This window comes from Triticum aestivum, chromosome 3A (genome assembly GCF_018294505.1).
Source record: "Triticum aestivum cultivar Chinese Spring chromosome 3A, IWGSC CS RefSeq v2.1, whole genome shotgun sequence".
NCBI lineage: Eukaryota > Viridiplantae > Streptophyta > Magnoliopsida > Poales > Poaceae > Triticum > Triticum aestivum.
This window is the reverse complement of record NC_057800.1, coordinates 281,259,976-281,332,064: the sequence shown is the minus strand read 5'-3', so window position 1 is coordinate 281,332,064 and position 72,089 is coordinate 281,259,976.

Below are 72,089 nucleotides of genomic sequence, written 5' to 3'. Positions count from 1 at the left end.
GTGTGGCTGCCCCTCCCTCCCCCCTTTATATAGGCTCCCATAGGGTGGGCGCCGGCCCTAGGAGATGGGATCTCCTAGGGGGGGCGGCGGCCAAGGGGTGGAGTGCCCCCCAAGCCAGGTGGGGCGCCCCCCCACCCCTAGGGTTTCAACCCTACACACATGGGGTGGGCCTAGGGGGTCGCACTATCCCACTATGGGCTGGTTCCCCTCCCCACTTTGGCCCATGGGGCCCTCCGGGATGGGTGGCCCCATCCGGTGGACCCCCGGGACCCTTCCAGTGGTCCCGGTACAATACCGGTGACCCCGAAACTCTCCCGATGGCCGAAACTGCATTTCCTATATATAATTCTTCACCTCTGGACCATTCCGGAACTCCTCATGACGTCCAGGATCTCATCCGGGACTCCAAACAACTTTCGGGTTACTGCATATTCATATCTCTACAACCCTAGCGTCACCGAACCTTAAGTGTGTAGACCCTACGGGTTCGGGAGACATGTAGACATGACTGAGACGGCTCTCCGGTCAATAACCAACAGCGGGATCTGGATACCCATGTTGGCTCCCACATGCTCCTCGATGATCTCATCAGATGAACCACGATGTCGAGGATTCAAGCAACCCCGTATACAATTCCCTTTGTCAATCGGTACGTTACTTGCCCGAGATTCGATCGTCGGTATCCCAATACCTTGTTCAATCTCGTTACCGGCAAGTCACTTTACTCGTACCGTAATGCATGATACCGTGACCAGACACTTGGTCACTTTGAGCTCATTATGATGATGCATAACCGAGTGGGCCCAGAGGTACCTCTCCGTCATACGGAGTGACAAATCGCAGTCTTGATTCGTGTCAACCCAACAGATACTTTCGGAGATACCCGTAGTATACCTTTATAGTCACCCAGTTACGTTGTGACGTTTGGTATACCCAGAGCACTCCTACGGTATCCGGGAGTTACACGATCTCATGGTCTAAGGAAAAGATACTTGACATTGTAAAAACTCTAGCAAACAAACTATACGATCTTGTGCTATGTTTAGGATTGGGTCATGTCCATCACATCATTCTCCTAATGATGTGATCCCGTTATCAATGACATCCCCATGTCCATAGCCAGGAAACCATGACTATCTGTTGATCAACGAGCTAGTCAACTAGAGGCTTACTAGGGACATGTTGGTGTCTATGTATTCACACATGTATTACGATTTCCGGATAACACAATTATAGCATGAATAAAAGACAATTATCATGAACAAGGAAATATAATAATAATCCTTTTATTATTGCCTCTAGGGCATATTTCCAACAGTCTCCCACTTGCACTAGAGTCAATAATCTAGTTACATTGTGATGAATCGAACACCCATGGAATTCTGGTGTTGATCATGTTTTGCTCTAGGGAGAGGTTTAGTCAACAGATCTGCTACATTCAGGTCCGTATGTACTTTACAAATATCTATGTCTCCATCTTGAACATTTTCACGAATGGAGTTGAAGCGACGCTTGATGTGCCTGGTATTCTTGTGAAACCTGGGCTCCTTGGCAAGTGCAATAGCTCCAGTGTTGTCACAGAAGAGTTTGATCGGCCCCGAAGCATTGGGTATGACTCCTAGGTCGGTGATGAACTCCTTCACCCAAATTGCTTCATGCGCTGCCTCCGAGGCTGCCATGTACTCCGCTTCACATGTAGATCCCGCCACGACGCTCTGCTTGCAACTGCACCAGCTTACTGCCCCACCATTTAAAATATACACGTATCCGGTTTGTGACTTAGAGTCATCCAGATCTGTGTCGAAGCTAGCATCGACGTAACCCTTTACGACGAGCTCTTCGTCACCTCCATAAACGAGAAACATTTCCTTAGTCCTTTTGAGGTACTTCAGGATATTCTTGACCACTGTCCAGTGTTCCTTGCCGGGATTACTTTGGTACCTTCCTACCAAACTTACGGCAAGGTTTACATCAGGTATGGTACACAACATGGCATACATAATAGAACCTATGGTTGAGGCATAGGGGATGACACTCATCTCTTCTATATCTTCTACCCTGGTCGGACATTGAGCTGAGCTCAATTTCACACCTTGCAACACAGGCAAGAACCCCTTCTTAGACTGATCCATATTGAACTTCTTCAATATCTTAACAAGGTATGTGCTTTGTGAAAGACCTATGAGGCGTCTTGATCTATCTCTATAGATCTTGATGCCTAATATATAAGCAGCTTCTCCAAGGTCCTTCATTGAAAAACTCTTATTCAAGTAGGCCTTAATGCTGTCCAAAAGCTCTATATCATTTCCCATCAAAAGTATGTCATCTACATATAATATGAGAAATGCTACAGAGCTCCCACTCACTTTCTTGTAAACGCAGGCTTCTCCATAAGTCTGCATAAACCCAAACGCTTTGATCATCTCATCAAAGCGAATGTTCCAACTCCGAGACGCTTGCACCAGCCCATAAATCGAGCGTTGGAGCTTGCACACCTTGTCATCATTCTTAGGATCGACAAAACCTTCTGGCTACATCATATACAGTTCTTCCTTAAGATAACCGTTAAGGAATGCCGTTTTGACGTCCATTTCCCATATCTCATAATCATAGTATGCGGCAATTGCTAACATGATTCGGATGGACTTCAGCTTTGCTATGGGAGAGAATGTCTCATCGTAGTCAACCCCTTGAACTTGTCGATAACCCTTAGCAACAAGCCTAGCTTTATAGATGGTCACATTACCATCCGCGTCTGTCTTCTTCTTAAAGATCCATTTATTTTCTATGGCTCACCGATCATCGGGCAAGTCAGTCAAAGTCCATACTTCATTTTCATACATGGATCCTATCTCGGATTTCATGGCTTCCAGCCATTTGTCGGAATCCGGGCCCGCCATCGCTTCTTCATAGTTCGAAGGTTCATCGTTGTCTAACAACATGATTTCCAAGACAGGGTTGCCGTACCACTCTGGTGCGGAACGTGTCCTTGTGGACCTTCGAAGTTCAGTAGGAGCTTGATCAGAAGTATCTTGATCATCATCATTAACTTCCTCTCTAATTGGCGCAGGCACCACAGGAACATTTTCCTGAGTTGCGCCACTTTCCGGTTCAAGAGGCAATACTTCATCAAGTTCTACTTTCCTCCCACTTACTTCTTTCGAGAGAAACTCCTTCTCTAGAAAGGATCCATTCTTGGCAACAAAGATCTTGCCTTCGGATCTGAGGTAGAAGGTATACCCAATAGTTTCTTTAGGGTATCCTATGAAGACGCATTTTTCCGACTTGGGTTCGAGCTTTTCAGGTTGAAGTTTCTTGACATAAGCATCGCATCCCCAAACTTTTAGAAACGGTAGCTTAGGCTTCTTCCCAAACCATAATTCATACGGTGTCATCTCAACGGATTTCGACGGAGCCCTATTTAAAATGAATGCGGCAGTCTCTAAAGCATAGCCCCAAAATGACAGCGGTAAATCGGTAAGAGACATCATAGATCACACCATATCTAATAGAGTGCGATTACGATGTTCGGACACACCATTACGCTGAGGTGTTCCAGGCGGCGTGAGTTGTGAAACTATTCCACATTTTCTTAAGTGTGTACCAAATTCATGACTCAAGTATTCTCCTCCACGATCTGATCGCAAAAACTTGATTTTTCTGTCACGTTGATTCTCAACCTCACTCTGAAATTCCTTGAACTTTTCAAAGGTTTCAGACTTGTGTTTCATTAAGTAGATATACCCATATCTACTCAAGTCATCAGTGAGGGTGAGAACATAACGATAGCCACCACGAGCCTCAACACTCATTGGACCGCACACATCAGTATGTATGATTTCCAATAGGTTGCTTGCTCGCTCCATTGTTCCTGAGAACGGAGTCTTGGTCATCTTACCCATGAGGCATGGTTTGCACGTGTCAAATGATTCGTAATCAAGAGACTCTAAAAGTCCATCTGTATGGAGCTTCTTCATGCGTTTGACACCTATGTGACCAAGGCGGCAGTGCCACAAGTATGTGGGACTATCATTATCAACCTTACATCTTTTGGTATTCACACTATGAATATGTGTAGCATTACGCTCGAGATTCATTAAGAATAAACCATTCACCATAGGAGCATGACCATAAAACATATCTCTCATATAAATAGAACAACCATTATTCTCGGATTTAAATGAGTAGCCATCTCGAATTAAATGAGATCCTGATACAATGTTCATGCTCAAAGCTGGTACCAAATAACAATTATTGAGGTTTAAAACTAATCCCGTGGGTAAATGTAGAGGCAGCGTGCCGACGACGATCACATCGACCTTGGAACCATTCCCGACGTGCATCGTCACCTCATCCTTCGCCAGTCTCCGCTTATTCCGCAGCTCCTGCTTTGAGTTACAAATGTGAGAAACCGCACCGGTATCAAATACCCAGGAGCTACTACGACTACTGGTAAGGTACACATCAATTACATGTATATCACATATACCTTTCGTTTTGCCGGCCTTCTTATCCGCTAAGTATTTGGGGCAGTTCCGCTTCCAGTGACCACTTCCCTTGCAATAAAAACACTCAGTCTCGGGCTTGGGTCCATTCTTTAGCTTCTTCCCGGCAGCTTGTTTACCGGGCGCGGCAACTCCCTTGCCGTCCTTCTTGAAGTTCTTCTTACCCTTGCCTTTCTTAAACTTAGTGGTTTTATTCACCATCAACACTTGATGGTCCTTTTTGACTTCTACCTCTGCTGATTTCAGCATTGCAAATACTTCAGGAATGGTCTTTTCCACCCCCTGCATATTGAAGTTCATCACAAAGCTCTTGTAGCTTGGTGGAAGCGACTGGAGGATTCTGTCAATGACCGCGTCATCCGGGAAATTAACTCCCAGTTGAGTCAAGCGGTTATGTAACCCAGACATTGTGAGTATGTGCTCACTGACAAAACTATTTTCTTCCATCTTACAGCTGAAGAGTTTGTCGGAGACTTCATATCTCTCGAACCGGGCATGAGCTTGGAAAACCATTTTCAGCTCTTCGAACATCTCATATGCTCCGTGTTGCTCAAAACGCCTTTGGAGCCCCGGTTCTAAGCTGTAAAGCATGCCGCACTGAACGAGGGAGTAATCGTCAGCTCATGCCTGCCAAGCGTTCATAACGTCTTGGTTCTGTGGGACAGGTGCGTCACCTAGCGGTGCTAGTAGGACATAATCTTTCTTGGCAGCTATGTGGATGATCCTCAGGTTCTGGACCTAGTCCGTATAGTTGCTGCCATCGTCTTTTAGCTTGGTTTTCTCTAGGAACGCATTGAAGTTGAGTAAAACGTTGGCCATTTGATCTACAAGACATATTGTAAAGATTTTAGACTAAGTTCATGATAATTAAGTTCATCTAATCAAATTATATAATGAACTCCCACTTAGATAGACATCCCTCTAGTCATCTAAGTATAACATGATCCGAGTTAACTAGGCCGTGTCCGATCATCACGTGAGACGGACTAGTCAACATTGGTGAACATCTTCATGTTGATCGTATCTTCTATACGACTCATGCTCGACCTTTCGGTCTTTTGTGTTTCGAGGCCATGTCTGTACATGCTAGGCTCGTCAAGTCAACCTAAGTGTTTGCATGTGTAAATCTGTCTTACACCCGTTGTATGTGAACATTGGAATCTATCACACCCGATCATCACGTGGTGCTTCAAAACAACGAACTATCGCAACGATGCACAGTTAGGGGGAACACTTTCTTGAAATTATTATGAGGGATCATCTTATTTACTACCACCGTTCTAAGTAAACAATATGCAAAAACATGATAAACATCACATGCAATCAAATAATAATAGTGACATGATATGGCCAATATCACATAGCTCCTTTGATCTCCATCTTGGGGCTCCATGATCATCTTGTCACCGACATGACACCATGATCTCCATCATCATGATCTCCATCATCGTGTCTCCATGAAGTTGCTCGCCAACTATTACTTCTACTACTATGGCTAACGCGTTTAGCAATAAAGTAAAGTAATTTACATGGCGTTTCTCAATGACACACAGGTCATACAAAAAAATAAAGACAACTCCTATGGCTCCTGTCGGTTGTCATACTCATCGACATGCAAGTCGTGATTCCTATTACAAGAACATGATCTCATACATCACATATATATCATTCATCATTCATCACAACTTTGGCCATATCACATCACAAAGCACTTGCTGCAAAAACAAGTTAGACGTCCTCTAATTGTTGTTGCAAGTTTTACGTGGCTGCAAAAGGGTTCTAGCAAGAACATTTTCTTACCTACGTAATAGCCACAACGTGATTTGTCAACTTCTATTTACCCTTCATAAGGACCCTTTTCATCGAATCCGCTCCAACTAAAGTGGGAGAGATAGACACCTGCTAGCCACCTTATGCAACTAGTGCATGTCAGTCGGTGGAACCGGTCTCACGTAAGCGTACGTGTAAGGTCGGTCTGGGCCATTTCATCCCACAATACCGCTGAAGCAAGATAATACTAGTAGCGGCAAGAAAGTTGACAACATCTACGCCCACAACAAATTGTGTTCTACTCGTGCAAGGAGAACTATGCATAGACCTAGCTCATGATGCCACTGTTGGGGAACGTTGCAGAAAACAAAAATTTTCCTACGGTTTCACCAAGATCCATCTATGAGTTCATCTAGCAACGAGTGATCGGATTGCATCTACATACCTTTGTAGATCACGCGCAGAAGCGTTCAAGGACGGGGATGAGGAAGTCGTACTCGACGTGATCCAAATCACCGGAGATCCTAGCGCCGAACGGACGGCACCTCCGTGTTCAACACACGTACGGTCAGTGTGACGTCTCCTCCTTCTTGATCCAGCAAGGGGGGAAGGAGAGGTTGATGAAGATCCAGCAACACGACGGCGTGGTGGTGGATGCAGGGCATCACCGCAGCAGGGCTTCGCCGTAGTACTGCAAGAGGGAGAGGTGAAGCAGGGGAGAGGAAGGCGCCAAGACTCAAGGTGTGGCTGCCCCCTCCCTCCCCCCCTTTATATAGGCTCCCCTAGGGGGGGCGCCGGCCCTAGGAGATGGGATCTCCTAGGGGGGGGGGGCGGCCAAGGGGTGGAGTGCCCCCCAAGCCAGGTGGGGCGCCCCCCACCCCTAGGGTTTCAACCCTAGGCACATGGGGTGGGCCTAGGGGGTCGCACTATCCCACTATGGGCTGGTTCCCCTCCCCACTTTGGCCCATGGGGCCCTCCGGGATGGGTGGCCCCATCCGGTGGACCCCCGGGACCCTTCCGGTGGTCCCGGTACAATACCGGTGACCCCGAAACTCTCCCGATGGCCGAAACTGCATTTCCTATATATAATTCTTCACCTCTGGACCATTCCGGAACTCCTCATGACGTCCAGGATCTCATCCGGGACTCCAAACAACTTTCGGGTTACTGCATATTCATATCTCTACAACCCTAGCGTCACCGAACCTTAAGTGTGTAGACCCTACGGGTTCGGGAGACATGTAGACATGACTGAGACGGCTCTCCGGTCAATAACCAACAGCGGGATCTGGATACCCATGTTGGCTCCCACATGCTCCTCGATGATCTCATCAGATGAACCACGATGTCGAGGATTCAAGCAACCCCGTATACAATTCCCTTTGTCAATCGGTACGTTACTTGCCCGAGATTCGATCGTCGGTATCCCAATACCTTGTTCAATCTCGTTACCGGCAAGTCACTTTACTCGTACCGTAATGCATGATACCGTGACCAGACACTTGGTCACTTTGAGCTCATTATGATGATGCATAACCGAGTGGGCCCAGAGGTACCTCTCCGTCATACGGAGTGACAAATCGCAGTCTTGATTCGTGTCAACCCAACAGATACTTTCGGAGATACCCGTAGTATACCTTTATAGTCACCCAGTTACGTTGTGACGTTTGGTATACCCAGAGCACTCCTACGGTATCCGGGAGTTACACGATCTCATGGTCTAAGGAAAAGATACTTGACATTGTAAAAACTCTAGCAAACAAACTATACGATCTTGTGCTATGTTTAGGATTGGGTCATGTCCATCACATCATTCTCCTAATGATGTGATCCCGTTATCAATGACATCCCCATGTCCATAGCCAGGAAACCATGACTATTTGTTGATCAACGAGCTAGTCAACTAGAGGCTTACTAGGGACATGTTGGTGTCTATGTATTCACACATGTATTACGATTTCCGGATAACACAATTATAGCATGAATAAAAGACAATTATCATGAACAAGGAAATATAATAATAATCCTTTTATTATTGCCTCTAGGGCATATTTCCAACAGTTCTCTAGTCCTACGTTCGTGCTTTGCCACCTCTTCTCGCTCTCTTTTGCGAACAAGTTAGCCACCATATATGCTAGTCGCTTGCTGCAGCTCCACATATTACCTTGCCTTTTCCTATAAGCTTAAATAGTCTTGATCGCGAGGGTGCGAGATTGCTGAGTCCTCGTGGCTCACAGATTACTTCCAAACCAGATGCCGGGCCCGATGACTCCGTTCCAGATGATGCGGTTGAGCTCAAGTGGGAGTTCGACGAAGACTCACACCGTTACTATGTGTCTTTCCCTGATGATCAGTAGTGGTGCCCAGTTGGGGCGATCGGGACCATGTCGCTTGTGGGGTTGATCTTTTATTTTGGTACCATAGTCGGACCATGATTGTATTGATTGATGTAATGCTATTTATGTACTTTGTGTGACGTGGCGAGTGTAAGCCAACTATGTACCTTTCCCCTTATTATCTATTTACATGGGTTGTTGTGAAGATTACCTTACTTGCGACATTGCTTTCAATGCGGTTATGCCTCTAAGTCGTGCTTCGACACGTAGGAGATATAGCTGCATCGAGGGCGTTACAAGATGGTAATCAAAGCCTTCCCCGACCTTAGGAGCTCCACTGCTTGATCGAATTAGCTGACGAGTTGAGTCTAGAAAAAATGTTTTGAGTCATTTAGGAATTATATATCGGAGAGTTTAGGAATTATTTTTACTCCCCAGTCCCCTCATCGCTCTCGCAAGGCATCCTGACGTAGAGTTTTGACTCTTCTCTTCTCAAATTTCACTAATTTTTTTTAGGATCACGCGGGTATCTTGGAATCGTTCCGATCGATTTTTGACGAGAACATTGTTCTTGGTGCCTCCTGTCATTTAGGGGTTGTGGCAGTGTCCCGGGGAGTTGAGCTCCGAGGTGTTGTCGTCACAATTTTATCATGGCAGTTCTGGAATACCTGAGTTTAGTTCGCCGACATCGAAAATCTCTTTTATGCAGTTGTTGGTGAGATAACCTCGACGCCACCCAGTACTGGGGCGGGAGTTCGGGAGTATTGCCATAACTCGTATAATGGATGCTTTTCAAAGGTTGAGGTAGACGATTTCCGAAGGTTTCTTGGTTATGTGTTGTAGGATGGATACAACTGGATGTAGGATTTGCTAGTTTTGGGTGAGATATTATGCTTCCCCTGTATCCCCAACACCTGATTGCATAACCGGAAAATTTCAGGAGTTTATAAGTGGGAATTCAAGTAGCTCTTAGGATATCTTTCCGACAGATGTATGATATGAAATTGGGGTTCGACGTCTAGTGGTCCGCCTATTCACGGTCGGTTTTACAGTGGTCTCGTTGTGTCTTAAAGAGTCCTTGGCTATGCCGACTCGGGGACGCTTCGTATGTCATGTGCACTGCCTTGTACATGATGGTGCTGTACGATCGAGTCCGTGTAGGCCCCACCACAAAAGCTTCGGACGAAATCTCTATCATATGTTTGTTCTGGCTTATTCGGCAAGCCAATACTTTGTTTTGTTTTGAGTTGTGGTATTCGAGTTGCTTCGAAGTCAAATGTTGATTCCATACCTTCCCCAAATGGTGTTCTCATACTCGATGTGAATACTAATCCTTCTCGATAATCGTGATTGTTATGCCAATCTTGTTCACCGGCGTGTTTTCTCTTCAAGTGGATCCGATCATTTCAACATCAGCAAGATCAATTATCATTTCTTCTCAACGGTGTTCGTTTCATTCTCAACAGTGTTTTTCCCACCCTCCCACCCTTGTTTTCTTGAAGGATTCAGATTTCTTGATCAAGTATCCATCTTATTGATGTGAAGTCTCTCCATCCTTTTCCTTCAATGTTCTTATCCGGTGATTCTCATGAAGATGCTAACGGAGCCTCAAGTTCGTCATTCTTCATTCTTTTCTTCTCTAGTGGATTCAAATCAAGCTTTGTTGTTGATCATATCTTTTTTTTCCTCGTTTTAAATACCTTCTCATGCCGGTGCACCTCATATTCATTCACTTCTCGCTATTTAATTGTTCCGGAGTGCTGAAGATATCTCGAAGATTCGTGTTTTCCACTCTGCATTCATTCAAGATCTTTCGAGGTTGTTATCTCATTCAAGTCATTTAATTCAACCGGTGCAACCTCTCTTTCAAATTGTTCAACGGTGTTTCTTTGGAGTGGGCCCTAACCCACAGGTCTTTTCCCAGGATCTTACCTGACTCTTCTTATTTTCCCGGAGCGATTATCAAATCTTTTTAAGTTTGACGTAAGAATGATTTATCATCAGTCAAATGTCTTTCTGCAAGATCTTCCAAATTATTTTCATCGTTGGTTCAACCTTTCCAATTTTAATTCCGGAGTACCTTAATAATTCTTGGTGGTGTTTCTCATTGTCATTCTCTGCATTTGAAGACCGAAGAAGAGTTTTTCCTCCATTTCTTGCTCCATTCTCTTCAAGATTCGTGGTTCTAGCTTGTTGCCATTCTCTCGGTTGTTTTTGATTGTGAGAATCCTTTTCACCCATCCGGAGCAATTCAAGATTCTGTTCAGTTTGATTATCCGGAGCCCATCATCTAAGATTTATTCATTCCATTTTTCAACTCGCATACTCTAAATCATACTGGTGTCTATATCAAGGATTCTCTAATCAGCTCGTAATCTCTTCGTTCTCATGGATCTAAATTCTCTCAAGCATCTTCGTTTAATTGCTAATCCTTCCCGGTGTTTCTTCATGTTTTAATCATTCTTTTTCAATTCTTACGGTGGTTCGTTCAAGTTTTCTTCTTCTTTCTTATCATATCAATTCATTCATTGTTTCAATTCTACTGGTGGTTCATGGAACACCTTTCCAAGTTGACGCTATATCTATCTTAATCCTTTCTACGAGAATAAGTAGTATGGCAAATCCGTTGTTTTTCATCAATTTAATTGGTGAAGGATAAGCATAATGTAATTCTTATTCTTGTTCCATCCAAGTGATTAATTCCTTATTCCGGAGCCTCATCAAGATTCTTGGTTTCAATTGTTTCATCTTTTCTTTTCTGGAGTTCCAAGCTCTCTCAATTTATATCATTCCAAAGATCCATCTAAATCATTGGAAGGCTTCAACCTTATTCTTTTCATCCTTCATTTCGTTTGATCATTCTTTTGCTACCGGAGTTCCTAATGAAGGTTCAACATGATGGTTCATCAAGGTTTTTTATCACTTCTCGAAGTTTTCATCGAGATTCTTTTCTAAGGAGCTCAAGTATTCTTCATCTTGCAATCTGGAGTGCAATTCTTCCTTCCGTATCAATAGAGGTGGTATTATGTCATTCTTGATAATTTGAGTTCATGTTTCATGATTCACATGTTGTTAAGAATGAGATATTTTAAATCCATTAATCTCGTCATTGGAGTTATCTTGGGTCATATTTCACCTTAAAGCCTTCCCTAAGGAGTGTTGCTAATTATGGTGATTATAAGTGACCCAACTTCTTCATTTATTCTCCCGGTGCGATAGTTTCTCGTCTCCTCGTTGACATCAATCCAATCTTTTGTTTCGTTAGTGGCAGAATTTCACCTCATAATTTGGAGATGTATTTCATAAGACCATATCAAGATTACTCTTTTTGTTGTTGTTTTCCAATAACTCCGTTCGACCCTTCGCCTAAGGATGCCTTTTCAAGATCTTTTGTGGCAGAAGTTGGCATCTTCTTCTCCATTCTTTTATTTCAACTATCTACCTTCTATTCTTCCGTTCCGGAGGCATTGTGATGTTGCTCTCTTCAACCCTTCTTCTTGTTCTTGTCAGGACCTTGTTTTTTTCTTGCTTATCCATTTAACCGGAGTGTTGTGTCCTGTTGCTCAAGTTCTTTTTGCTTTATCAAGTCTTGTACCACTTTTCAAATGGAGTGCTGCCCGAAGTTGTTCTTCCTTGTTCCTTTTCCTAACGGAGTGTTTTCTACTTTGTTCATCTCTGTTGCATTCTTTCTTCCCATTTGACCAACCTCTCAAGGTTCATGGTTTCACTCGTTTGTCAAAGGAGCAACTTAGTTTTACCTCTTCTCTTTCTTTTCCGTTGTCCCTCCGGTGCCATTCTAGATCTCGGGACGAGGTCCTCTCGTAGTGGTGGAGTGTTGTAACGCTCCGAGACCGATGTGCCAGGTGTCCTCCAGTTATTTGCTGTGGTTGTCTTGTCATTGCTTGCGTGTCATGCATTGCATATCATGTCATCATGTGCATTTCATTTGCATACATGTTCGTCTCATGCATCCGAGCATTTTTCCCGTAGTCCGTTTTGCAATCCGGCGCTCCTATGTCACCCGATGTCCCTTTCTACATCTTTTTGTGTGTGGGGGTTAAACATTTCCGCATTGGACCGAGACTTTTCATGCGGCCTTGGTTCACTACCGGTAGACCGCCTGTCAAGTTTCGTGTCATTTGGACTTCGTTTGATACTCCAACGGTTAACCGAGGGACCGAAAAGGCCTCGTGTGTGTTGCAGCCCAACACCCTTCCAATTTGGCCCAAAACCCACCTAAACCCTATCCATCATCTAGAGCGTTCGATCATGATCGCGTGGCCGAAAACCGCACCTCATTTGGACTCTCCTAGCTCCCTCTATGCCTATAAATATCACCCCCTCCGAAATTCACGGGTCTCTCCTCCCCCCTAATCCCTAGATCTATTTCTCCTCCGCACAACCGGACGTGTCTGGCCCGCGCCGGACAGCGTCCACCCGACCCGCCGCCGCCAATCGGGAAGCACCACGTGGGCAGCGCGCCCACATCGCCGCCCCCTCCACCGCCGGCCCGCCAGGCCCGCGCGGGGCCCTCCCCGGCCCGCGCGCCCGGCGGCGCGCCCCGCCGCCCGGTTTTGTCCGCCGCCGTTCTCCGCCGCCTCCTTCTCCAACTCCGGTGGCCGGAGTCCCGCGCCTCCCCGTCTCTCAAGTCCGGTCGGCGAGCCCTCAAGTCCGGCCGCCTCCTCTCGCAGCCCCGGCGCCCTCCTCGCCGCCGGAGTCGCCTCCTCGCCTCCCCGCCCGGATCCGCGCCGCCCCGGCCTCCACCTCCTCCACGGCGACATCTCCGGCGAAGCTCCGGCTGGCGAACCTCGATCCGCGCGCTGGATCTCAGATCTGGATTCAAAAAACCCTAGGGTTGACTTCATTTTTTCCCCAAGTCCCAGTTTATTTTAGCATTATTCATCATGCCGTAACTTTGAATCCGTAGGTCTGTTTTGGGCGTGTAGCATATCAAAATGTTCATCTCAGAGAGTACATCATTTCATCTCATTGCATAATTTTCATTTGAGCTCATCTTGTGCCCAAAATGCTATTGGAATAGTGCTATTTGAGTTAATTGTCAGATCTGCTGCACCAAATAGCTATTTGTCATTTTTGCCATGTTTAATGTGTGCATGATATGCCCCTGAGCTCTACATGAGTTTTGTTATATGCTTTGCCATCTTTCCAGAGGTGCTATCCATGTATTTGTTTGATATGTGTGGTGACTAGTACAAGCTTGCAAAGTGGTGCATTCGCTAATGCTGATTTCAGGGACTTAGAAATTCCACCAAGTCCTTGATCTGTTCTTATCAATATGCCATATGTTCATGTTGTTTCCTAGTGATCCGTGCCTCTTTTGAGGATGACCAGTAAGGATGTTTTGTTAATCTTGTGGTGTTCTATACATCCATGTCTTTTTTTGCAATCATGGAGCAACCCAGCTTGACTCAATGGAGCTCTACTTTTGCTATTTCGTGAAACTGGGCAGATTGTCTACTTGTTAGCGATTTTGCCGAGGATGTTGTAGTTGCTCCGTGCATGCTATGTTGTTGTTCGTGCCATGTCTACTTTATACAATGTGTATTCTTGATGGGTGTATGCTTAGTTTGTCATGCCTTGTTCTGTAGTGAGTGCATCGAGCTCGTGAACATGCCTACTCGTTAAGATATTTGCATGCTCCAGTTTTTCACTAAGTGTGAGATCTGATTATGTTTTTGCCATGTTCACATGCTTGCAATTGTATTCTCTGATCCCTTTTGGCTCAAGATCACTAAGGGACTTTTATTAAGCTCTTTGGGTAGCTTCATGCTACGCTTTTATTTGCCATGTTAATTCCTATAGCATGTAGTTTTCGTGCTCCAAAGTGTGCTACCCGATCTGAAATTCCAGGCTTGTGTTAATTTCACTAAGTCTGAAATCTATTTACCGTTTGCACTTTTGCCATGCTTGTTTGAACCTGTTAATAGATGAATTGGCCGTAGCTCAGTGTTCATATTTTGTCAAGCATCATGAATGGATCCCTGCCATGTATTTTGTTTCCACGTTTGAGTGATGTAGCATATTTATCTTATTGCATTTAGATGGCTACTTGCTGTTTATCGCAGACCGGTGCCATATTTGTCTTGCTTGCCATTTCCAAACCGTGCATCCGATTCCGGCGATATTTATATCGATTTCAACCGAAATCACCTCACCTTTCCAGTGGAACACTTGGATTTCCAAGTTGAGGCCAGGTTCTTCCTTTCCTTGTCAAATCTTGCATATGCATCACATATCGCATCCCGCATAGCATACCATGTTTGCATCATGTTGTTTGAGCTTTGCACGTGGTTGATTGTGTTCCTTGTGCTTGTTTGTCTTGTTTGGGTAGAGCCGGGAGACGAGTTCGCTAACGAGGAGCCCGTTCAGTTTGCTTTCGAGGATCCAGTCAACTCTGACAACTTTGCAGGCAAGATGGTCATACCCTCAAAATCACTTCTATCTTTGCTTTGCTAGATGCTCGCTCTTTTGCTATGCCTATGCTATGATGCCTACCACTTGCTTATCATGCCTCCCAAATTGCCATGTCAAACCTCTAACCCACCATGTCCTAGCAAACTGTTGATTGGCTATGTTACCGCTTTGCTCAGCCCCTCTTATAGCGTTGCTAGTTGCAGGTGAAGATTGGCGACCGTTCCTTGTTCGAACATTGTTTATTTGTTGGGAAATCATTATATTATCTTGTTATCTTAATGCATCTATATACTTGGTAAAGGATGGAAGGCTCGGCCTCTTGCCTAGTGTTTTGTTCCACTCTTGCCGCCCTAGTTTCCGTCATATCGGTGTTATGTTCCCAGATTTTGCGTTCCTTACGCGGTTGGGTAATAATGGGAACCCCTTGACAGTTCGCCTTGAATAAAACTCCTCCAGCAATGCCCAACCTTGGTTTTACCATTTGCCACCCAGCCTCTTTTTTCCCTTGGGTTTCCAGAGCCCAAGGGTCATCTTATTTAAACCCCCCCGGGCCAGTGCTCCTCTGAGTGTTGGTCCGAACTGGGCAGCCTGCGGGGCCACCTCGGGGAAACTCGAGGGTTGGTTTTACTCGTAGCTTGACCTATCTGAGTGTGCCCTGAGAACGAGATATGTGCAGCTCCTATCGGGATTTGTCGGCACATTCGGGTGGTGTTGCTAGACTTGTTTTGTCTTTGTCGAAATGTCTTGTAGAACCGGGATACCGAGTCTGATCGGAATGTCTCGGGAGAAGGTATATCCTTCGTTGACCGCGAGAGCTTGTCATGGGCTAAGTTGGGACTCCCCTGCAGGGATTTGAACTTTCGAAAGACATGCCCGCGGTTATGGGCAGATGGGAATTTGTTAATGTCCGGTTGTAGATAACTTGAACCTTAACTTAATTAAAATGAATCAACTGTGTGTGTTACCGTGATGGTCTCTTCTCGGCGGAGTCCGGGAAGTGAACACGGTGTTGGAGTAATGTTTGCCATAGGTTGTTCTCTAGTCCTGCGTTCATGCTTTGCCACCTCTTCTCGCTCTCTTTTGCGAACAGGTTAGCCACCATATATGGTAGTCACTTGCTGCAGCTCCACATATTACCTTGCCTTTTCCTATAAGCTTAAATAGTCTTGATCGCGAGGGTGCGAGATTGCTGAGTCCTCGTGGCTCACAGATTACTTCCAAACCAGATGCAGGGCCCGATGACTCCGTTCCAGATGATGCGCTTGAGCTGAAGTGGGAGTTCGACGAAGACTCACGCCGTTACTATGTGTCTTTCCCTGATGATCAGTAGTGGTGCCCAGTTGGGGCGATCGGGACCATGTCGCTTGTGGGGTTGATCTTTTATTTTGGTACCGTAGTCGGACCATGATTGTATTGATTGATGTAATGCTATTTATGTACTTTGTGTGACGTGGCGAGTGTAAGCCAACTATGTACCTTTCCCCTTATTATCTATTTACATGGGTTGTTGTGAAGATTACCTTACTTACGACATTGCTTTGAATGCGGTTATGCCTCTAAGTCGTGCTTCGACACGTAGGAGATATAGCCGCATCGAGGGCGTTACAACAGGGCAACCTTGGACGGCACTCTTCAAAAGCACGTTGAGCTCACCGCCAACACCGCTGCTCCTCACACGTCAGTTGGTGACCCGACACACTAGGGCGTGAGGATGTCGTTGAACGTTGATGGATCCGTATGTATTTTTATCTTTCCGTCAAATCCATGTAGTAGTATATGATACTACAGTGATTATCTTACCTTTCGCATCAACTTCGTAATTTTCGTACGTACTCAATGTATGAACGACGCCAGAACCAAACTTCTCATTACTCTAGGCAAAATCGTTATTTTCTATCTATCGGTCGCGCCATGGAGCAGAACCAAATTTTACAAGTTACGAGTTCAAAAGGAAAAGCCTGCCGTGTTCGCGTCGCACCCCCACACGGTTGGTCTGGCACACCGATCAAGCGGGAATGCATGCGGTGTTGCATTTTCACTTACAAGTGGGACCGCAGTTGAGCAAATCGACTATCGGCAAACCCCCACCCCGCCCACCGCGCGATGGCTGAGAAAACAGGAGGGAGAAGAGATGGCTGTAGCATGGACTCCAAGAAAATTGGTGTCGGATGGTACTCGTGTGGGTGGTGTGTGATGTACTGCTAGACGTGAATGCTAGTTATGGCCCATGCCACCCCACTATATCGAGCCTATATCGAGGTACATAGAACAAATTTCCTGCAGTCCATGCTCAGCCCTCCTCTATCTCTCTTCTCAGCCAGCCAGCGGACGTGCGGAGCCCATCGTCTGTTTGCTCACATGCGGCCCCACATGTCAGTGAAAATGCAAGAGGACCCACTGAACCTGCACATCTTTCACCTCGACGTGCAGGTGATGAAAAACAAATCCAATAAGGATCTTCGGTGGCCGCTTTTGGAGTTACTCAAGAGTAGTAAGATTCTATTTACAATTTAACCCAAGATGCACATCTCGTGGCTTCAACTACCACTCTATTTTCTTTCATGACACAACCTGGATGCTGGATGTCCCACGTGTCGGCAAAAGGAGGAAGAACCCGACCAAATCTTCGGTTCTGCTCTCGGATGAGATTAGTGCACTTGTTGATACTCCTACTAGAATAGAGGCTAGACATGAGACTAGATGCGAGGAAGCAACGTCTACTTCTTTACACTCGAAGAAGAAAGAAGCACGCAAGATCGAGCCTCCGCAGATCAACAATGAATGCATCAAGAAGACACTAATCCAACTTACAGGAGTAGTAAAATGTATTCTTGTGGTTCTTGTTTTCTTTGATCTTGCTTTTCTAGTCAAAATTATTGTTGGAGTTCATGCAAAATGGAGGTCCGTTTGGGGTCGTGCATTGGAGTTGGCCTTACAAGTGGGACCGCAGTTAAGGAAACCGACTATCGGCAAATCCCCAGCTCGCCCGCCGCGCGATGGCTAAAGTTAGAGAAATGACGAGGTTGAAAAGATTGCTCTAGCACGGACTCCAAGAAATAATATGGTGTCAGATGGATGTCGTGGTGGTGGCGTGTGCCATACTCCTGGACGTGAATGCTTGTTCTGGCCCATGCCACCCTACTACTCCTACTACTGACTCCTACTATATAGTACTAGTATCGAGGATTTGAGGTGCTGGTTACATACAGCGAACACATTAACATATGGCTACAGTTAAAACACCCGCCCGACGCGCGAAGCATGTGAAGCTAGTACAAATAGTGTACTACTATTGTTGATTGGCCTCATCCGATAACCTGTTGCAATGGACGTACAATTATGTATTTGGAAAATATTTTTTTGCCTCGTCGCACCACTCACTCAGAGAAGCGACTCGAAAGCCATTCATAAATTTAGTAAGTTTATCACAGGCATATCATTTTATTACATACAACAGGTCATCAACCCACATCGACAACGAGGATACATTATAAATACTAAAGTTTTCGCCACACAACAAATAACAAGCCATGAAATGAACTTCAACTCAACCATTCCGCGGCGTTGGAAACGCTTGCTTTGAACCACAAGTGATTCTCTGGGACGGGCCATCCGTTGTCGATCTGGAGACCAACGCAGGACTGATCATCCAGGCTGAAGCGGCCTACTATATCAGTACCAGGGTAGGGAACCACCCAAATGTCCGAGGTATAGACACAGTTGCTTCTCATAAATGTGTCAACAACAGTTGGATCGCCTTTCACCATCATCGGATAGTTTTGTCCAAGGAAGAGCGAGTTTTCTCCAAGACTATCAATTCTGTGCCAGGGAGAAGGAGTTGGCGCTAGCACACTAGTATCCATCCCGAATACCATGCAACGGGTGTTGGAATAGGTCCGGAGAGTGCGACCATGGGAGACACCTGCTTCCTTAGCAGTAACATCATCAGTGGGCTGTATACACACAAGAAGAGGTGATCCATCGGAATTAGTTGCCAGGCGCCACAGAGTATATGGGCGCTGCTCGTGATCATCACCATCGGCATCTCCCCCTTGGTTATAAAATTTTTCAAGTATAGGTGGTGGGATGTTCACAGGACCTTGGAAACACAAGAAGAAGGTTAATTAGTAAAGGGAAACTTGCTAACCCGCATGCATGTGGATGAAACAATTATAATTACGGTGGAAGACAAACGTACCGAAACTACGAGGATACCATGCAAAAAGAGTGCCACGAGTGGTGGCAGCAAACACAAGGCCCTCGTATTGAATTGCATCACAGTACTCATTCGTGCACAGAAACTGATTTTTGAGCAATGTCCATCGAGTCAAACCACTAAGGATGGCAACAAGCTTGTCGAAGATAGCAACAACTTCATAGTTGTTGTAATTCCAAGAGCGGTTGGGAACTCGACAAATTGCTATCTTCCGTAGAAGACAGTCACCATGATCGTATTTGAACGCGCGTACATTACCGGTGTGCTCAACCTCTGGGCAGTGTGCTGAGATTTTTGGAAGTGGAACCCGGTGACGAGTGTACACATTCACAAGTTCCCACTCGCAGTTGGACCCAATGTAAACAACCCAATCTCCATTTGCGCCCGCCCAAGCCTTTCCCTCAAGCGATGGCATCTTAACATCATACGTATCATTATCAAGCGGCATCAACTTGCACAGGGCGAGGCCTCCGTCGTGCCGGCGCCAGTCATCAGGGTCACAGCGAAGAAGATAGGGGAGATCAAACCGCTCCTTGACTCTTGGGTTCTTTGTAATGATGTTATTAGTTGAGTCGAGAATGGGCTTGAACGAACCTGCCATGCTAGCCGAGGTGATGACGTCGCACCGATCAATGAGTTCCTCCACCACGTCATCTTTCAGATCGGGGCAAGAATAACGGGGTCGTTTCCGGCCTGTTCCCTCCATGGAGAAGACGATCGAACAATGGCAGAAGAAAGGGTGAAGGGCTGAAGGAAAATGGAGGAGGGAGAGGAAGAGCGTGCGACAACAGTTCCAAATCGAGAGGGAAAGGCGAAGAGTCGGTGGACGGTTGCGAGTTTGCCACGGTTCACGAAGAGGCGCCCCGGCCTACACGTCCGTTCGGAAATACTCCTACTACTTGCCGTCGTCTCACTGATATGTTGGAACGGGACCACATGTGGACGAAACATGGTGTGTAATTTCTCATGCAAAATGCGATCTGGCCGCGTTGGCCCGAGGTGCCACATTAGTTATCGACCTTTATTTTTTTAATGGCGTGCCGATCAGTTTTGAAGCACGACTAACTGGTACTATACGTGGAGAGCATGACAGCAGGGACCCGCCAAGGTCATGGCAGTACGCAAGCAAGTGCCTCCTTATTTCAAGCCAATAAAAAAATGGCTCATCCTAGTGGATTTCTGACATCTGGGTCCCATGCCATTGTCAACGTAGTCAATAAACGAGAGAATTGCACAACGAGCGGCTGACACCAGGGACCGAGCAACTCGCCCAGTTATTTTTGTTTTGGGTTAATTTGATAAATGCCACTCCAAATCTGGTGTATCTGAGAAATGTCACTGCAATTTCCAAACTTTGAAAAATGCCATTTCATGCCATTTCTAGTGGCATTTTTAGAAGTCTGGAGTGACGTTTTTCAAAGTTTGCAAACTGCAGTGGCATTTTTCAAAGTTTGGAAATTGCAGTGCCATTTTTATGAATCGCCATAATTGGAGTGGCATTTATCTAATTTGTTTTTGAGACGGAAGCAGGGTGTCAACTGGGCTATGCGGGACACTCTGGCCTGTCTAGACATCCTTTTCTTTTATGTTTACCACAAACTAGCCCAGTAGTTTTTTCTTTCTAAAAATGGCTAGCCCAGTTCTTTTGTGATTTGTCAAGTAAGTCGCTTTATCAGGCCTGCTGGGCTGCAAATCTTTCAAGACGAGGAGAGCTTCATTCGGCTGGCCGAGAAAATGGCCTATCAGTAATGAGAAATGGGCTGTACATTTTTAAAACACATCAAACCGGCAATTAATTTCAAATATCTTTTTTTCATTTCGAGATTTTAAATTGCATTGATTTTTATGCGTGGACAATTTATTGGATTTTATATTGATATACATTTATTTTTAAAATCAGTCTGAATGTGACTCGAAATTTCGGGATTAAAAACAGTTCAGACTGCACCGACATATGCAAAATTTCGTATAATTTTTTAACCGTGGCCACAATATGGGCTGTAATGCTAACATAAAGAATACGGGCTCCAAAAAACCCGTAAGAATTAGCAAATGGGCTATAAATTATTTGAAATAATGGCAGATGGGTTGTATGCTGTTTTCCACAGATTTGAGGCTTTCCATCCAACGGCCGTCGTGCTTCTTCAATCTCTGCTCTTCCTGCTCCAGCCGCTCAAACAAGCGCCGGCGGGACTGCCTGCTCCCTCCTCCCTGCGGCCGGCAGTGCTGCCGCGCAGGCCTCACCGCCCCACCGTACTCCCATCGCTGGCCTAGCCATCCCTCTACTCACCCACACCTGCTGTTATTCTCCGGCGACGGCAGACGAACCAGTAAACCCTCGTACAGTCGTACTCCCCTCCGCGTGGGAAACAAAAACAACGGCCGAGTCTTCCCTGCCTCCGTGTCGTTCCCTTCCTAGGCCTCACCGTCGTCCACCGCCCTGGTGCTCTCGGCGTGGCGTGGTCAGCGTGGTCAACGACCGACATGCATCTGAAGTGGACTGTATGTGGAGAGGCTAACAGTTGGGTCCACGGACGCACGCAAGGAAATGCCTCCTTATTACGCGCAAAATAATGATTCCCTCCACTTGACATCTCGGACCCACCGAAACGGCCTCTGTATTTCGCGAAAAAACGTTACCGCCGCTGATAGCTCGGACCCACCAGCTATATCTTCGCACGCAAGGAAGTGCCTCCTTATTACGCACAAAAAAATGAATACTCCCCCTGCTAGCTGGGACCCAGTATAGTGGGCCTACTAAGTTGACGGGGACGAAGGGCTTTGTCAACTTAGTCAATATGCATGATTCTAGCTCGACTGACCGTACGATGTCCATCCAACGGTCGTAGTCCTTCTTCAACCTCTGGTCTTCTTGCTCCAGCCTCCCAAAGCAGCGCCGGTCGTGCCGCCTGCTCCTGCCTCCCGTGGCTGGCTGTGCTGCCGCGGAGGCCTCACCGCCCCCATACTACTCCCACCGCTGGCCAGGCCATCCCTCCACTCCACTCACCCACACCCCCTGTTATTCTGCGGCGATGGCAGCGCAGCCGAACCAGTGAACCCTCGTACTCCTCTCCGCGTGGGCATCCACTGCCGCGTCTTCCCCGGCTCCGCGTCGTCCCCTTCCTAGACCTCGCCATCGTCCACCACCGTGGTGCTGTCGGCGTGGCGTGGTCAATGTGGTCAACGACCGAATTCCATCGGAAGAATACTGTACGTGGAGAGGCTGACAGCTGGGTCCACAGCAGCCACAAGGAAGTGCCTCCTTATTACGCGGAAAATAATTATTCCTCCACCTCACAGCAGGGACCCACCGGATGCCCACCAGTATATCGCGAAAAAAACATTTGCCCCTGACTGCTGGGACCCACCCGATGGGCCACCGTATTTTGCGAAAAAACGTTCCCCCTGCTGTCAGCTCGGACCCACCGGAAGTGCCTCCTTATTACGCACAAAAAAATGAATACCCCCCTTCTAGTTGGGACCCACCATAGTGGCAGGATAACTTGTGGGCCTACTAAGTTGACGGGGACGGAGGGCTTTGTCAACTTAGTCAACATGCACGATTCTAGCTCCAGTGACCGTACGATGTCCATCCAACGGCCGTAGTGCTTCTTCAACCTCTGGTCTTCTTGCTCCAGCCGCCCAAACCAGCGCCGGTCGTGCCTCGTGCTCTTGCCTTCCGTGGCCGGCTGCGATGCGGCGGAGGCCTCACCGCCCCCTACTACTCCCACCGCTGGCCAGGCCATCCCTCTACTCACCCACACCCCCTGTTATTCTGCAGCAACGACAGCCTCACACCGCAATGAACCAGTGAACCCTCATACTCCTCTACGCGTGGGCATCCACTGCCGCGTCTTCCCCGGCTCCGCGCCATCCCCTTCCTAGGCCTCGCCGTCGTCCACCGCCCTGGTGCTCTCGGCGCGGCGTGATCAACATGGTCAAGGAACGACTTCCATCGGACGTGGACTGTACGTGGAGAGGCTGACAGCTGGGTCCACGGCCGCAGCAAGGAAGTGCCTCCTTATTACGTGCAAAATAATTATTCCTCCACCTGACAGCGGGGACCCACTGGACGGGCCACCAGTATTTTGCGAAAAAAATCATTTCCCCCCTGACTGCTGGGACCCACTGGACGGGCCACCGTATTTCACGAAAAAATGTCCCCCCCCCCCCGCTGTCAGATCGGACCCACCGGAAGTGCCTCCTTATTACGCACAAAAAATGAATACTCCCCCGGCTAGCTGGGACCCACCTTGCTGGGAGGCTGACTTGTGGGCCTACTAAGTTGATGGGGACGAAGGGCTTTGTCAACTTAGTCAATATGAATGATTCTAGCTCCACTGACCGTACGATGTCCATCCAACGTCCATAGTGCTTCTTCAACCTCTGGTCTTCTTGCTCCACCTGCCCAAAGCAGCGCCGGTCGTGCCGCATGCTCCTGCCTCCCGTGGCCGGCTATGCTGCCGCAGAGGCCTCACCGCCCCCTACTATTCCCACCGCTGGCCAGGCCCTGCGACGATGGCAGCCTCACACCGCAGCCGAACCAGTGAACCCTCGTAGTCCTCTTCGCACGGGCTTCCACTGTTGCGTCGTCCCCTTCCTAGGCCTCACCGTCGTCCACCGCCGTGGTGCTCTCCGCGCTGCGTGGTCAACATGGTCAAGGAACGACTTTCATCGGAAGAGTACTGTACGTGGAGAGGCTGACAGCTGGGTCGACGGCCACAGCCCAATTTTTTTTGTGATTTGCCAAGTAAGTCGCTTTGTCAGGCCTGTTGGGCTGCAAATCTTTCAAGACGAGGAGATATTTCATTCGGCTGGCCGAGAAAATGGCCCATCAGTAATGAGAAATGGGTTGTACATTTTTAAAACACATCAAACCGGCAATTAGTTTCAAATATCTTTTTTTCATTTTAATATTTTAAATTACATTAATTTTTATGCGTGGAGAATTTGTTGGATTTTATATTGATATACATTTATTTTTAAAATCAGTTTGAATGTGAGTCGAAATTTCGGGATTAAAAACAGTTCGGACCGCACCGAAATATGCAAAATTTCGTATAATTTTTTAACCGTTGCCACAATATGGGCTGTAATGCTAACAAAAAGAATATGGGCTCCAAAAAAACCTTAAGAATTAGCAAATGGGCTGTAAATTATTAGAAATAATGGCAGATGGGTTGTATGCTGTTTTCCACAGATTTGAGGCTTTCCTAAAAAAAGGTTGACGCATAAGAACTGACTGTTGGATGTCCATCCAACGGCCGTCGTGCTTCTTTAATCTCTGCTCTTCCTGCTCCAGCCGCTCAAACAAGCGCCGGCGGGACTGCCTGCTCCCTCCTCCTCGCGGCCGGTTGTGCTGCCGCGCAGGCCTCACCGCCCGACCGTACTCCCATCGCTAGCCTAGCCATCCCTCTACTCACCCACACCTGCTGTTATTCTCCGGTGACGACAGATGAACCAGTAAACCCTCGTATAGTCGTACTCCCCTCCGCGTGGGAAACAACTGCCGAGTCTTCCCTGCCTCCATGTCGTCCCCTTCCTAGGCCTCGCCGTCGTCCACCGCCCTGGTGCTCTCGGCGCGGCGTGGTAAACGTGGTCAAGGAACGACTTCCATCGGACGTGAACTATATGTGGAGAGGCTGACAGCTGGGTCAACGGCCGCAGCAAGGAAGTGCCTCCTTATTACGCGGAAAATAATGATTCCTCCTCCTGACAGCTGGGACCCACCGGACGGGCCACTGTATTTTGCAAAAAAATGTTTCCCCCTGACTGCTGGGACCCACAAGCTACATCTTCACACGCAAGGAAGTGCGTCCGGGTAAAAAAAAACGATTCGCTCCCTGACTGCTGGGACCCACCAGCTACATCTTCGTAGGCAAGGAAGTGCCTGACAGTCGGGACCCACCTGGTGGAAGCGTACGTAGCGTTGTCATTCTGGTCGCGAACGTGTACGTACATACTGGTCGATGTAGAGGCGCGCACGTGTCGTATTAGAGGCGCGCACGTGTCGTAGTAGAGGCGCGCACGTAGCATGTACACGTACGTACAGCGGCCAGGGTGCAAGAAAGAAAATATGGCCACGTATGTGTACATACGGGCGGGGTCTCAAACGCCTAGTCGCGCATACGTACGGCCAGGGCTCGTGTACATGGCTAGGTCGGAACGGAGAAACAACGTCGTCGTCGTGTTCATGGGGAGGCAACGGAATGCGTCGTGTTCATGGGGAGGCAACGGAATGTGTCCTTTTCATTGGGAGGGCTTGGACGGAACAGGCGATGGAAACGAGGCCTGGCGTATCGCAGAACGGAGGAAACGGCCTTGTGTTCGACCGGCCATGTTCGAAACAGGATCTTGTTCATCGGGAGGGGTCTGGCGTACCGCAAAACAGAGGAAATGGACCTCCTACAGTCGAAATGGGGATCCTGTTGATCGGGAGGGGTGTGGCGTACCGCAAAACGGAGGAAACGGACTTGTGTTGGAGCGCTACGGTCGAAACGGGAGTCCTGTTCATCGGGAGGGGTGTGGCGTACCGCAAAACGGACGAAAAGGACTTGTGTTGCAGCGCTACGGTCGAAACGGGGGTCCTGTTCATCGGGAGGGGTGTGGCGTACTGCAAAATGGGACTCGACGGGATACTGTTCATCTCCACCATCGACCCCCTCCAGCCTCCACGAGCTACTGTTCATCCACCGTCGACCTCCTCCAGCCTCCACCTGCGACTGTTCATCCACGGGCTCCTGTTCATCCAGCCTCCACCGCGCGCTACTCCACCGGCTACTGTTCAACCAGTCCTCTCCACGGGCTCCTATTCAACCACCCCTCCATGGGATACTGTTCATCATGCCCTCCACCATCTACTGTTCATCCTGCCCTCCACGGGGTGGTCCTGTTCATCTAGCCCTCCACGGGGTCCTATTCATCCAGCCCCAACCGGCTCGATCAATCGGGGTCCTGTTCATCCAGAGGAAACACCACGGGGTCCTATTCATCCACCCCCACCGGGAACTGTTCATCCAAACCCCCCCGTAACACTCATTGTTCATCCAGAGGCAGCATCGATCGGCTTCAGTTAGCAGCAGTAGCGAAGGAATCGCTCGATCGGGTTCAGTTAACAGCCATCGATCGATCGCTCGGGTTCAGTAACGCGTAGCCTGCAGTGCAATCTCTTGGGTTCAGTTAGAGCCCAACGCCTCGCTCGGGTTCAGTTAGAGCCAACGCCTCGCACACACGCGCGTATGTGTACGAGAGAAGCGCGCATCGCCCCCGACCTCCCACCATAACCGGAAACTCCCCGAAATTTTCCTCGCCCTCGCTTCTACCACGGTTTTTTCCGTCATGGACGACCCAAAGAATGTCATGCAGCTGCGTCTCCGCCCCGCCCAGGACGAAAAGCCCATTTTCTGTCATGATTTTTTGTCATAGAAGTAGGAGCCCACCACATCTATGATGATACCAGGTTTTGTCACAATTATCGTCATAGAAGTGTCATATGTATGACAGAAAAAAAATTCGCTCGGCCCAAAATGTCACGGATGTGTCTTTTTTTTAGTGTTATGTGTTGCAGCAAGGCTACTTTTAGCAGTACGAAGCTTTATTCTATCTCAAGCCAGTCTATCTACCATTCAGATTAGTTGCCTATGAATAAATACAGTGATGTTCAGTACCAATAACTATGCACAGGTACAATCCTAAATCTCTCCCTCTCTCATGTTAATTTAGTACGGCTTTTTCTAAAATTATTTTCTAGAATAGCATATGGCATATTCAAGTTTTTTTTCCAGATGTGTTGTTCCCTGGCAATTTATTCTGCTATGATTGTTATGGGGTCGATCTAATAACGGAGTGATTCAATTATGTGGTTTATATTGTTTGTTCTTTCCCTGCTGCATGCTAAAAATGGATTATGGTGAGCAATGCAAGCTAATTCCTATTTTGATGCATTAACACCGCAAAAAGCTCTCAAATTAGCATGAAGTCTCTTTGTTTCTTGCTCTGATGCACTTCTAATAGATAACCAAATTATATTATCTTGAATTATTATGAGTTCCTTTTTATGTCAGCGATGCATTCTAATTACACAAACATGGAGATACTCTTCAATATGACTTTTTAAAATTTCAATATCAGTCCACCAAAGGTTCAAATAAACCTACGTTTATATTATTTCGATGGTTTCATCATGTCGTGCTTCATAAACCCTCCTTCTATATGATGCTACAAATTCCCGTAGCAAATCACGGGGTGTCATCTAGTATAAATGATATTGCAGCACATGTCGTCTGAGTGCTTCGCGAGCGAGAGTACCCTCTGCGCCGCCCATTTCCCGGTGGCGTGTCACGGGGCCTCTCGGGGATTCTTAGCGCCACCTGATCCACCCAGACGGCGTGCATTGCTACTCCCGCCGGAGTTGTTGGGTTTCCCAAAGAGGAAGGGTGATGTAGATAGTAGCAAAGTTTCCCCTCGGTTAAAAACCAAGGTTTATCAAACTAGTAGAGCTTCTAGACTACCAAGATAAGCAACACCTCCACACAAACAAAATAAAATACTTGCACCCAACATGACAAGAGAGTTGTCATTCCCCTTATACCGCCAGTTACAAGGTTAAAAACAAGTAGATAGATAGTGATAAAGTGATACGATAAATAAACTAAAAGAGCCATTTTAGTAGCAGAAAGTATTTATGAAGAATGGACCCGGGGGGCATAGGTTCACTAGAGGTATCTCCTTGAAAGCAACAAATGGCAGGTGGATAAATTATTGTTGGACAACTGACAGAAAAGTAGTATTTATAACTATGATCATTCATGGCATAGGGTCAGTTCTTTTGGCAGCTTAAAAAATAAGCCGCCTCCACCCCCAGCCTATCTTATAAACCACCATTCTTATTCATTGTGGCTTCTAAACTAGCTATGGGATAACTAATGTAGAAGTCTCAACAAATTTAGGGAGCAGCTTATTTTTTAAGCTGGGAGAGGCAGCTTATTTTTTTAAGCCGCCCAAAAGAACTGGCCCTATAGACATTCATCCGCGATAAATAGAGTGTTATCCAACTGCATCTATGATACGGGGCTAACACAGTGTAGGCCAATCTTTCACGATTGGAGTGGATTCCCTCGAAGAACACAAAGAACACGGGGAAGAACGGGGAGAAATCATAAGAGGAAACACTCAAGAACAAGTCCAATCACGCATCCACTAGACAATCAAACACACAAGATCCACAAGGTACATGAACAACAAAGGGAAAGATACAAGGTAAAGTTCATCTCCGTGAGGGGGTCTTGATGGTATCCTAGATGGATCTTCCCATGAGGGGTCTTGATGATATATCCCGTAGGATCTTCTCACATGGAGGTCTTGAACTCCATGGGAGTGGTGGTCTCTCTCTCTCTCTCAAGAGTAGAGGAAGGTAGGAGCAAAGCTCACATACAAATGAACTATCACTTTGCTAACCCTAGAAAGGAGGTGGAGGTGGTCTATTTATAGTCTAAGCCACGAAGGGTAAGTGGGAGAGGGATACAAGGCCAAAGGCCCAGCTGCGCACAGGCGGTGTCGGACGTCCGGTCGGGGTTGGACGTCCGGTCACTCGCGGGTCTGGTCGTCTAGAGAAGGCCGGACTTTCGACGTTTCGGCTCGGTTGAGATGGCGCCGGATTTTCGGACGATGTCGGTCGTCCGATGGCTGATACTTGTCGGACGTTCGGTGGTCGTCGGTCGTCCGGCCGCTGTAGCGTGTTCGTCTGGCTGGGTGGAAGGTGTGTCGGACGTCCGGTGGACGCCGGTCGTCCGGGTGCTGTAGAGTGTCGTACGTCAGGTGGCACGTCGGTCGTTCGGCCGTTGTAGACTCCGCAACTCCGTCTTCTTCCATCTTCGCTTCCACGCTTCCCTCGCGGATGGTGTAGTTGTACACTTGCGCTCTCACTCCTCCTCGACATCCGTAGCATTCCGACAATACCTATGCATGCACACGAGTGGAGTATCAAGTAGTATACCATCCTCGAAAGGGTCAAGTGAACACGTGTAAAGGAGATGATTCACCTTTATGTATGTGAAGTAGAGGTTGCGTGTGTCACTTGCCATACGGACTCTTGACATGGTGATGTCCATAGGATGCTCCGCATCATCTCCCCCCCTTGGGAAAGATCTGACCTCAGATCGAAAACCAAATCACCATGGGAAAGAGATGGCTTCGTCGTGTAGAGGTGGACGTTCACCAAGTACTCATCATCTTCAAGCTCGCAATGGGCACTCTCCAATGTCGCACCGTCTAGTGATTCCTTCAAAAGGAGCAAGGATAACAAACACTTGCAAAAACAAATGTGGTTAATGTTAGTGCAAAATCAAGCATTCAAGTGGTGATTCACCCAACAAGTGTCGTCATCAAGCATATCATAAGGTGTGACAAAGGATTGTGACATGGCATGTAAGCACATAAATTGAGCGAAATCAAGGTCATCATGGAAACAATCATGTAAATGTGAGGTAGTGATGCAAATATGTGTGATAAGAGAATAAGCATCTACCTCAAGTTCATAGCAAGCATTCACAAATTGCTCAATCAAAGGTCTATGGAAGGCATAAGAATCATTCACGACACCAAATAAAGTGAAGTGTCTAAACACATGGGACAAGTGCAAGACAGTCCAAGCATAATGTGCATAGGGTGTAGTGAATATAGTGTGACACTCAACACAATAGAAAGAGCAATTGTTCATCATGTGTGAGGCAATCAAGGCAAGCGTGTAGCAATCAATGGACATGGCACATGTAAAGAAATGACATTGTTGCAACCAAGCATAAGATAGGAGCAAGTAATCCAAGAATTGGATGCAACACACAAGGTATAAATGTCATGAGGCATAGAAATGTGCAAATGACAAGTCGAAGCAAGATCTCTAACATGTGCACAATCAAATGGTCCAAGATGACCAATAAGTCTGATGGTGCAAGCAACACAAGTAGTATGATCCACAATATTCATGCTCATGGTATTGGGATTCTCAAAAGAGAAGGATATCACCTTGAAAGCATGTCCTTGTGCGTCCATCACAATGTCGAAGTACAAGCAAGTGTAATGTAGAATCATCGTGGTAGAAGGTGGTTCGCTCTCAAGAGCTCGAATGGTCAACTCATGTGAAGTGGAAGTTGAGACGAAGTCCAAGTATCCTACACATGCACAAAACAAAACAAAGAAAGTATGCGCATGGTAGATAAACACATCATCAATCGTGATGGTTCTCTTCTCTTGCACATAACCATTAGAAGCACAAGTGCATGAATAATATGATGCAACAATGGCTATATTCATGGCACTAGGTGTATGGTGCAAAGAGGTAAGACAAGCATGCTTCACAAGGAATATGTCAAAGTCTCCAAATATATTCGAGAATGCTATGGGGGCAATCTCATTAGCAAGACTAAAATCATTGTTGCACTCAATACATGTCAGATCATCTAGCATGGGAGAGGCAATACATGGAGATATATGACAAGAAGCAATAACAATCATGTGCAAAACATGTAGATGGTTGTCATCAACCGCATGAAATGAGCAAGTATGAATCATTTGTGATGCAACACGAGCAAGCATAGAGATCAAGTCATGCAAGCTAGTAGTGCGAAGATGCAACACACTAGAGGAAATCATGGCAATCATGTCATGGGAGCAAATAATAGACATAGACAATGCACATGACATATCGCAAGCACGAGTACAAAGCAAGATCATAGTATCATCATAGGAATGGGTCATAAATGGAACATGGCAATAACAAGCTATATCTCCACCAAGCTTGCAGATACACATACAAGTACTAGAACCAATCATCATGTGTAATGCAAAGCATGGGTCACAAATGCATGGCAAATGCATAGTAATGAGCATATCATGCAAAGTGAACATGGCAAGATGGGCATAGAATATGTAATGGACAATAACCCATAACCACGTGAGGGCCATGTAGAATGAATGCGCGAAGCCTTTGCGTGAAGAGAGCAGTGGGAATGACAATCCACGGGATCCCAAGTCATCATTGCTCTCTAGAGCTCGTTTTGTCAATTCATGGGATTGTGAGGTTGACAAGTATTCATGGGCACCTACGCAAAAGAGACACAAACCAAAGAAATTGTGTGTGTGGTAAATGTACACATCATCCATCATGATGTGTATGTGCATGTGTGAGTTAGCACAAGATAAGCATCGCTCAAAGAAATTTGATGCATGGTATAAGAACATGTTATCCACCATGAAAGAATAGTTATTGTGTATGACATGATGGGGATACAAATTGAGCATACAAATATATGGCACATCAAGATCATGTTTATTCATGGGGAGCATATGGTGCACACAAGTATTGGGATCATGCAATGAATGGGATGGATCAAAATCTCCTAAAATGTATGAGGAAACTATGGGGGTCTCCTCATGAGCAATATCGGAAACATCATATGGAGAAAATGGAAAACATCCAAAACAATGCATATCCGAAGCTAGGTGGTCATGGCATGGCATATGAGATAAATGATGTTGTAGGATCGAAAGTATGTCTAGAGGGGGGGGGTGATTAGACTACTTGACCAAATAAAAATCTAGCCTAACCCAATTTTAAGTCTTGGCAGATTTTAGCAACTTAGCACAAAACAAGTAATCAACCTACACATGCAATTCTAAGAGTATATCAGCGGAATGTAAAACAATTGCATATGAAGGTAAAGGGAGGAGTTTGGAGGGAGCAAACGCAATGTAGACACGGAGATTTTTGGCGTGGTTCCGATAGGTGGTGCTATCGTACATCCACGTTGATGGAGACTTCAACCCACGAAGGGTAACGGTTTCGCGAGTCCACGGAGGGCTCCACTCACGAAGGGTCCACGAAGAAGCAACCTTGTCTATCCCACCATGGCCATCACCCACGAAGGACTTGCCTCACTAGGGTAGATCCTCACGAAGTAGGAGATCTCCTTGCCCGTACAAACTCCTTGGTTCAACTCCACAATCTTGACGGAGACTCCCAAGTGACACCTAACCAATCTAGGAGACACCACTCTCCAAAAGGTAATAGATGGTGTGTTGATGATGAACTCCTTACTCTTGTGCTTCAAATGATAGTCTCCCCAACACTCAACTCTCTCTCATAGGATTGGATTTGGTAGAAAGATGATTTGGGTGGAAAGCAACTTGGGGAATGCTAGAGATCAAGATTTATGTGGTTGGAATGGAATATCTTGACCTCAACACAAGTGTAGGTGGTTCTCTCTCAGAAAATGTATGTTTGAAGTGTAGGCATGTTCTGATGGCTCTCTCCACGAATGAAGAGTGGGTGGAGGGGTATATATAGCCTCCACACAAAATCTAACCGTTACACACAAATCACCAAACTCGGTGGGACCGAATTATAAAACTCGGTCAGACTGACTTAGTTCATAATGTGAACGTTAGGATTTTCGGTGGGACCACATGTCCACTCGGTGGGACCAATTTCATTAGGGTTAGGGCATAACGTAATCTCGGTGAGACCGATTACACAAACTCTGTGGGACCGATTTTGCTAATAGACAAACAGAGAGTTGGTCAGGCAAACTCGGTGGGACCGATTCGCTCATCTCGGTTAGACCGAAACGTTATGAAGGGGAAACAGAGAGTTTGCATTGCAATCTCGGTGGGACCGACGCTCATCTCGGTTGGACCGAAACTTTATTAAGGGAAACAGAGAGTTTGCAACCCCATCTCGGTGAGACCGAGATCCCTATCGGTGAGACCGAATTGAGTAGGGTTTGTGGCAGTGGCTATGTCAAGTGAACTCGATGGCCCCGGATAGAAGATTTTGGTGGCACCGAGTTTGACTTTTGGTTTGGGACATATGTGGATATGAGAAAGTAGTTGAGGGTTTTTGGAGAATATCACTAAGCATTTTGAGCAAGTAACTCATTAAGCAACACCTGACCCCCTTTTAATAACATTGGCTTTTCCTATGGACTCAATGTGATCTTGGATCACTAAAAGTAAAATGTAGAGTCTTGTGCTTTGAGCTTGAGCCAATCTTTTGTCCTTAGCATTTTGAGGGGTCCACTTTCTAATCCATGCCATGCCAATCACTGAGCTTTCCTGAAATATTTATCTTAAAATGGCATTAGCTCAGTGAGCTATATTTTGTTAGGAATTACCAAAACCACCCAGGGATAGTTGCACCTTCAATCTCCCCCTTTTTGGTAATTGATGACAACATATAGATCAAAGCTTCGACAAATGATCATAAGATTGAAAAACATCGTCGCTTTGAGAAGTATGTGATGAGCAAGAGCTCCCCCTAAATTTGTGCATTATTTAAGACTTGCTTTTGAATGCAAATGCACAATCGATTAGGATCATGGGTTACTCTTCCATGTCACATACATCTTGGTGGAGCGCTCAAAATGATAGAAATTAAAAGCATGCACTCATCACCAAGCAAGTGAATGATCATATATGAGATATAAAAGATAGTATCATCCAAATAAGCATTAAGGTAGCAAATGATCAACCACATGATCACATAAGTATCTCACAAGGACATAAAGTATCTCACACAAAGACATAAAGTTCAACCAAAAGCAGGAGAGATAAAAAGCAAGACACTCTATCTCGAAGCCTATGATGTATACATATTTCTCCCCCTTTGGCAACAAGTTACCAAAAAGTTTGAAAATGCATAGTGCTATGTGTCTCTCAGGCTTGGTATTCGGGAGGTGGTGTAGAGAGAACTCCAAGGACGAAGGCATTTGTCGATGTAGTTGGAGCTGGTGGAGTGGGTGCTGGAGGTGGCACTGGAGCTGTAGCTGCTGGTGCTGACACTGTAGCTCTAACATCTGAATCTGGAACTGCAGCATACCTCGGACCTCGTGGCACTCGCTGAAATGCATCCATAGTTGCCTTGCCTCTCCTCTCATCTGCTTCCTCTAAAGCTGCTCAACTGTAGTCTGGATCTCAGTTACCTTGAGATCAAGATCATATAATTTTGTCTCAACAATCCTCTCCAGGCTCTCCTGATTCTGAGTTAGGGTGGCCAAGCCCTTCTCAATCCTCGGTGTAGCTTGAATCAGATAGCCTAATTGATCTTGCTTGTTCTTTAGGAAAACTTGAGATGCTTCTTCAACACTTGGCATCTTGACAGCTTTCTCTTCCTTTGCTTTGGCTCTCTTCTCTTGGACTTGAGCTGATGATGGTTCCTCCTCATTCATCACGACTGTGTTGTCTTCAAATTCAGGCTATAAGGGTAGATGCTCCTTGTCCAGCAAATAAATTCATGTGCCCATCTTGGAGTTGATGAGCTCCTGAATATGTGGAGCATACCCACAGCTTCTCTTCTGATCAGCAGTTGTCCTCTTGATTGTTCCTACAATCAACTCATAACCTTGAACTTCTGAGGGACATCAAAAAGCTGTAGCAGGTTGATAGAATGCCCTCTAATCATCTTGTGATCTCCTGACTTGGGTAGCAATGTGTGCCTTGAGATCCAGTTGATGGTAGGCAGACCAGACAACAAGAAATGTACGGATCTAAGCTTGTGTGTCTCCAAAGCTTTGTCAGGGATCTCTTTGTACATGTTTTCCATGGAGTTGTGGTCTTTCTTCTTGGTGGCATACACATCCAAGTCATCTTCATGTTCTTTGGGGGCATTGATTAGCTTGGCCCACTCCTCAATTGTGGATTGGTACCTAGTACCCTCAGACATCCATACCATCCTTCCATCTGGATAGAAGTGGGCAGTGGAGTAAAACTGCATGATTAGCTCGTCATTCCATTTGGTGAGCTTTTGTCCAACAAATTCATATACTCTACATGCCTTGAAGCTATCATATACTCCTGGGAAGTGATCTTTGTTCTGCTGGATGTATTCCCAATCCACCCATTTCATGTCACATACAATGGGCTTCTTGTCAAGCAAAATTGTCTCATAGAAGTCTTGCTGTTCCTTTGTATGAAACATGTAGTCAACTATGGTCCTTCTCCTAACAACATAAGGATCAGACTATCTCCACAATCTCAGTCCAGCATCTTTCCTGATGTGCATGTCCTGAGCAACTGGATGCGCATCATTATGGTCAGGAATTTCGGGTTTCAACTTCCTCAAAACAAGTGAATCATGTTCCTCTTCTTCAGCTTGAGGCACTGGGGCCTTGTTCTTCTCTGTTGCAGGAATATTTCTAGTATTCCTCTTGGGTGCAGAAGGCTTCTGAGCAGAAACCTTGGGAGCAGATTTGGGCTTTGATGGAGAAGCCCCTGATTTAATTGCATCTCCCATAAGCTTCTGAGCTTTGGGTGCTGGTGCAGCATCCTCTTCCTCTTCCTCTTCTTCTGGATCTCTCATAATGGAGGATCTACCAAGCACTTTGGCGGTGGTCTTCTTGACCCTTTCCTTCCTCTTGTTTCCTTCTCTAGCAGCCTCTTCAGTTGGCTTGGAGGTTTCAACAGTTGAGGCTCTAACTTTTAAGGTTGGCACCCTCTTGGCAGGGGCCTCCTTGTGCAAGCCAGGCTTAGTTGATGCAACTGTGCCATATTCCTTTTTCAGCACCTTCTTCTTGGAGCTGACTTCCTCCTCAACAGCCACATAGTCCTCATATTCAGAATCAGAGGTTTTCTTCTTCCTTGACCTGGTGGCTGCTTTGGGCAAGTTGCTTAGTGTGCTCCTGCTGCCCTCATCAGAAGTGCTAGAGGGACTAGTGCCCTCACTCAATTGCACTTGTTCTTCATACCTGTTCTAGCTATCGCTTTGATCAGACATCTTTGCAAACTTACTGACAACAGACCCTGTGAATAGATATAGATGAGGTAGAGTGGATGAGCATCACAAAGTGCAGATTTTTTGCAAAACAGATGAGTTAAAAACTTAGTTTTAGTTCTCCACAGAAAGAATTTTAGAGTTACCGATTTGTAAACTTGGTGATACCGAAGCAGCTTTTGGAACCTAAACTAGTGAACTCGGTCATACTGAGTCACAATTCGGTAGCACCGAGACTGCTAGGGTTTCATAAAGAATCGAACTCGGTCACACCGATTTGCAGTTTTCGGTCAGACCGAAAGTGCAAGTGCTATGGCCTAAGCCAAATCGGTGAGGCCGATTTCTACAATTCGGTCGGTCCAAGATGTGTTCGGCGGAGACCTAACCCTAAATTTTCAAATCTAATCTAATCTAAAGGATGTTTTCAGTGGATAGAGTGTTTGCATACGTGTTCATGATCATGGCAAAGTAATGTGCTACGAATCGGAGTTAAAAGAATAGCACAAAGGATCGAACTCGTACCCTAGTTCGGCGGAGTTTGCTATGGCGGCAACGGAGGGGCAGAATTCCGTTGACGGTGACGGAAACCAGTGGCGAGAGGTCGCTGGCGGCGAGAAGACGATCCGGAGACCCGAGGCGGCAGAGCAGGATACGCGCGGGCTAAGAGGTTTCGAAGAAATTTCCAAAATCTCACCCGTGGGTTTATATATCCCGACCCTGTCGGTGTGACCAAGTGGAACAACTCGGTGGCACCGAGATGCAGAATCGCAAGCGGTTACTGCAACTTGGTGTGACCGAAAAGTTCAAATCGGTTGCACCGAGATTGAAAACCTAGATCAACTTAGTGATCTCGGTGTGACCGAAATGGATGACTCGGTCATACTGAAATGCACAAAAAGGTTTTGGAAGTTTAAGTCTATGACGAATCGGGGACTCCAAGTGCTCCTCACACAGAGTGGTTCGAATCTGACTTGATCAAACTTTGTGATGTAGCATGAATAGAGTTTGAGACGAGAAAAGCATAGATTTAGAGGGAGTCCTTAGGCATTCTTGTCCATCCATTTGGCAAAAGATAAAAAGCCAAACAATCAAAGCGACAAATGGATGTCCTCAAATGAGTAAAATATGCATCCAACATGCTCACACAATAAAATGGCAAATGAAATATGTGACAAATCATGCACAATCACTCTAGCATCTATCAAGCAATTTGGCGATGACTAGGTCATCTATATATGAGTATATTGACTTAGGAGTCAAATGAGAACATTTGATCGTAGGTCATACTCATCGTTTAAGCACAAGTGGGGTTGCCACTTTTACATAAAGCATTGTTGTGATCACATCATTAGAGTTGCTTTAGCTCAATTGATTAGAGTAAAGCTCCCCCTAGATGTGATATCCCCCCTAAGAGGGATGAACTAACCTTGGGTTTTGTCGATGATGACTTCATGTAGGTGTTGAAGATGTAGATGCTCAATGTTGATGTAGATCATTCGGAGCAATCCTTTGGAGTGAGTTGCACTTTCAATACCTACACGGGTTAGTCCCACAAGGAACAAACAAGGATATCCATAGACATAGAGTGATATTCACATGAGATGATGTCCATGAATGCATTAGGTTACCTTGTCCCTTGTCTTACCAACAAGAGGGTTTGTGACTCCTTGAACTAGTGCAAGATATGGAAGTTGTTTGCACTTGTCCTTGCCAAGATGATAAGAGTGAAGTATGTTGGCGGAGTCACCCTCAAGAACTCTCTAGTTCTTCTTCTTAGGGATCCACACCATCTTGATGGGAATCCTTGGAGTTGTAGTCGTACTTGATGAAGTGGAACTTGATGTAGTCTTGGGAACCCACTTGACCAAGGCCTTAGGTGCTTCTTCAAATGCATCAATCTCCTCTTGAAGCTTGTCCTTGCCTTTTAGCTTGTGGTCTTGTGGTGGAAGATCATCTTGAGCTTGTGTTCCTTGGAAAGAAGTAGGATCATACTTCTCTTGTTGAGGAACAAACTTCGTCTTGGGGTATTGATCTTCTTCCCACTCAACTCCATTGGCATTGAACTTTCGTTCAAAACCAACACCTTGATTCTTCCGGTGTCTTCCTTGCTTGCGTACAATTTCCTCAAATTGCTTACTTCCGGCAAGACTCTTGTAAACACCTTTCTCTATAATTCCCTTCAATAAGCTATTTTCTTGCTCAAGTGTAACTTGGCTAAGAGAATCATTAGTGGAGTCAAGAGAACTACTAGAAGCAACAACATTGGATTTAGCATAATTGTTGTTACTACTAGAGGAAGAATCTTTCTTGTTCTTGTTGCTAGATTTAACTTGTGGCATGTAAGTAGACAAGAGTAAACGCTTGGCAATGTAAGAAGAACTTTTCTTACGAAGATCATCATTGATTGCCTTTAAGAACTCATGCTCTTGCTCAAGGTTGAGCTTTTCAAAGCGTAGCTTCTCATGAGTCTTTAACAGTTCTCGATGATCTTCCAAGGTAGTTTCATGAGCTAACTTAAGAGTGTTTAGCTCTTTAGTTAGACACTCAATCTCCTTCTTGTCATTGTCATTCGTTTTGTCTTGATTAGCATGATTAATAGCAAGTTCATCATAGTTTTCATAACTAGAGTTGTCAACAAGTAAATCATCATCACCTAGCAAATCATCTTCATCACTATTGAAATCAACATACTCGGGGTGTGATACCTTTGGACCTTTAGCCATGAAGCATCTTCCAATTCCTTCATTTGGTGACTCAAATATGTCGTAGGAGTTGGTTGACACAAGTGCTAGACCGGCAACACCTTCATCTTGAGTATATTCGGAGTCGGAGTGATAACTTCTCTCGGAGTGATCGTCAGAGTCGGAGCCGGATACCCATTCATCAACATGAGCTTGATGTCTTCGTTTTGTGTAGATCTTTGATGACTTGTCCTTCCTTTCCGAATCCTTGCTTCTTCGTGATGTTCTTTGTTCATAACGGTCATCTCTACTCCTTCTCTCTCTTGGTGGTGATTCTTCTCTTCTACTTCTTCTTTTGGGAGAATCTTCTCTTCTTTTGTAGCGAGCCGTACACTCATTGGAATAGTGTCCAAGTCTTCCACAGTTGTAGCAATTGCACTCACGACTAGAAGATCTTTTGTCATTGTAGGACCTTGACTTGGAACTTCTTTCCTTGCTGCTACTCTTGTAAAACTTGTTGAAGTTCTTCACCATTAGGCTCAATTCTTCGTTGAAGGTTTGTTTCTCACTTGATGATGTGGGAGCATCACATGAGGCTTTGTAAGCACCACTTGACTTGTTGTGAAGCTCTTCCTTATCCTTGAGTGACATCTCATGAGAAACAATTCTTCCAATGACTTCCGTTGGCTTGAGATCTTTGTAATTGGGCATCATTTGGATGAATGTGCACACGGTATCATATTTTCCATCCAAGGCTCTTAGGATCTTCTTGATGATGAATCTATCGGTCATCTCTTCACTTCCTAAGCCGGCAATCTCATTTGTGATGAGAGCAAGCCTAGAGTACATTTCAGCGACACCTTCACCATCCTTCATTTTGAACTTGTCAAGTTGACTTTGAAGCACATCCAATTTGGATTCCTTGACGGAGTCGGTACCTTCGTGCATATCAATCAAAGTATCCCAAATTTCCTTTGCATTCTCAAGACGGCTGATTTTGTTGAATTCTTCGGGGCACAATCCGTTGAAGAGAATATCACAAGCTTGAGCATTGTATTGCAGCATCTTCAACTCTTCCGCGGTAGCTTCACGGTTCGGTTCTCTCCCATCAAAGAATTCACCTTGCAAGCCAATACACACAATAGCCCAAACGGCGGGGTTATGTCCAAGAATATGCATTTTCATCTTATGCTTCCAACTAGCAAAATTAGTACCATCAAAGTAAGGACCTCTACGGTGGTAATTTCCCTCACTAGACGCCATACTCTCCTAGGTTGTGAAACCAAGGCTATGATCACCAAAAGCTATGGAAATCAAAGCAAATGGAGACCAAAGCTCTGATACCACTTGTAGGATCGAAAGTATGTCTAGAGGGGGGTGATTAGACTACTTGACCAAATAAAAATCTAGCCTTTTCCCAATTTTAAGTCTTGGCAGATTTTAGCAACTTAGCACAAATCAAGTAATCAACCTACACATGCAATTCTAAGAGTATAGCAGCGGAATGTAAAACAATTGCATATGAAGGTAAAGGGAGGAGTTTGGAGGGAGCAAACACAATGTAGACACGGAGATTTTTGGCGTGGTTCCGATAGGTGGTGCTATCGTACATCCACGTTGATGGAGACTTCAACCCACGAAGGGTAACGGTTGCGCGAGTCCACGGAGGGCTCCACCCACGAAGGGTCCACGAAGAAGCAACCTTGTCTATCCCACCATGGCCATCGCCCATGAAGGACTTGCCTCACTAGGGTAGATCTTCACGAAGTAGGCGATCTCCTTGCCCGTACAAACTCCTTGGTTCAACTCCACAATCTTGACGGAGGCTCCCAAGTGACACCTAACCAATCTAGGAGACACCACTCTCCAAAAGGTAATAGATGGTGTGTTGATGATGAACTCCTTGCTCTTGTGCTTCAAATGATAGTCTCCCCAACACTCAACTCTCTCTCATAGGATTGGATTTGGTAGAAAGATGATTTGAGTGGAAAGCAACTTGGGGAAGGCTAGAGATCAAGATTTATGTGGTTGGAATGGAATATCTTGACCTCAACACAAGTGTAGGTGGTTCTCTCTCAGAAAATGTATGTTGGAAGTGTAGGCACATTCTGATGGCTCTCTCCACGAATGAAGAGTGGGTGGAGGGGTATATATAGCCTCCACACAAAATCTAACCATTACACACAAATCACCAAACTCGGTGGGACCGAATTATAAAACTCGGTCAGACCGATTTAGTTCAAAATGTGAACGTTAGGATTTTCTATGGGACCGACATGTCAACTCGGTGGGACCGATTTCATTAGGGTTAGGGCAAACGTAATCTTGGTGAGACCGATTACAAAAACTTGGTGGGACCGATTTTGCTAATAGACAAACAGAGAGTTGGTCAGGCAAACTCGGTGGGACCGATTCGCTCATCTCGGTTAGACCGAAATGTTACGAAGGGGAAATAGAGAGTTTGTATTGCAATCTCGGTGGGACCGATCGCTCATCTCGGTTGGACCGAAACATTACGAAGGGAAACAGAGAGTTTGCAGTCCCATCTCGGTGAGACCGAGATCCCTATCGGTGAGACCAAATTGACTAGGGTTTGTGGCAGTGGCTATGTCAAGTGAACTCGATGGCTCCGGATAGAAGATTTCGGTGGGGCCAAGTTTGACTTTTGGTTTGGGACATATGTGGATATGAGAAAGTAGTTGAGGGTTTTTGGAGCATATCACTAAGCATTTTGAGCAAGTAACTCATTAAGCAACACCTCACCCCCTTTTAATAGTATTGGCTTTTCCTATTGACTCAAGGTGATCTTGGATCACTAAAAGTAAAATGTAGAGTCTTGTGCTTTGAGCTTGAGCCAATCTTTTGTCCTTAGCATTTTGAGGGGTCCACTTTCTAATCCATGCCATGCCAATCATCAAGCTTTCCTGAAATATTTATCTTAAAATAGCATTAGCTCAATGAGTTATATGTTGTTAGGAATTACTAAAACCACCTAGGGATAGTTGCACTTTCAGATGCAAAGGGAGCATATCAATATCATCACAAGAAAAACAAGTGCCAATAACCATGGGATTGTCATCTATGCCGTAAGTGCAAATTGGGTTTATTTTAATGGCATATGCATAGTCACTACAATGAGATTACAAATATGACATATGGTTGATCTCATGCATAGCATACGACAAGCCAAGCGGATTGTCAAACATGATGTGACCTAAAGAATTGTCACAAGAAATCCTATGTAACATGGCATCACAACTAATAGACTCCACATGGCAATCATCATACTCATCATAAATGGGCAACAAATCATCACATGAGGAAGTCGCACTAGCATGGAGCATGGTAATAGGTTGATCAACAGCATGCAAGCAATTAATGTCAAGAATGTCCACTAGTGGGACTAGAGCATCATCGTCACCTATGTTACCTTTGTCATTCCACTCAAGTGGTGTAGGTGAGGTGTGAAAGACCAAATGGTGGTCATCATCGTCAACTTGATGGAATGATGTGGGGGGTGCATCATATTCCACCATGGTCATCGTCTTGTCCGAAGGAAGGATGTAGTCGTCGTGAATCGTCGTGTCATCATATATGGGACCTAGCACCAAATGAGAAGACACAACAGAGGTAGAGGTCAAGTTGTTAGAAATGCAAATGGCCTCACGAGACCTATCAACTATAACACTCTCTCTATGTGGTGGTTCACTCACTCCCTCAAAGTAGGTGCACCCAATCTCACATATGGTGGAGTCACTCATCTCACTCAAGTGGTGGGGGTTGTGGCTCTCCTCACATGGGAATTGGGGCAACTCGTCACATATGGGGCTAGTGGTCAAGTCACTCTCACTCTCAATATGGTGGCAGAAGTCACTTAAGTCATCATACGTCGTCGTGGTCGAAGGGAAAATCCCATGCTCAACCATCTCGTAGTCGTCGTCGTGGATGAAGGCCGAAGATGGCACATCATCGCTCTCCTCTATGATCGAAGGGAAAATCCCATGCTTGATCATCTCGCATCGTCGCCGTGGATGAAGGCCGAAGATGGCACATCATCACTCTCGCCTCCAAAGATGGAAGCATCATCCTTGCTCGCCACCTTGTCGCTCGCCTCCAAAGCTTGATCCTTGAGGGTCTCCGTAGTCGTAGTCGTACTCGTCGCCGCACTGTCTTGAAAAAGAGTCATGGGTGACTCGGCATCATCAATGCCACAAAGAGGAATGGCGGTGGAGTCGAACTTGGGAGCGTCGTCTTGGAGCTCGTTGGGCTTGGACATCTTGGTGGTACTATCCTCATGCTCATTCTCATGGAGCTTGGCCATCGCAAAGTGAGCTTGGGGTGGAGAAGCCTTGGCCTTCATGAGTTCTTGTTCCGACTTGAGAGCACCAATGTAGTTGTGACGCCCCGAGTCCAATGCGCCAGGTGTCTTCCAGTTATTCGTTGTCGTTGCCATGTCATTTGTTTGCGTGTTGCATATTGCCATGTCATCATGTGCATTGCATCATCATGTTTTCAAACTTGCATCCGTCCAGGTCTCCCCGTCCTCTCCGTTGTCTGTTCTGAGCCCAACCACACTCACACGCGCCCGCGGCATGTCCGAAATATTATTTTATAGTGGCCGAAAAAATGTTCTCGGAATGGGATGAAAGTTGGCGTGCGGTGTTGTTATGTTGTAGCACTACAAAAAAAATACACTTTCGTGATGATACATGTTTGTCATAGTAGGTCGCGTTTTTTGTCATGCATGTACATCCATGACGATTTTATGACAGAATCAAGATAGTCATACATGTGCTGTTGTAGAAGTGTTCCATGACATTACCAAAATTATCATCACGGAAGTGTCCACTTCCATGACGATAAATCGCGCGTCACAGAAGTGCTTTCGTCAAGGGTGACCGACACGTGGCATCCACCATAATGGAACGCCGTTAAGCTATCGGGTCGGATTTTGGATCCGATAACCCGTTAACAGCCCTGACCAATGGGAAATTTCCACATGTAAAATTCTGATTGGCCGAAGGGAACACCTGTCAGCTCGTTTGTGGGCCAGATGTCGCCCGTCCATTGGAGGAGACATGCCTATGATACGTCGAGACGTGGCTGGGCCCAACAGAGGCCCATATAGGTTAAAAAGGCCGGCCCAGTCAAAGGCCCATAGAACTTAATCAGGTACTAGTGGGCCAGCCCAATAACGACCTACTTAATAAAGGCCCATTTATGACCTGAAGCCAGATCTGGACCGTTAATTGTTCGCCCAATATTTGGGCCCATTTACAGCCCGAAGCCAGATCTGACCCGTTAATTGTTCGCCCAATATTTGGGCCCATTTGCGGCCCGAAGCCAGATCTGGCCCGTTAATTGTTCGCCGAATATTTGGGCCCAACTACAGCCCAGTGACTTTCGGCCTGTTAGAGGCCTAATGTAGACATGGGCCCATTTCAGCCCGGTGTGACTTTCGGCTTGGGAATGGCCCGTGCTGCCCATGGGCCATATATGGTCCGACGGGACATCGGGCCCACTAACGGCCCGTGCTAAAGGTGGCAACAGTTAAGCCCAACATGACTTTGGGCCTGTTAAAGGCCTGTCGCATAATTCAGCCCGTTGATGCCTGTGCTAAGCTTTCGACCTCTTAAAGGCCCATGATATCAGTGGGCCAACTAAGGCCCGAGATATATATCGGCCTGGTAACGGCCCGTGAGCTAGCTGGGCCCAAAACGGCCTGGTCTACATTTCGGCCTGCTGAAGGCCCGTTGACGACTAGTGAAAATTGAGGCCCAACATGCATTTTGGCCTGCTAAAGGCTCGTGGTTTCATCTCGGCCGTAACAGGCCAGTACAATATTCAGCCTGTTAATGGCCCAATGCTACCTGGGCCAAACTAAGCGCTGGGTCAACAAAAGGCCCAACTAAAATATAGGCCGGTGTAAGTTTGGGCCTGGCGCAATGTGTGAAGGCCCCAATCATTCGGGCCCAAGAAAGACGCAGGCCGGCCCAATTGTGGCCCGCTAAAAACCTGGCCCGTTAGAGTCGAATGTTTCGGTCCGGTCGACTACATCTGATTTTTTTTTCAGATAGCGAATGATGGCAGTAACTAGTAGGAATTAAGAACAAACCTACTCTATACAATAAAGAAATTACGACATAGTAACTAAGAATAAACCTACGCTATACAATAAAGGATTTAAGGTATATTACATCCACTGGCATCGAAGTTCGCCACCAGTGATCATAAAGCGCAACGAAGAAGCAGATTACAAAAACTGGGCACCATTGCAGCGTAACAAAATAATACTGAACCGAGACCACTTCCAAGACAGTTCAAGAAAGGTTAGCCTTGCGGGGGAACTGCTGCGCAAGCTGCTGAGCAAGGCTGTGAGACCAGCCTAGCATGTCGGTCATAGCTTCCAGGTGTAGCTGTTTAGCGATGAGGTTCTCATTGGTGTTCTCCGCAATCTTTCTTAGAGATAGGACTTCAAGTCGAAGTTGAGTTGCAGAATGCCTTTCTGCTAGAACTTGGGACTGAAGAAGTCGAACTGATTCAGACAACGAATTCTGTGAGCTTGTCTGACTGTTAGTCTCAAGTAACTTGAACACTGCATCAAGACAAGACTTTGGGGTTGTCTCGCTATCTTCAAGATGTTTTGCCTTCTTTGCTGCAATATATGTTGGGTTTGTCTCACAGCCTTCAGCAGACTTGTGCATGCCATCAGGCATATCACCCTGAAACAAAGCAGAGAGATGACAGGTTTTGCACGTGTATAAACAAAGATGATAACTGTTCTGTCAATTCTATCCAATTTCAAATTAGAAAATAAAGAGTAAGTTCAAAATATCAATAGCATAATTTGGCATTGTTCATAATGCGGGGAGCTTCACCACACTACTGGATTACCATGTCAACATAACAAGCATAGATGAAGGGCAAAGAAAATCATTGTATCTATTTTGGATAATGTGCATGGCATGTTGTTCATATCATCAGCCACATCAGTAAGATAAAACAGGAGATGACAAGGTGCAAACGTGGGCTGCTTCACCACACACTGGATTATAGATCCACAAAAACAAGCATACATATAGGGAGTATTAAGTAATGTGCATGGTATGAATAAGGAATTTGGTTTTACAAGTAAAACTTAGAACTTACGGTTCTTACGAACATGCATTTTGGTAGAAACAGCAAACTAAACAGCAGTAAACGATAGGGAGTATGAGCAAATTAAACAGCAGTTGAGGATAAAGGCTTTAGAAGGACTGACTTACATTAACAGTTAACACCGGCTTTATAATGCCCTTCTCCATGTCAAGGGAAGGATAACTCAAGAATTTCAGCACATAATCTTCTTCATAAGCATTGCCTGTACTCTACATTTTGTAGAGAGTAATTATAGATATGATAATACTGGAAGGGATAGAGGATAATGAAGATAAGATGCAGATTGATGCTACATAATCAACTACCAATCCCTGGAAGTACAAGCGTTACAGGACAAAATGTACTGACAAGAGCAATGGGCTACACTTCTGCACTGGCATTGTCTGTGTATTCTACTTGTTGGTAAGATTAAATATAGATCTGATCTTTTTTAGTAAATGGTGGGCGAGGGAGATAAGATGCAGAATGCTACAAAATGAACCAATCCCTCTTCCCATAATACAAGAGTGTTTTGAACACTGGTGTACTGTACAAAACGTTCTTATATTATGGGACGGAGGGAGTAGCTGTTAATGTAAGTACAGTGATAGACCACGTTCAGTCCTTACAAGAGGACTGCAGAGCTAAACCTCTTCAAAAGCATTGGGTTGATTCTAAATTTATGTAAGAGTCCATACGGATCTTATAATGTCCACCAAATGGACGATTACGAGGCTAACATGTGCAGTGATGCTACATAATCAAACAACTATGAAAGTAAGTATGGTCATACAGGGCAAGAGGTACTCACAAGAGCAATGCAGTGTGCAGTATAGTTGCGAGATTCTGTGGTCCCTTGAGAACGAATGTTCTTCTGCTAACAGTTTTCGTACAAGTGAGACATTAAGGCAAATGCAGAAATGTAGTTCAAATTGTGATGTGATATCATAGACAGTACCTTACGCTGCAGCCGAGACCAATGTGTAACAAGATTATTCCAGTCACCGTCGGATAAATGTAGCACCGGAGACTTTACAGAAATTTCGTTCAGAGGCTTGCCATCGAAGTGCGCTTGCCTCAGGTAGGAACGATACTTCATCAACGAGTGCTTGAAAAGCGCAACCAACCCTTGCTCGTCATCACAATCCAGTTTGCTCCTCGCCTATTTAAAAGAATGAAATCTTGTGTCTTCTGTCAGCAGAAACATATGCAGTAATGACCATGAATAACATTAGTACATTACTTACGCGTAAGTTGCGGAGGAAGACTGGAAATTGTTCTGTGTCTGCGGTATAATCTTTCCATGAAGGAAAGATGCGCACAAAGTTCCTGACAACAACATAAGCTTCGTCTTCTAAACTGGGAAGAAATGGAACAGGGGTCCTATTTGCTGCAATTGGGGCTCTCTCTGGTTCGAAAAGGGATTTGGCAACTGGATTTGGTGTACTCTTTGCTGGAATGGGGGTTTTGCGTCGTACAGCTGGTGCTATGTCAACTGGCATAATCATACTGTTTGCTGCAGTTGGGGTCTGCTGAGTTGGGGCATCAGAAATGACCAGTGTAGTAGGGCTAGAGTCTGCTAGAGTTGGGGTATTTTGTGGGTCAGGTGATATTGCAACTACACCTAATGGGCTATTTGATTTATCAGGTGCCACTACCTTTTCCAAATACTTTGCTTGTGCTCCTCCACGATCAGCAATCGCCCTCTTCCTTTTGAACGTCTGATACACAAGAACAACATTTGAATGGATAAATATGGTATGATGACAGATGGAATATGTACTGAAAATGGATAGGCAGGGCGTATTCACATACACGATGTGTAAACTAAGCTAATGGCAGTTCAACAAAGTAGAAGCAATGCAAAGCATCAGTTGCAAGATATGTGCGAGCAATGTAACCTTGGAAAGTTAGAGCAAGTACCTTGATGGGTGAATAAGATAGGGCATCTTCCTCTGACTCCTCCACTAGGGAGCTACATTGACTTAGGTCTCCCTCTAGCTCAGAATCACTGTTAGGATCATATTCTGAGCATGAATCTGTAGGTGGAGAGCGTTTGCATTGCATTGCATCCAGACTTGATTTCAGTCCCTTAATGCCAAGTTTGACAGCCATGGCATTGTTCTGCTTTATTCTTTTCATGCGCGCAAGCTCATAATCATTATGATGCTGTTCAGAATCTGAGATTCATGAAAACATAAAAAGTAGTCAGATTATCTATGGAATGCATTGCGGATTCAACTCGGAGAGTGTCTCCCTATAAACCCCTGCATATGCAAAGTTCACCTCCCCAACCGTGCTGACCAGACCACACACAGAAATACAAACCCCTTATGTCTCTATAACAGGCAGGCACACATTTCAAAACTGAAGTAGGAACATTAGAATCATATGAAATTCGTATTTGAACAAATAAACTAAGCAATTATGAGTGGCGTAATGTTTAGCTTCAAGGGTGGAGTGTTGGTAGTGCGACACAAAGCAAGTAGGCAGATTGTATTCCATGTAAAAGATCGAAACCTATGTAAAAGCTGGAAATGACACTTTCTTTCTATACAATGCAGTGTTCGTTACCCACACATGATGGAAGAGATCACATAGAGAAATACTATTCACTCATGTCTACGGTTCCAGTATTTAGAAACAGGGTGGTCCACCCTAAAAGAATATTGACAACAAATATGACAAGGCAAGCATAGATGTAGTGAATCAATCATTTACTTGTGAGCTTACTAGGACAAGTATGCAGAATTGTAACTGCAGTAAGAGACCGTCCAAAATCTGAATGAAGAAGTTTGTCTAGCACTTATTGTTTGCAACTAATCGACGTGAATAATTGGATATTATATCGAATGAGTAAGAAAGACAAGTAAAATTGTCAACAAACCTGGCTTGCAGTAGTAATCTGGGTCAATGTCACTACGACCAACAATCCAAAATGACTAGTTTCTGTTCCGAGGGCCGGAATTTTGAAAACCCTGTGAACTTTAGAGGTACTAAAGATTACCGAAATACATCTGAACCATTAAGTGTAGGTAGCACTGAGCACACAACAAACCCTAATGACAGTCCTGCCTAATGAGTAATGAATCAATTAGAAAATGGGTGATGAGGAGTGGCTGCTGAGTGTTGAGGACGTATCTCAGGATAAATCGGGTTGGCTTGGTGGGTGCTGCACGCCTGAGCCCTGAACGGACTGGGAAGGTAGGCACGGCGGCGCGCCCGGGCAGCGGTGACGCTGTTGGGCGAGCGGCTCCTGGCCTCCTGTTAGTCCGGCGTCTCCTCCTAGAGTCATGCCGTCCGGGGACGGCAAGTCGCCGGCGAGGCAGGCGGCTGGGGGCGAGTAGAGATCGGAAGCGCGCAGCAGAACAGAGGGGAATCGGGGCCTGGGACGACCCAAAATCCCAGGGTGGGCCGGCCCACCGTGGGCACCCTGTAGAGATACACACCCGAGCGGCGAACATGCATTTTCGAAACTAATTTAGGAACATTTAGCTGACCAATTAAACAACTCTGTTTTAATAATATCAGATTCGTATTTGAACAACTAAGCTTGTTTAGCTTGATGGGTGGAGCAGTGTTATTATGACACGAAGCACGTATTCTGATCGTATAGTGATCATAAAAGGGGGAAACTCTAAGCATATTTTTTTAGCAAAAGAGGGTTTCCCCTCCGATTTCTATTAAAGAAACCACCACGGAACCAACATGATCAATTAAACCCTAAGCATGATCAATTAAACCGTATTATGGCTGTGCCATGGCAGATTTGAAGCTGCAAACCGGAGAAATGATATTTAGCATCCATTGTTTGCTTCGAACTAAGAACTAAATTCTAAGAGCTGAAAAGAAAGTAGAGTAACCAAGTTAAGATCTATTTTCTGGTTGAGATCAAAAAGTTGAGGAGATATGAAGTACCACCTCTCTTGCGGCGCCGTGTAGGCATCGGGGTGCGATGGCTGTCGGTGGCGTTGAAGCAGATCTGCGACGGTAGACGGGTGCATCGGGGGATAAGTCCCGTTGCGGTGGAAGAGAAGGTCGTGTGAGCGGCCCCGGCAAAGAGGACGACGGCGCCGATGAAGCGAGAGGACGCGATGCAAGGCTATTGGTCCGTCGCCGTGGATGAGAAACGTCCATCTCTAGCAGTGGACGACGCGGTCTTGGTAGGCGCTCCGGCATGGTGGAGGACGGTGGCGATGGATGTGGTGGAGGACGGCGGCGATGGATGGGGTGGCGGACGGAGGCTGGTGTGGGGATGGGGTGTTCTAGCGCGGACGGTGTATGAATGGGAAAATGGAGGGAGAGGTACGGGGAACCATGTTTTTGGGACGCGCCTGTCTGAAATATGGGAAAGTTACGAACTTAGCCCCCGTTTAAAATTTGGACGTCTCGTCGGTTGGGGATAGGACGGTAATCTCGCATCTCGCCAATATTTGCCCAGAGCGATTTCGGGCGAGGAGAGGGTGGTTGGCGCCCATGGTTGGCGCCCACGGTGTATGAACGGGGCTGACAGGTAGGGCGGTTGTGTCACGTCTGAGTGAAGTTACAAACCTGCCCCTATTGAAAATATTTGCCTACATCGATTTCGGCCGAGTCGAGTTTGTTTTGCCGCCCACCGTGTATGAATGGGGAATGGAGGGAGAAACAGAGGTCTTTCGGACGAGCTTGAATCAAATGAGTTTTGCCGCCCATGTTTGACGCCCACCGTGTCGGAATGGGCTCAGAGGCGGTCGTGTCACGTCTAATTGAAGTTACTAACCTACCCCTATTTAGAGCAGTGGAAATCGGGCCGATGGATTGTCCGTGTAATGGGTAGACAGTAATTTCCATCTCCCAAACACTTGGCTTCGGGCAGCCGACGTGGGAGTGGACATTTTGCTGCTTCTTTCGAATTTTGGGACAATAAGCATCCACGTTTACCCTGGCAACTAAATTCGAATCCATTTTGTATTCCTATATGAATCTTTATAAATCATTCTATGTGTTTTTATATATCTTCAAAAGGACGACAAAGATGTATTCCACTGTCATATATGAATATGGTTTACAAATGCCGATACTCAAATTCAGAAACTAGAATCCAGTTTAAGGTGAATTCGAATATTTGGAACACTTCATGTCCAACTCAAATGTCACACGCAGCATAATGTGTACTCCCATTTAGATATGTACACAAGCGATGTATCAAGATTCAAATACCGAGTCAATCAACCAAGAATGTACAGAACTAACAGACATATAAACACTTATAGAGTATATGGATCAATAATATCAACTAACATACATAAGCCAGGCCGCTGTACTTTTTTTGGCTACAACAACATCCTTTTTTAGCCAGCATCTTGGCCCTTTCCGATGCGTGCCACTTATGGTCCATCTATACTACTACTATTGCTGAATGCACATTCAGCCCGATTGGCATATTTGTAGGTCTGGCACAACAATCCAAATGAAATGTCTCCGAGTCTTATCAATTAATACAGACTTGTGCTCAAATAAAATTACAAACCAAAAAAAAAACAATTATTACATGATCTCTAAAACAAATGGTTTGATTGATTACATGAACAGACAACACAAAGGTTATTCAACTATGGAAAGAACATTTCACCTATGATTTACCAAGTAGGAATTTAATTTCCTTTTTTCCTTCAGGACCTTAACAATCTGGTCAGTCTCAGCTTGCTTCGTTTTGAAATCCACCAAATATTTAATGGTTGTCTTGAGTACTGCTTGTGATTGTGTTGTTTGCTTCCTCAACATGTCAACTTCATCTCTAAGTGCAGAAGCAGAATCTCTTTCTACCACTAGTTTAGCCTCTAGAGCATCAGCAGTTGGCAATTCATAATGCACGATTGGGCCGGTGCCACTGCTGTGGGATGATGCAACGTCCATGGGGACCTCGCTCTTTGATCTTGGGCTAACCTGTTTTGCCATTAAAGTTCCGATTGGATTCAGAAAAGTTGAAGTTAGCAAAACATCTCAACTGGGAGTTATAACAGCAAACCAGTTAAACAAACAAGGAATTAAAGAGTTTCAATTGGATGCTGAAAAGTAGTTATTAACATCATTGTAACCCGCTGTTGCAGCAGCAAAGCAGTTAAACAAACAAGTAGATATTTAAGTTAAGGCAAACAGGTAATTCTTAACAGTAAGTATCAAACACATAGATAGGCGCAGTCTACAATATGATTAACAGGCTGTGCCATTATGTAATCAGTAGCAAACTAAATTAAGCCAAGCAACGTAATTGAACAATTTTGCAATAAGTGGCTAACTAAAATTCCGAGAAGCAGGTAACTGAACTTATGCTAGTTCTTTGTACAGGCACACTGCAACTTCTTTTTCGCTTACAAGGTTGTACGAAGGAGTCCATGGCATCAATTGCTTGGATACGCAGTCCCAATACTTCTTTCTTCCCACACTGCATGGGTAAGTCGAATGGTTAATCTGGTAAGATGGTGCGTCCTTGATATGTTATATGAGGACGTGTAGTCAGACTAGTTGTAGCCAAACACATCACACTGGCTTTTACTGTATATTTCATGCGATTACTTTTGGCATATCGAGATCTAAGCAATCTACAATAGGATGAAAAGACTGGCATCCTTCACATTATTGGCGAACTCAGTTCATAGAAACAAGCAATTCAACCATTCTGTGGGTAAATCAAAAGCGCCACTGGAATATTTTTCACTATCCAATCATACACGCAAAAAGGGGCGATGCCACCATAGGGGCTGGTATGGGCGGCCGCCTCGGGTGGCTGGAAAGTGTGCACCTAGTTTGAGTCGTCCAGGTTGGCCCATGCTAGTTTTGTTCGTCCCAACGCACGAGCATGCAATGTAAAAAATGAAGAAAAATGTTTCAATTTGGATGGGCCAATAACATAAGTGCAGGGCAGGCCCTATAGCAGGCTCGCAGCCCAAACGAGCGCCTCCCATATCAATCAACAGCAGGAAAAATCCCAATTCATTCGCTCTAGCCTCCAGTCTGGTTCGCTCCTAACCTAGCCGCCGCTGGACAGACCGACACAGCACTTCCTCACGCCCTCGTTGGAGGGCGGTCGCCGGGCTTCAAGCGAACAGAAGGACAAGAAGATGAAGATCCAACCCTGGGTGTAGCCTGCGTGGGAGGCAGCGGCGGCATCACAGGCATGGCATCGAGCTTGCGCAAACGGATAGTCGCGGCTTGCAAGAGTAGCATGCGCAACGAGCAGGTACATCACATCCCTGATTATATCTAATTAAACTCTTCAATTTCTGGCCAATAGTTAAACCTGGCGGTGTTGTAAAACTGCTTGAATGTAGGGAATCTATGAGAAAATGAAACCAATTTCTACTTATTTTATAACTCCCCCAATCAATACTGAACTGACTGAATCTGATGTATCTAATCAAGTTTCCGGTGCAAACATACAAGCTCATGTTGTTCTTGAGCCTGAAGTGTCTAATGAACAGACTGCTAATGAAGGATTTGATGCGCGCGGGCGGGGGAGGGCGACGCGGGGCGCGGGCGGCGGAGATGCGGACTGGGAGGGCCTCCCGCGGGCTCGGGCGGGCCGGCGGTGGCTGGCGCGGGGAGCGCCACGTGGCAGCTTCCCATTGGCTCGAGCACGGCAGCGGACGCGTCTGGCGCCGTCTGGACGTGTCAAGCGTGGAGAGGGAAGATGGCTAGGGTTTGGACTGCGCGAAATTTCGGAGGAGATCACATATTTATAGGTAGAGGGAGTTTGGAGTGTCCAAAAGAGGTGTAGTTTTCGCCCACACGATTGTGATCCGACGACGGAGGACATGGAGATGGTTTAGATGGGTTATTGGGCTGTTTTTAAGGGATGTTGGGCTGCAACACCAAAGGGGCATTTGCGGTTACCCGGTTAACCGTTGGAGCATCAAACGACCTCCAAATGGAACAAAATTTGACAGATGGTCTACCGGTGGTGTACCAAGGCCACTTGGCAAATCTCGGTCCATTCCAAGAACGTTTAACACCCGCTCACGAAAAGATACAAGAGGGGTGTGGCGGTGCATGTAGGAGTGTCGGATTGCGAAACGAACAACATGGAAAATGCTCGGATGCATGAGACGAACACGTATGCAAATGCGATGCACATGATGACATGATATGAAATGCATGACATGAACAAAAATGCAAAACAAAGACAAAACCCGACCACAAAAGGGAATCTCATAACTTAAAATCGAAAATGGCAAGAGTCGGAGTTACAAATATGCCAAGTTACATCCAGGGTGTTACACATGCCAAGCTTCATGAATTTCAGACGAGTTTTGGATTTACTAGAATTTACAAACAAAGTATCTCAACATTTTTCCGGCGATCAACAGTGCCCTGGTGTTTGAAATTCATTCCAATTTCTTGCATGGGACCTAAGCATGCACCCAAGGACACATATTTGAATTTTCAACCCATTTATATGCATTAGAGCATGTGCATGTAGTTCAAATTTGAATTATGCATAGAAATGCATTAAAAAACTCAATTAATGCATAAAAATATCCAAACGAACCCTGAAATATCCCAAAAATTGACACAACACTCCTGTTGTTCTATGTTGACACGAGAAATTTTTTGAAAGCAATAAGAGGCAATGGATATCGTTTCGTCCCCAGAGGTGGGACGTTCCCTACTGAAACCATCACGCTTGTTGTGAGATGCTCTGATTTGTGAGAAGCATATCCCCAAACCTGCCCCAAATGGGACAAAAAATTTACCACGACATGTTGATGCCGCTCCATGATAGCATGCCAAGTTTCATGAATTTCGGACGAGCTTTGGAATTACTAGAATTTAAAAACCAGGTATCTCAATGTTTGTGGCCGAGTGACCATGGCAGGGTGTTTGACATTCATTCCCATTTCTTGCATGGGACCTAAGCATGCACCCAAGGACACAGATTTATTTTTTCAACCAATTTATATGCATTAGAGCATTTGCATGTAGTTCAAATTTGAATTATGCAAATAAATGCATTGAAAACTCAATTAGTGCATAAAAATGTCCAAACAAACCCCGAAAAATCCCAAAAATTGACACAACACTCTTGTTGTTCTATGTTGACACGAGAAAAAATTGAAAGCAATAAGAGGCAATGGATATCGTTTCGTCCCCAAAGGTGGGGCGTTCCCTACCGAAGCCATCCGGCTTGTTGTGAGAAGCTCTGGTTTGTGAGAAGCATATCTCCAAACCTGCCCCAAATGGGACAAAAAATTTACCACGACATGTGGATGCCGCTCCATGATAGCATGCCAAGTTTCATGAATTTCAGACGAGCTTTGGATTTACTAGAATTTAAAAACCAGGTATCTCAATGTTTGCGGCTGAGTGACCGTGGCAGGGTGTTTGACATTAATTCCTATTTCTTGCATGGGACCTAAGCATGCAACCAAGGGCATAAATTTGAATTTTCAACCAATTTATATGCATTAGAGCATGTGCATGTAGTTCAAATTTGAATTATGCACATAAATGCATTGAAAACTCAATTAATGCATAAAAATGTCCAAACGAACCCCAAAAAATCCCAAAAATTGACACAACACTCCTGTTGTTCTATGTTGACACGAGAAAAAAATTGAAAGCAATAAGAGGCAATGGACATCATTTCGTCCCCAAAGGTGGGACGTTCCCTACCGAAACCATCATGCTTGTTGTGAGAAGCCTATACCCAAACCTGCCCCAAATGGGACAAAAAATTTACCACGACATGTTGATGCCGCTCCATGATAGCATGCCAAGTTTGATGAATTTCAGACGAGTTTTGGATTTACTAGAATTTAAAAACAAGGTATCTCAATGTTTGTGGCCAAGTGACAGTGGCAGGGTGTTTGACATTCATTCCCATTTCTTGCATGGGACCTAAGCATGCACCCAAGGACAAAGATTTGATTTTTCAACCAATTTATATGCACTGGAGCATATGCATGTAGTTCAAATATGAATTATGCACATAAATGCATTAAAAACTCACTTAATGCATAAAAATGTCCAAACGAACCCTGAATAATTACAATTCTTTTAGGACACACATATAGTTTCATGTTCACTACAAATAAAAGGTCTAGCAATTCAAACACCGTCCATGGCCACTATGACCCCATTATGTAATTCAAATCAAGACGAAAAATCAAGTAGACCCCACACAATTTATTATAACCAACCATGTGAGATGCAGCACAAAATATCTTGGAGCACCGTCGGAGTATAGTACGCATATGGCTTACGTGAGAAGGTGCGACGGCTACAGTCCACAGCCCGCTCTGAATAAGGGACCGCGTCTGATGACACTTTGTGCGCCAATTTTTTTCGCTGAAGCGATTCCAAATTTTCGGCTTCCACGGAAATATCTACCTCCCCGCCCCTCCCCCTTACCGAAAGCCACATTTTCCTTGTTTCCACCTTCCTTTCCAAGTTTAAACCTTTACTCCTTGCTTGCAGCGCCGCCTCCTCGCCGGTGACCCTCCTTCACGCTGCTCGGCCTCGCCTATATAGGCAGGTAATCCACACCCGACCCCCATCCTCATCCTCCTTCCACATCCCACATGCCCCAACCGCTGGCGTGAGCGCGACTTGTTCCACCCAAATCACCGACCCCTCCACCAAATAAGTCCTGGCCTAAGCCATGGTGCCCACAGTATAGCCAAGATCTCAAGGAGCATTTGGCAGCGGAGAAGCAAATCACGGCCACAGGCGCGGATGAGGTCGCGATGGCTGCCATTCGTGTCGATCCCCAGATCTTGGAGGAGCACCTCGTCGTCGAGGCCACCGTTGACGCCTCGCGCGCCGATGCAGTGACGCGGTTGGCTGCTTTAAATGACAGTTCATAGCATTTTCTCGAGGCCACCGTCGGTGCCTTCTACGAAGAATACGAGGTGTTTTCTCATCGTGCACGTGCTTACCTCATCTCGAGAGCCAGCGGGTTGGTGCCCAAAGCGGATCAGGCAACTCACAACTACAACGAGGGAACCCACGATGTGGAGGCCTCGCCATCTTCCATGTCCAAGGAGCCAATCGTCATCGCTATCTCCGACAATGAGGAGTAGCTTGTCTTATTAGCTCACTATAAGGACCCACGTTCAGTTTGCTAGCTACTGACTTTCCTTAACAAATTCTGGTGAATTGTGCTATCTACTTTTACCATGCAATCTTCTGCTATAGTGTATATGTTCTATATGTCGTGCAATGTGGTGTTTAGTTAACTGCTTGGTTCAATTCTGCAAATGTGATGTTCAATTCTTCAGGGTGCAATATTTCCAAGTTGTTAGCATGCTTGGTTTGGTTAACTGTCTGATCTTCTATTATGAGTATGTTATATTATGCAATCTGGTGCTTAGTTAACGTTTGGTTCATTTGTTGTGGTGTTTAGTTAACTGCTTGGTTCAATTCTGCAATGCGACATTCAATTGTTGTGGCTGCATTCTGTTATTGTATACCATGTGAGAAATGAATCAAATTTGGCTGTACTAAATACATGAGAAACAAATACAATTGCTATATTTCCAAGTTGTTAAGCATGCTTGGTTTGGTTAACTGTCTGATCTTCTATTAGGAGTATGTTATATTGTGCAACGTGGTGCTCAGTTAACATTTGGTTCATTTGTTGTGGTGTTTAGTTAACTACTTGGTTCAATTCTGCAATGTGATGTTCAATTGTTGTGGTTGCATTCTGTTATTGTATACCATGTGAGGAATAAATCGAATTTGGCTGCACTTAATACATGAGAAACATATACAAGTGCTATATTTCCTAGTTCTTAATCATGCTTGGTTTGGATAAATGGGTTTTCCATGTGGCTTGAATTAATCTGATGAATATGCAATGTGCTTATTTATCATCAACATATTTTACTAATAGCATGCGAACCCTTACTTAACCTGATGACTAACTACCTTATATGTGTTGCAGGTAAACAATGGGAAGCACTGAGGTTTACAAGATGGTACTAACTATTATACCTTGCCTTTTTTATTCCTTTGTCCCATTTCCAATATAGAGAAGATATTTATGCACACCCTTGTTTTCAGGGTTCACTGATGATTACCTCTCAAACCACCTTTCAGGAGGCGAGGAAAGTTTTCATACAACACCCATGGTTCAATATTGAAGTGTTCCTGAAGAGGTCGAAGGATAGACGGTCAATCATCCACAAGCACTGGCCTAAAGTTGCAAAGACCTTCAACATGAATGAAGGCTCAATATTTGCCTACCGCTTCAGCAGTTTTCCAGATGAGATGCATCTCTCTATGTACCATCTATGATGCTAATTACAAAAGGTTCTAGATGTTGCATGTGAAACTTGCTGCTGGTGCAGTTGTGTAATGGGGTAGCTGAGTGCTGAAGCTATATCATGTTGTACTCCGATGTATTTCAATTATGAAATCCTGCTTCCTTAATATGGAAATGGAATATATTATGTGCTTAATATGAATTTCAATTAGATTAGTAAATGGATGATTAATAATAGGGCAATTAGCCCGCTAATTGGCCAATTAGCTTGCTAATTGGGTTTTCCTATTGCAAACGGTTATTGAGAAAACACCATGGGCGATGACCTCAGGCAACGCACACAGTTTCTAGGAATAAACCGTGTTGGATCAATGAACAATGACACATGACATTCTCTTGAAAACTGTTTGCGTTACGCTACCTTGCGCAAACGTTTTCCTTGGAGTGACTGTGTGGGATGTATATACAAACGGAAACGTTTAGCGGGGACTGACTGTGTGGGATGTACTTACGACCGGAAATGATTTCGCCTATATAATTGTATTTTTTAGCACTACTGTACGTATAACCGTATTTGGTCGCTCGTCGGTCGCACACGACCTCATTTTGCTGAGCGTGTGTGCCAAGGGGGCATATCCCCGACGGTTTCTGGGTCGTGTGGGGAGGACCCCCCTATCGCCCACACTCACTAGGTGACGGTTTCGAACGCCATCGCAGAAAGGGGTTAAAACCGTTTGTATAGCGCTGATGTGTACCAGTGAACTACCCATCCATCTTGGATAGAGAAGACGGAATAGATCGAAAAGTATACTTGGCTACTCAATTATACAACAAAGAAATTTTGAAATATTCAATAATATTCAATGAACCATCTGATCATAAATCCACAATTCACCGGATCCCGACAAACACACCATCGAAATTACATCAGATTGAGCCCAATCACACAAGGGAGTGGGGAACTAGTATTAAAGATCCAAATGGGAGAGAGAGAACCACCCCCTACTACTATGGACCCGTAGGTCCTAAAGTTGTGTAGGATGGAACCCTAGTTCATAGTCTTTTCACACATGGATGTGGGGAAAGGAGCAAATCAAGAGAAGAACACAAGATGAACACTCAATTGAAAAAGATCCAATCACACGTGTGGTGCATCCACATACACATGAAGAGATACAAGGGTCCAAATCCAACAAAGCAAGCAAAAGAGGAACTAGTTCATACCAATCATTAGAGGAATTGAGGGCTTGATATCCAAGAGGATCTTGCCTAGGAGGGGTCTTGATTCCACTAGGGGAGCTTCTCATATGGAGGTCTTGATCTCCATGTGAGAGGTAGTGGATGACCAAAACTCAATCTCCAGATGTGACTATGAGCTATCACTTTGCTAACCCTAAAACAGAGGTAGGGGACAAGTATATATAGTCTGGTGAGGGAAGGGATACATGGGCCTCGGCCGGAGTCATACACGCAGGCAAAGGCCAGATGATCCGCGAGTCGACCAAGATGATCCGTGCAATGTCCAGATGATCCGGGTGGTCACCCGGATGTTCCGACTATGTCGCTGATGTTGTGGCTGGTCCGGATGTCCGGGACTGCATTCGGTTGTCCGAGCTCTGTCCGAATGATCTGGGAGGAGTCGCAGATGATCTAAATTCATCTGGATGATCCGGCTTCGTGGAGAGGCTGTTGTTGCCTTCAGGCGCTTTAGCTGGACCATAGCTCGGGTCATCCAGGAGGAGGTTCAGATCATCGGGTAGGTGTTATCTTGCACCGTTTGCTCTATGTCTTCACGATCTTATTCTTCCATCACCTGGCCTTGCTCCTTAGCTTCTCCATGGTTGGTTCCTTGGTACTTGAGTATGCAAAGTGTCTCCGCTTGAGGTAGTAGTCATGTGATTCGAAAGGAAGTTGAGCGAGAAGGGAGTTTACCTTGGTTTCAATAGCTCTTGCACGAGCCCTTGTCATAGGTCCATCTGGTGCCTTGGGTGATGATGACATGTCCATGGGGATGACCAAAGGATGCTCCACATCATAAAGGAACTACTCACACATCATCATGGAGGCAGCAAGGTTGATGAATATGTCCCCTCTAATGGCCTCCCCCTCCGGTAGAGCTCTGGAAAGGGCTCCAGATGAGGCCTCTTCGGAACAAAGCTTGTGGCAGCAATTAAACTCTTTTGGAGGTACGACAAATGGTTTTGGGATTTACAAGATTTCATGACTGTGGAATCAGGTTAAGTCGGTTTCGTGGGGCCCAAAAGCTCAGGGGTGCGGTCACCCTCATGGTCGCACCACTTGCCCTTGTGGGCCCCCTCGTGGGTCTTCTCAATCTCTCCTGAAGCTTTTTGTGTTTCTCATTGCCCAAAATAATCATGTTAAATCGACAACGTATTTTGACCTCCATAGATATTGATTTCCTATGAAACAAAAAATAAGCAGAAAAAAGAACTAGCATTGGGCACTAAATTAATAGGTTAGTCTAGAAAAATAATATAAAATGATAATAAAAGTATATAAAAATGATAATATAATAGCACGAAACAATCAAACAATATAGATACATTTGAGACATATCATGTACCCGGGCGACCAGGCTCGGGGATCTATGACGGGTGGACCGCCGACGCGCATGGGCCACTGTCATGCGACGGTGTCGGTGGTGCCCGCATGTAGTGCCTCGTGAGGTCGCTCACGCATGAAGGGGATGCTGGACCCAGATGTCAACGTCGCTTGCTCTGCGTTGCACCTATTGAGCTGGTTTGGTTGCGACAAGCGGGACGGGCTCCACGCCCGAGTGCACCGCTGCACGCTTGGGTCTGGCCTATTAGGATCATTTACCCTTTGTCGAGCTGGTTTGCTCTCACCAGTCGGGTCCTTCGTCGCGCCCACAGTGCGATGTCGCGCGTGGTGTAGCCAGTAAGGGTCATTAGCCTCATGGCGACCTGTTTCAGGTTGTTTCGTTGGGCCCAACTGGGTACACGAAAGCAACACACGTGGTGTGAGCCCAACGACCCAAGTTCTATAGCAAAATGGTGAACAACTGACATGCACGCACGGATGCACCCGGATGGCATGACTAAACCAGCCACCCGAGGGCAAAGATGCTGACAGACCGACCCGATTCCATGGACTTTTTTATCTTTTCTTAAGGTGGTTATGTCGCTTTGGTGGCTGCATAAAAGGATGCACTCCCGATGCCCGACAACCCTAATTTCTCTTCCCATCTCCCTAATCCAATCCCTATGCGTGGGATGTACTGCCGGTGATCATATTAAATGCTCATGTTTTTCTTATCACAAGTGGAGCATGACGTTGCAAGCGACCAAGTTGTTCCTTGTGCAGTTGAGGTCTGCATTTTTTTGGCTCTTCTTTTCAGGCTCATAGTTCTTTTATTACATTGTGGTCATATGTCTCACATCCGTGTCACCAAAGAGGGGTCGTCCAGACAAGTTGTCGGCGGCTCGTCGGACAATGAGGAGGTAGGGTGGCACGCCAAAGGCTATGTTTAAGCCATTGTCAAGGGTGGAGCCGGCTGGGGTTATTAGGAAGCAACCGTGTTGGTCGCATGGGGAAGATGGTAACCATAATCAATTAGGTGAATGAACTGAGCCACTCTTCAAAGTTTTGAGTATGGTGGCCCAATGGCCATGGCGAATAACCCTTTGTGCTCCGACCTGAGGTAGTGCCATATGCAGGATAATCATGAATGGACCAAATAAGCATCGCACACAGATTGGAAGGTTTTGGCATGCATACATCCATCGTTTCCACCCATCCCACAACATATGAACATCCTTTCTTGGTGAGTATTTTCTATGAATCAGCAATGCCATCATGAAACTAGATTAGTCCATGCACATCCAGGGTGGGAAGTTGTATGGAAAGACAAAAACAGGCCACACACTGTATGCGTTGCTCATGTATCCAAAGGTATTGAATCCATAAGTTGCAAATCCTAACCTCAATTTACGGGGATCTGCAACAAATCTTTTATGTTTTACGTCGAATGATTTTCATGCATTTCCATCAACGGGTGCTACTTGTGAGCTGCGCTGGGATTTCCCCGAAAAGGAGAGGATGATGCGGTACAGTAGAGATAAGTATTTCCCTCAGTTAAGAACCAAGGTTATCAATCCAGTAGGAGAATCACGCAAAGCCTCGTGAACAACACCTACACACACAAAAGCAAATACTTGCATCCAACGCAAACAAGGGCATTGTCAATCCCCTCGACGGTTACTTGCAAGGATTAAAGATCGTAGGTGTAGATAGATAAATGATAAAGATAAAATAAAATAGAAAATTACAACAGAGTATTTTTATGTTTTTATATAAGATAAAAGTAGACCCATTTGCTATTGTTTTCACTAGAGGCTTCTCTCTACATAGCATACCATGGGTGAACAATTACTGTTTGGCAATTGATAGAAAAGCGCATAGTTATGACAATATTCAAGGCAATGATCATGTATACATGCATCACGTCCGAGTCAAGTAGACTGACTCCTGCCTACATCTACTACTATTACTCCACCCGTCGTCCGGTATCCAACATGCATCTAGGGTATTAAGTATAAAACAAAGTAACACTTGAGCAAGATGACATGACGTGGACAAAGTAAACCCAATCAATATGAATAAACCCCGTCGTTTTACCCTTAGTGGCAACAATACAAATACATGTTTTGTCCCTTTCTATCACTGGGATATAGATCATCGCAAGATTGAACCCATTACAAAGCACCTCTCCCACTAAAGATAAATCAATCTAGTTGGCCAAACCAAACGGATAGATCGAAGAGAAATACAAAGCTATACCAATCATGCATAATAAATTTTAGAAAAGACTCCATTAATATTCACAAATATTCAGATCATAAACCCCTAATTCTTTGGATCCCAACAAATACACCGCCAAAGAAGATTACTTCGAATAGAACTCCAAGAACATCAACAAGAACATTGTATTGAAGATCAAAGAGCGAGAAGAAGCCATCTGATGTAGGGTGGAACCCTAAGGGGAGATCTTTCACAATTTGGAGGTGATCCCGCGAAGAACACAAAGAACACGAGGGGAAACACGAGAGAATCACTCAAACCAACAAGAACAATCACACATATGCTTGATCCTTGAAACACAAAATAGATACACGATCCACGATAAACAAGGGACGATACATAGGCTAACCAGTTCTTCTCCGCGAGGAGGTCTTGAGTTCTTCCTGTTAGGGGTCTTGAATCCAAATGGATCTTCTCCGAAGAGGAACGGTCTCTCTCGAAGGAGTAGATCCGGGTGGATGAGCAAAGCTCTATCTCTAATATGAGCTAATCCTTTGCTAACCCTAGAAAAGTGAAGGAGGAGTCGTATATATAGGCAAAGGGGGCGAAGGGGTACATGGGCCTCAGCCCGAAACACACACGCAGGTGGTGGTCCGGATGATCCGGATGGGCAGCCGGATGATCCGGGCTTCAGGGGCCCGGATGGTCCGGGAGGTGGTCCGGACGGGGCGAAGAGGCGGGGGGTGTCAATGGCGGCCCAAATGTCCGGAGGGGGTGGTCTGGACATCCGGTTGGGGTCCTGATGATCCGGGACATGTCCAGATGGTCCGGCTTCGGGGTGCAGCTTCGGTCGGTTCGTATGCCCTCGGGCGGATTAGCCAGATCATCCGGGACAGGGTCTGGATCGTCCGGGTCCTCGTCCCGATCGTCCGCCAGCCTAAGACTTGGCTGAATTACTCTCCATCTTCACGCATGTCTTCCTTCTTCGATTTCCTTGCTCCTTAGCTTCTTCATGGCTAACTCCTTGGTACCTGAGTATGCATAATGTCTCCGTTTGAGGTAGTAGCCATGTCTCATGTGCATCAAAGTGGAATTGTGAGAGGAGAGATGTCACCTTGGTTTCAAGAGCTCTTGCACGTGCTTGTGTCATGGTCCACTAGGCACTTGGTGAGACAATGATAGGTCCATGGGGATGAACTTGGGATTCTCCACATCATCTCCCCCCTTGGGGAAAATTTGACCTCGAACCAAAATTTTCATCACCATGGTAGGGTAAGAGGTCCTTGACATTGAAGACGTCGCTCACGTTGTACTTGTCGCGCGGGAGGTCAATCTTGTAAGCGTTGTTGTTGTAGCGTGCTAGCACCTTGAAGGGTCCATCGGCTCGTGGTAGAAGTTTGGACTTGCGTTCATTGGGGAAGCGGTCCTTGCGAAGGTGTAGCCACACGAGATCTCCAATATTGAATATCATGGGTTGCTTGGTGACGTTGATCTTGGTCGCGAGTTGTTGTACTTGGCGCTCGATGGTGTGCCTTGTATCTTCGTGCACCTTATTGAGGTAGTTGACTCGTGCACTCACGTCCATATTGAAGCGCTCTTGTAGGGGTAGGGGTAGAATATCCAATGGGGACAATGGATTGAAGCCGTAGACGACCTCGAAGGGGGACTTGCCGGTAGTCGAATGTCTTGGATGGTTGTAGGCGTACTCGGCGATGGGTAGACACTCTTCCCACTCCTTGATGTTCTTCTTGATCAACACACATAGGAGGGTGGATAGTGTCCGGTTCTTCACTTCCGTTTGGCAGTCGGTTTGTGGATGGTATGCTGTGGAGAATAGTAGCTTGATTCTAAGCTTGGCGCGTAGGGTCTTCCAAAAGTAACTCAAGAATTTGACGTCGCGGTCCGAGACAATCGTCTTTGGCACTCCATGTAGGCGCAAGATTTCCCTACAAAAAAGATTGGCAATATGTGAAGCATCATCTATCTTGTTGCAAGGAATGAAATGAGCCATTTTTTAGAATCGGTCCACAACAACAAACACGGAATCCTTTCCATTTCTAGTTCTAGGCAAACCAAGCACAAAGTCCATACTAATATCTTCCCATGGATGATATGGAATTGGAAGGGGCATATAAAGGCCATGAGATTGAGCTTTAGACTTAGCTTTGAGACATGTAGAACATTGGTTGGTGAAGCGTGAGACGTCGCGGAACATCTTGGGCCAAAAATAGTTCTTGGAGAGTGTAGCAAATGTCTTGTCGCATCCAAAATGTCCCATTAGTCCTCCTCCATGAGATTCTTGCAAAAGTAACAAACAAAGAGAAGACTCGGGGATGCAACGTTTGTTAGCTCTCATAAGATAATCATCTTTGATGTAATAGCATTCCCAAGATGTATGCGCCAAACATTTGGCATAAGGAATAGCAAAAGTAGGATCATGCACATACAAGTCTTTTATGTGCCCAAAGCCTATGACATTCAACTCAAGTTTGGTGACAAGCAAGCATATGCGGGAAAGAGCGTCGACCATGACATTTTCCTTACCTTTAATGTACTTGATGACATAAGTAAATGACTCAATGAATTCACTCCACTTAGCATGACGCTTGTTCAATTTAGTTTGACCCTTAAGGTATATAAGCGTTTCGTGGTCGGTATGGATGACAAATTCATGAGGGCAAAGATAATGTTCCCATTCACGCAAAACTCGCACTAAAGCATATAGCTCTTTGTCATAGATGGGGTAATTGAGTTGCGCTCCAAAAAGTTTCTCACTAAAGTAAGCTATGGGGCGCTTCTCTTGTGTTAACACACCTCCTATGCCATTACCACTAGCATCGCAATGAATTTCAAATGGTTTGTCAAAGTTGGGTAATGCAAGCACGGGAGCATGAGTAAGCAAATTCTTAAGCTCATTGAATGCACTATCTTGAGATGGTCCCCAAACAAATGGCGCATTTTTCTTACTCAAAGCATGCAAAGGTGAAGCGATGGTGCTAAAATCCTTCACAAATCTATGATAGAAACCGGCTGAACCAAGAAAACTACGCACTTGTTGCAAGTTGGTTGGTTGGGGCCAAGTTTTAATAGCATTGATCTTAGATTCATCAACATGAACACAATTAGAAGACACAACGAAACCGAAGAAAACAAGCTTATCAACACCAAAAAGGCATTTGTCCATATTGAAGGAAATATGCCCTAGAGGCAATAATAAAGTTGTTATTTATATTTCCTTATATCATGATAAATGTTTATTATTCATGCAAGAATTGTATTAACCGGAAACTTAGTACATGTGTGAATACATAGACAAACAAAGTGTCACTAGTATTCCTCTACTTGACTAGCTCGTTGAATCAAAGATGGTTAAGTTTCCTAACCATATACATGAGTTGTCATTTGATTAATGGGATCACATCATTAGAGAATGATGTGATTGACTTGACCCATTCCGTTAGCTTAGCATTTGATCATTTAGTATATTGCTATTGCTTTCTTCATGACTTATACATGTTCCTATGACTATGAGATTATGTAACTCCCGAATACTGGAGGAACACTTTGTGTGCTACCAAACATCACAACGTAACTGGGTGATTATAAAGGTGCTCTACAGGTGTCTCCAATGGTACTTGTTGAGTTGGCATAGATCGAGATTGGGATTTGTCACTCCGATTGTTGGAAAGGTATCTCTAGGCCCTCTCGGTAGTGCACATCACTATAAGACTTGCAAGCAATGCAACTAATGAGTTAGTTGCGGGATGATGTATTACGAAACGAGTAAAGAGACTTGCCGGTAACGAGATTGAACTAGGTATTGAGATACCAACGATCGAATCTCGGGCAAGTAACATACCGATGACAAAGGGAACAACGTATGTTGTTATGCGGTTTGACCGATAAAGATCTTCATAGAATATGTAGGAACCAATATGAGCATCCAGGTTCTGCTATTGGTTATTGACCGGAGATGAGTCTCGGTCATGTCTACATAGTTCTCGAACCCATAGGGTCCGCACGCTTAACGTTCGGTGACGATCGGTATTATGAGTTTATGTGTTTTGATGTACCGAAGGTAGTTTTGAGTCTCAGATGTGATCACGAATATGACGAGGAGTCTCGAATTAGTCAAGACATAAATATTGATATATTGGATGGCTATATTCGGACACCGAAAGGGTTTCGGGTGATCTCGGAGAAAACCGGAGTGCCGGAGGGGTTACCGGAACCCCCCCGGGGGCTAATGGGCCTTGATGGGCCCTAGTGGAGAGAGAGGGGGCGGCCAGGGCATGCCACGTGCCCCCTCCGCTTGAGTCCGAATAGGACAAGGAAGGGGGGGCCTTGCCTTTCCCCTCTCCCACTCCTTCCTTCCCCCTCCTAGTGGGACAAAGAAAGGGGAGTCCTACTCCCACTAGGAGGAGGACTCCTCCTCTTGGTGCACCCTCCTAGGGCTGGCCGGCCTCCCCCCTTGCTCCTTTATATACGAGGGCAGGGGGCACCCCATGGACACACAAGTTGATCATTGATCTTTTAGCCGTGTGCGGTGCCCCCCTCCACCATAATCCACCTCGGTCATATCGTAGAGGTGCTTAGGCGAAGCCCTGCGTCGGTAGCTTCATCAACACCGTCATCACGCCGTCGTGTTGACGGAACTCTCCCTCGAAGCTCTACTAGATCGTGAGTTCGTGGGACGTCACCAAGCTGAACGTGTGCAGATCGCGGAGGTGCCGTACGTTCGGTACTAGGATCGGTCGATCGTGAAGACGTACGACTACATCAACCGCATTGTCATAACGCTTCCTCTTATGGTCTACGAGGGTATGTGGATGACACTCTCCCCTCTCGTTGCTATGCATCACCATGATCTTGCGTGTGCGTAGGAATTTTTTGGAAATTGCTACGTTCCCCAACAGTGGCATCCGAGCCAGGTTTATGCGTAGATGTTATATGCATGAGTAGAACACAAAGGAGTTGTGGGCGTGGGTATATACATATTGCTTGTCGTCACTAGTCGATTCTTGATTCAGCGGCATTGTTGGATGAAGTGGCCCAGACCGACATTACGCGTACGCTTACGCGAGACTGGTTCTACCGACGTGCTTCGCACACAGGTGGCTACTGGGTGTTTGTTTCTCCAGCTTTAGTTGAATCGGATTCAATGAACAGGGTTCTTTCTGAAGATGAAAAAGCAATCACTATACCATGTTGTGGTTTTGGATGCATAGGTAAGACCGGTTCTTGCTCAGCCCGTAGCAGCCACGTAAAACTTGCAACAACAAAGTAGAGGACGTCTAACTTGTTTTTGCAGGGCATGTTGTGATGTGATATGGTCAAGACATGATGCTAAATTTTATTGTATGATATGATCATGTTTTGTAACACAGTTATCGGCAACTGACAGGACCCATATGGTTGTCGCTTTATTGTATGAAATGCAATCGCCATGTAATTGCTTTACTTTATCACTAAGCAGTAGTGATAGTCGTAGAAGCAATAGTTGGCGAGACGACAACGATGCTTCAATGGAGATCAAGGTGTCAAGCCGGTGATGATGGTGATCATGATGGTGCTTTGGAGATGGAGATCAAAGGCACAAGATGATGATGGCCATATCATATCAATTATATTGATTGCATGTGATGTTTATCTTTTATGGATCTTATTTTGCTTAGATTGACGGTAGCATTATAACATGATCTCTCACTAAATTTCAAGGTATAAGTGTTCTCCCTGAGTATGCACCGTTGCGAAAGTTCGTTGTGTCGAGACACCACATGATGATCGGGTGTGATAAGCTCTACATTCACATACAACGGGTGCAAGCCAGTTTTGCACATGCAGAATACTCGGGTTAAACTTGACGAGCCTAGCATATGCAGATATGGCCTCAGAACACTGAGACCAAAAGGTCGAGCGTGAATCATATAGTAGATATGATAAACATAGTGATGTTCACCATTGAAAACTACTCCATCTCACGTGATGATCGGACATGGTTTAGTTGATATGGATCACGTGATCACTTAGATGATTAGAGGGATGTCTGTCCAAGTGGGAGTTCTTAAGTAATTTGATTAATTGAACTTTAATTTATCATGAACTTAGTACCTAATAGTATTTTGCATGTCTATGTTGTTGTAGATAGATGGCCCGTGCTGTTGTTCCGTGGAATTTTAATGCGTTCATTGAGAAATCAAAGTTCAAAGATGATGGTAGCAATTACACGGACTGGGTCCGTAACTTGAGGATTATCCTCATTGCTACACAGAAGAATTACTTCCTAGAAGCACCGCTAGGTGCCAAACCCGCTGCAGGAGCAACGCCAGATGTTATGAACATCTGGCAGAGCAAAGCCTATAAAGAATAATGATATCCATGAAACTTGTCATCATGATTTTAGTTTTCAATTGGATTATGCCTCACATGATAATTATTTTGTTGAGTTTGCTCCCACTATTATTCATGAGAAGAATTTTGCTTGTGTGGAGAGTAATAAAATTTCTATGCTTGTAGATCATGAAAAGAATGCTTTAGGTGCTGGTTATATTGTTGAATTCATTCATGATGCTACTGAAAATTATTATGAGGGAGGAATATATACTTGTAGGAATTGCAATAATATCAAGTTTCCTCCCTATGTGCTTAAAATTTTGGGGTTATGCTTGTTTTACCTTCCTATGCAAGTTGATTCTTGTTCCCACAAGTTGTTTGCTCACAAAATCCCTATGCATAGGAAGTGGGTTAGACTTAAATGTGCTAGTCATATTCTTCATGATGCTCTCTTTATGTTTTAATTCTTATCTTTCATGTGAGCATCATTGAAATCATCATGCCTAGCTACGGGCGTTAAATGATAGCGCTTGTTGGGAGGCAAGCCAACTTTATTTTTGTACCTTAATTTTTGCTCCTGTTTAGTACTCCCTCTGTAAACTAATATAAGAGCGTTTAGATCACTATTTTAGTAATCTAAACACTCTTATATTAGTTTACGGAGGAAGTAATAAATAATTTATCTAGCCTCTTTTATGATTGAGTTTTTATGTTTTAATTAGTGTTTGTGCCAAGTAGAACTGTTGGGAAGACTTGGGGAAAGTCTTGTTTATCATGCTGTAAAAAACAGAAACTTTAGCGCTCACGAGACTTGCTGCCATTTTTTATTGGAGAGTGCTATTTAGTTAATTATTTTTGCAGATGATTAATAGATAAATTCCTCACGTCCAGAAATTTATTTTAGAATTTTTGGGGTTCCATAAGTATACATTTGATTCAGATTACTACAGACTGTTCTGTTTTTGACAGATTCTGTTTTCTATGTGTTGTTTGCTTGTTTTGATGAACCTATGAGTAGTATCGGAGGGTATGAACCATAGAGAAGTTGGAATACAGTAGGTTTGCATGCCTCTCTAGTACCGCGCAACTTTTGCCGGTACCATACACCTACCATATACCTTCATCAAAACAGCCACCATACCTACCTATTATGGCATTTCCATAGCCATTCCGAGATATATTGCCATGCAACTTTCCACTGTTCCGTTATTATGACACGCTCCATCATTGTCATATTGCTTTGCATGATCATGTAGTTGACATCATATTTGTGGAAAATCCACCGTTCATAATTTTTCATACATGTCACCCTTGATTCATTACCCATCCCGGTACTCCGCCGGAGGCATTCATATAGAGTCATACTTTGTTCTAGTATCGAGTTGTAATCATTGAGTTGGAAATAAATAGAAGTGTGATGATCATCATTCATAGAGCATTGTACCAAAAAAAGGCCAAATAAAAAAAGGGAAAGGCCAAATAAAAATAATAATAATAAGGGACAATGCTACTATCCTTTTACCACACTTGTGCTTCAAAGTAGCGCCATGATCTTCATGATAGAGAGTCTCCTATGATATCACTTTCATATACTAGTGGGAAATTTTCATTATAGAACTTGGCTTGTATATTCCAATGATGTGCTTCCCCAAAATGCCCTAGGTCTTCGTGAGCAAGCGAGTTGGATGCACACCCACTTAGTTTCTTTTTGAGATTTCATACAATTATAGCTCTAGTGCATCCATTGCATGGCAATCCCTACTCACTCACATTGATATCTATTGATGGGCATCTCCATAGCCCGTTGATACACCTAGTTTATGTGAGACTATCTTCCCTTTTTGTCTTCTCTACAACCACCATTCTATTCCACCATAGTGCTATATCCATGGCTCACGCTCATATATTGCGTGAAGATTGAAAAAGTTTGAGAGCACCAAAAGTATGAAACAATTGCTTGGCTTGTCATCGGGGATGTGCATTATTTAAATACTTTGTGTGGTGAAGATGGAGCATAGCCAGACTATATGATTTTGTAGGGATAGCTTTCTTTGGCCATGTTATTTTGAGAAGACATGATTGCTTGGTTAGTATGCTTGAAGTATTATTATTTTTATGTCAATATTAAACTTTTGTCTTGAATCTTATGGATCTGAACATTCATGCCAAAATGAAGAGAATTACTTAGAGAAATATGTTAGGTAGAATTCCACATCAAAAATTCTATTTTTATCATTTACCTACTCGAGGACGAGCAGGAATTAAGCTTGGGGATGCTGATACGTCTCCAACGTATCTATAATTTTTTATTGTTCCATGCTGTTATATTATCTGTTTTGGATGTTTATGGGCTTTATTATGCACTTTTACATTATTTTTGGGACTAACCTATTAACCCAGAGCCCAGTGCCAGTTTCTGTTTTTTTCCTTGTTTTAGAGTATCGCAGAAAAGGAAAATCAAACGGAGTCCAATTGACCTGAAATTTCGCGGAACTTATTTTTGGACCAGAAGAAGCCCACGGAGTATCAGAGATGGACCAGGAGAGTCCCGGGGTGCCCACGAGGGTGGGGGGCGCGCCCACCCCCCTGGGTGCGCCCCCACCCCCCTGGGTGCGCCCCCTGCCTCGTGGACATCCCAGAGATCCACCGATGTACTTCTTCCTCCTATATATATCCATATACCCTAAAAACTTCGGGGAGCAGAATAGATCGGGAGTTCCGCCGCCAGAAGCCTCCGTAGCCACCGAAAACCAATCTAGACCCGTTCCGGCACCCTGCCGGAGGTGGAATCCCTCTCCGGTGGCCATCTTCATCATACCGGCGATCTCCATGATGAGGAGGGAGTAGTTCTCCCTCGGGGCTGAGGGTATGTACCAGTAGCTATGTGT